This window comes from Lynx rufus, unplaced genomic scaffold (genome assembly GCF_022079265.1).
Source record: "Lynx rufus isolate CCGP_SWC_20201006 ecotype Redwood Valley unplaced genomic scaffold, mLynRuf1.p SCAF_28, whole genome shotgun sequence".
Classification (NCBI taxonomy): Eukaryota; Metazoa; Chordata; class Mammalia; order Carnivora; family Felidae; genus Lynx; species Lynx rufus.
In genome coordinates this window covers 4,153,359-4,225,026 of record NW_025814843.1, presented here as the reverse complement: position 1 = coordinate 4,225,026, position 71,668 = coordinate 4,153,359, and the positions used below count along the sequence as shown (strand labels likewise).

The 71,668-nt window shown below is 48.0% G+C and overlaps 1 protein-coding gene across 1 annotated transcript; it reads right to left on the bottom strand.

The window, feature by feature from the left end:
• Positions 1–38,530: 38,530 nt before the first annotated feature.
• PMP22 (peripheral myelin protein 22) lies at positions 38,531–67,783 on the bottom strand. The gene is made up of 5 exons (XM_047089905.1): positions 67,690–67,783; positions 65,810–65,921; positions 64,349–64,448; positions 48,060–48,200; positions 38,531–39,798 (listed from the first exon to the last, which is right to left on the bottom strand). The coding sequence occupies exons 2-5, from the start codon at positions 65,885–65,887 to the stop codon at positions 39,635–39,637; spliced, it is 483 nt and encodes a 160-aa protein (XP_046945861.1). The 5' UTR covers positions 65,888–65,921; positions 67,690–67,783; the 3' UTR covers positions 38,531–39,634.
• Positions 67,784–71,668: the final 3,885 nt, after the last annotated feature.

Below are 71,668 nucleotides of genomic sequence, written 5' to 3'. Positions count from 1 at the left end.
AAAAATTTGCTATTGTTCTACTTCATGAAGCAATTCACAGGTCTTTATTTTTTTTATTTTGCATCATAACTTCAATATGCTACTCGTGTATTTTGGGATGTTCATATAGTTCTTTTAACATGTACAATAAACTTTGTAAATAAACATTAAAATTTTAAAATAAAAGGGCGCCTGGGTGGCTCAGTTGGTTAAGCATCCGACTTCGACCCAGGGCATGATCTCACGGTGTGTGGGTTCGAGCCCCGCTTGCCTGGAGCCTGCTTCGGATTCTGTGTCTCCCTCTCTCTCTGCCCTTCCCCCGCTCATGCTGTCTCAAAAATAATAAATAAACATTTAAAAAAAATTTTTTTTAAGTACTTCTTTGGCAATATTTTTTAGAAAATGTGTAGCCATAGTATTTTTCATGAGCTTGTGACTTCAGATTAACTGGAACTTTTTGGTTCACAAGCATTTCCCTGAAAAATTTCAAGATGATTTTCTGCAGTCACCTGACATTCAGTGTTGCTGACAAGGCTGTGACAAACACATTTTTTTTTTCACTTGTGAGAACAAGAACATTTTTTTTTCTTTAAATAACGACTATTTTCCCAACTTGAAAATTCAGAAGTTCAACAGAATGTGTCTAGATAGTGTTCTGTTTTGATAATTCTGTCTGCGATTCAGTGAACACTTTCCCATCTGAACACCCTGCACTTTCTTCCTTCATTGCATAAATTTCTATCACTTTCTGATTATGGCTTGTCACTTATTTGCTCTGTTCCTTCCCTGTGGGTTTTCTATTTATATGCACAGGGAAACAGTGCAGTATAGTGGTCATGAGCATCAGATCTGGAATCAGAAAAATCTGGATTGGAATCTGAGACTGGCCACTTTTTAGCCCTCTGACCTTAGGGCAATTTATTAATACCTCTAAATCTTAGTCTACGCATCCCAAAATAAGGACAATAATAATACTTAATGGGTTGTTAGTAGAATTAAAGGAGGTAACACATGTAAAAAGTGTACCAGAATACTTGACTTAAAAAAAAAAATGCTGGGGCGCCTGGGTGGCTCAGTCGGTTAAGCGGCTGACTTCGGCTCAGGTCATGATCTCGCGGTCCAGGAGTTCGAGCCCCGCATCGGGCTCTGTGCTGACAGCTCAGAGCCTGAAGCCTGTTTCAGATTCTGTGTCTCCCTCTCTCTGACCCTCCCCTGTTCATGCTCTGTCTCTCTCTGTCTCAAAAATAAATAAAACATTAAAAAAAATTTTTTTTAATGCTTACTAAATGTTGTTCATCATTGTTTTTGGTTTGTTTGGTTTTGGCTTTTGGAGTTTTTTTTCCCCCCAGAGAAACTTTTAACCTGTTTAGTTTATTATTATATAAAACAATATAGAAAGTTTAGCTACCATTTATTGAGACCTAACTGCCAGGCATGCCAAGCATTTTACATATATTTTCATATTTAATTTCCACCCCAGCCAATGGCGTAGGAACCTATTTCTTAATTTAAGAAGAGTTGACATACAATACTATATTAGTCTCAGGCATATAGCATAGTGATTTAATATTTATATACATTAGGAAACAACCATCGATAAGACCTCAATAAGTCTAGTTACCGTCTGTCACCATACAAAGTTGTTACAATATTATTGACTGCATTCACTAGTCTGTACATTACATCCTCATGACATTTCTTTTATACCTAACCTATTTTGTCCATTCCCCCTACCCCACTCCACTCTGACACCCATCACTTTGTTCTCTGTATCTATGAATCTGTTTCTATTTCGTTTTGTTTTCTCAGATTCCACGTTTAAATGAAACCATGTGGTATTTGTCTTTCTTTGACTAATTAATTTCACTCAGCATTAATTAATGCTAATTAATTATTTCTTTGACTAATTAATTATTTCTTTGACTAATTAATTTCACTCATGCCCCCTAGGTCCATCCATGTTGTTGCAAATGGCAAGATTTCGTTCTCTCTAAGGTTGAGAAATATGGATTATATACACATACTACATCTTCTTTATCCACTCATTTATCGATGGGTATTTAAGTGTCTTCCATATCTTGGCTATTGTAAATAATGCTACAACGAACATGCGGGTGCACATGCCTTTTCTAATTAGTGTTTTCATTTTCTTCAGATAAATACCTACAAATCGACTGGCTGGATCTTATGGTAGTTTGATTTTTAATTTTTTGAGAAACCTGTATGCTGTTTTCATGGTGGCTGCACCAATTTACATTCCCATCAATAGTGTTCAAGGGTTCCCTTTTCTCCACATCTCTATCAACACTTGTTATATATTGTTAGTTTTGATAATAGCCGTTTTGGTGGGCGTGAGGTGGTATTTCATTGTGGTTTTGATTTGCATTTCCTTGATGATGAGTGATGTTGAGCATCTCTTCGTGTGTCTGTTGGCCATCTGCATGTCCTCTTTGGAAAACTGTCAGTTCAGATTCTCTACCTATTTTTAAAATCATATCTTTTTTATATTGAGTTGTGTGAGTGTTTTGTATATTTTGGACGTGAACACCTTACTGGGTTTACCATTTATGAATATCATCTCCCATTCAGTAGTTTGCATTCTCATTTTGTTGATGATTTCCTTCACTGGGGAAAAGCTTTTTGGTTCAATGTAGTCCTGTTGGCTTATTTTTGCTTTGGTTATCCTCGCCTAGGAGACCGATCTAAAAAAGTATCTAAGACCAATGTCAGGGAGCTTACTGCCTATGTTTTCCTGTAGGAATTTCATATTTCAGGTTCTTACATTTAAGTCTTTAATCCATCTTTAGTTTATTTTGATGTAAGAAACTGGTCTGATTTCATTCTTTTGCATGTAGCTGTCCAGTTTCCCAACCCATTTATTGAAGAGATTGCCTTTTTTGCATAATATATTCTTCCTTCTTTTTCCACATAGATTAATTGCCCATATAAGTATGGGTTTGTTTCTGAGCTCTCTATTCTATAACATTGATCTATGTATCTGTTTTTGTACCAGTACCATACCGTTTTGCTTACTGCAGCTTTGTAGTATAGTTTGAAATCAGGGTTGGTTCTTTCTCAAGATTGCTTTGGCTATTTGGGGTCTTTTGTGGTTCCATACAAATTTTAGGATTATTTGTTCTTGTTATGCAAAAAAAAAATGTCATTGTTATATTAATAGGGATTGCACTGAATCCATAGATTGCCTTGGGGTGTATGAACATTTTAACAATATTAATTCTTCCAGTCCATGAGCACCTTGTATCTTTCTTTCTATTTATTGGTATTATTTGTAATTTCTTATATCAATCAATGTTTTATAGTTTTTAGGATACTGGTCTTTCAGTTCCTTGGTTAAATTTATTCCTAGGAATTTTATTCTTTTTGATGAAATTGTAAAGGGGATTGTTTACTTAATTTCTTTTTCTGATACTTCATTATTAGTATATAGAAATGCAACCGATTTCTCTATATCAGTTTTGTATCCTACGAGTTCACTGAATTCATTTATTAGGTCTAATTGCTTTTTAGTGGAGATGCCAGGGTGTTCTATATACAATATTGTGTCATCTGCAAATGATAATTTTACTCCATCTTTTCCAGATTGGATGATTTTCTTTTTCTTGCCCAACTGTTGTGATTAGAATTTCAATTTTTTGTTAAATAGAAGTGGAGACAGTGGGCATCCTGGTCTTATTCCTGATCTTATAGGAAGAAATTTCAGCTTTTCACCCTTGCCTATGATGCTAACTGTGGATTTGTCATGTATGGCCTTTATTATGTTGAGATATGTTCCTTCTAGATGCACTTTGTTATGAATATTTATCATAGGGGTGCCTCTGTGGCTCAGTCAGTTAAGCATCCAACTCTTGACATCCAGGCTCACATCATGATCTCATGGTTCATGAGTTCAAGTCCCGTGTGGGTCTCTGCACTGACAGTGTGAAGCTTGCTTGGGATTCTCTCTCGTTCCTCTCTCTCTCTGCCCCTCCCCTGTCCATGCTCTCAGTCTCTCAAAATAAATAAATAAACTTTAAAAAAGAATATTTATCATAAATGAATTTTGAATTTTGTTGAGTACTTTTTCGGCATCTATTGAAATTATCACATGATTTTTATCCTTCATTTTGTTAATTAGGTATATCATTTTGATTTGCAGGTATCAAACCTTCCTTGCATCTGTGGAATAAATCCCACTTAACCATGGTATGTGATCCTTTTAATATACTGTTGGATTCGGTTTGCTAATATTTTGTTCAGCATTTTTGTGTCTAGGTTCATCGGGGATATTGGCCTGTAATTTTCTCTTTTTTATTGTGTCTTTGTCTGGTTTTGGTACAGGAGAAATGCTAGTATTGTAGAATGAATTTAGAAGTGTTCCTTCTTCAATTTTTAAGAGCAGCTTGAGAAGGATAGGTATTAACTCTTCTTTAAGTGTTTGGTAGAATTCACCTGTGAAGCCATCTGGTCCTGAACTTGTGTTTATTGTGATTTTAAAAAATAATGTTTCTTTATTTTGAGACAGAGAGCATAAGCAGGGGAGGGACAGAGAGAGAGAAGAGAGAGAGAATCCCAGGCAGGCTCTATACTGATAGCACAAAGCCTCATGTGGGGCTCCATCAATGAAATCATGACCTGAGCTGAAATTAAGAGTTGGATGCGTAACTGACGGAGGCACCCGGATGCCCCTGTGCTTTTTTAAATTATTATTATGGATTCAGTTTCATTACCAGAAAGTGGTCTGTTCAGATTTTCTATTTCGTTCTGATTCAGCCTTGGAAGAGTGTATGTTTCTAGGAATTCATGTATGTCTGATAGTTGTCCCAGTTCATTGGCATAAAATTCTTCATGGTAGGTCTCATAATCCTTTGTATTACTGTGATGTTAGTTGTAACTTCTTTATTTCTAATTTTATTACTTTGGGCCTTTCTCTTTTGCTTTTTGTTTTGGGTTTTGTTACTGTTGTTGTTGTTGTTGTTGTTTTAATGAGTCTGGCTAAAGGTTTATCAATTTTATCTTTTCAGAGAACCCGTTCTTAGTTTTATCAGTCTTTCCTATTGATTTTCTTAGTCTTTATTTCATTTATTTCTGCTCTGATATTTATTATTTCCTTCCTTCTGCTAACTTTAGGTGTTTGTCGTTGTTGTTGTTGTTGTTTTGTTGTTCTTTTTCCATAGTTTCCTTACATGTAAGGTTACATTGTTTATTTGGGATTTTTCTTATTTCTTGAGGTGGGCCTGTATCACTATAGACTTCCCTCTTAAAACCATTTTTGCTGCATTCCATAGATTTTCAAATGTTGTGCTTTCATTTTTATTTGTCTCATAGTATTTTTTTCATTTTTTCTGTTTTTTTTTTTTTTGACCTATATTGTCTAGTGTCCACACGTTTGGGTTTTTTTCCAGTTTTCTTCTTATAATTGATTTCTAGTTTCACTGCATTGTGGTCCAAGAGCATGCTTCAGATGATTTCAATCTTCTTAAATTTGAGACTTTTTGTGGCCTACCAAAATCTACCTTGGAGAATGTTCCATGCACTCTTGAAAAGCATGTGTGTTCTTCTGTGTTTGGAAGGAATGTTTTGTACATATCTATTAAGTCCATCGGTTCTAATGTGTTATTTAAGGCTGGTGTTTCCTCAATATTTTTCTGTCTGGGTGACCCATTCATGGATATAAGTGGGGTGTTAAAGTCTCCTATTATTCCTGTGTCACTTTCAGTTGCTCCCTTTTTTAATTTATTTTTTGTTTTTTCTTTTTCTTTTTCTTAGAGAGAGGGAGTGTGGGTGGGGGAGAGAGGGAGAGAGCGAGAGAGAACCGCAAGCAGACTCCATGCTCAGTGCAAAGCCCAACACGAGGCTCGATCCCACGACCCCGGGACCATGACCTGAGACAAAATCAAGATCTTATCTGTTAGTATTTGCTTTATATATTTAGATACCCCTATGTTGGATACATAAATATTTACACGTGTTATATCTTCTTGTTGAACTGATCTCTTTATCATTATGCAATACCCTTCTGTATTTCTTGCTTCTCCAGGAAACTCCGTCTTCCCTTCAATTCTGAATGATGACCTTGCTGGGTAGAATCTCCTCAGTTGTAAATTATGTTTTCTTTTCAGCACTTGTAACTGCAAACCTTCTGGTGAAAAATCGGTTCTAGCCTTTTTTTTCTTTTAATTTCAAAACATGGTTGAATTTTTATTGCACCTGTAGCTTTGCTTGGAGATATATAACTTGCATCTGAGATTTTCAAAATACATTATATATTAATTTTCTCCTTTTAATAAATGCAGAGATGTTCATGAAAAGAAGATACTTCATAATTGTACAGACACCAGAAGGAAGTAACTTATTACAAATACATACAGGAAGCTATCTTTCATCAACCTCATAGTACAGGGGCTTTTAATCTTTGTCTCTTGTGACAGGCTTATCAGAATGATGAATAAATAGTCTTAGGGGATCTCCTTATACATATCTAATTGCTTCACTCTTTGTGCTTTTAAGGCTCTCTATCTTTCTTTTTTGATAGTTTCATAATAATGTGTTTTGGTGTAGATATCTTTGAGTTCTTCTTGTTGAAGACTTTCTGTGCTTCCTAGACCTGGGTGTCTGTTCCTGCCTCCAGAGTAGGAAATTTTTCAGCTCTTATCACTTCAAATAAGATCCCCCCCCCCCCCCACTTTATCTCTCTCTTTTCCTTCCGGGACCTCTATAATGTGAATGGCAGTACACTTGATGTTGCCCCAAAAGTCCCTTAAACCACCTTGGTTTTTTAAATTATTTTTGTTTATGTTTAGTTTGGGTGATTTCCGCTACCCTATCTCCCGGATCCTTGATCTGTTCTTCTGCATCTGTAATCTGCTTTTTGATTCCCTCTAGTGTGCTATCCACTTTTGTTTTTGTGTTCTTCAGCTCTGATTGGTACTTTCGTGTATCTTCTGTTTGTTAAAATTCTTATGTGTTCTCCATTCTTCTCCCAAGTTTGCTAACCACCTTCATGACCATGACTTTGCACTCTCTGTTGGGTAGATTGCTTATCTCCATTTTGTTTAGTTCTTTCTCTGAGGCTTTGTTTTGTTCCTTCATTTGGAGCACAGTTCTCTGTCTCCTCACGTTGCCTAGCTCTGTTTGTTTCTATGTATTAGGTAGTTCAATTGTACCTCCCAGCCTTGAAGGAGTGGCCTTATGTAGATGTCCTGTGGATCCCAGAAGCACGATCCCCCTTGCCTACTAGAGCTAGGTGCTCCAAGGGTGCCCCCTTTGTGGACACATGCACCCTTTTGTTGTGCTGCAGCTATAACTACGGTTGGCATGCTGGTGGGTAGGGTTATTGTTCTGTTGACTACAAGGCCTGGCAGAGGCACAGGATTGTGTGGGGCTATCAGTGGGATGTGACCCCTGGCATCAGCAGTCTAGAGGGAGGATTCCAAAATGGTGCCATCCATACCGGCATGGCAGAACAAGATAACAAAAATGGCTGCCAGCAGTGTCTCAAATCCCGGAGGAAGTCTAGCTGCCTCCCCGTCTCTCCGGTAGGCACTCCAAGATTAGTAAGGGTGTCTCCTTCACCTTTGGTCTGTGTGCTGCTGATCTGGTGTTTTTGTACGGAGTTTCTAGATCAAGTGAATCTGTGCACAAGCCCCTTAAGAGTGAGTTTTCCCGACGGTTTTTTAGTTTTCCTGGACATTTTCTCTGTTGTTTCACAGTCGGGTGTTTTGGGGGCTTGTCTTTCCTGTAAAGGATCTAAGGATTGGGACAGCTGATGTGGACTTGAATTTCTCACTCCTCAAGGAAAAATTCCCTATCTTTGAGATTCTTCCTGACTGTGGAGCACTGTACGTTGGGTGTGGTTTCTGTTCCTTAGTGAGATCATGTCTCTTCCTCTTCTACCCATCTTGGTGCTGTCCCTTGTTATGGAAGCTCTGTTCACCCAATTTCTTGGTCCCCTTCGGCGGGAATTTTTCCACAGGGAGTTGTAGACCGTGGTGTCCATGGGTGGAGGTGACTTCAGGATCTTTCTACGCTGCCATCTTGAACCCTCCCTGGTCATCATTGTTATTGTTCTCTCTGGATTACGGAATCCTCGTCAAATTCATTTCATTCTTATGCAACAGTTCCATGAGACACAATATTTTCAACTTGGCCAGCCAGAAATTGTTTGTTACTTCTTCATGTTTGGGCACATCTGTATCCTTTTAGTTTGTGTTCCCTTGGGTAGAGGTCGGAAATTCACTTACCTAAACTCCTCGAGGCGAGGACACAGACGCGCGATCTCTCAATACCGCTAGTAATATTTAATCACAAAGGACTGCAAAGGCAGAGGCATCATCTGAAAGCTATTCCTGGTGCAGATCATGGACGTGACATCTAACTTTCAGAGGCTACGCTTGTTCTAAAGGTGGTACCCACTGCTCAGTTATAAGTAACAAGGTGAACTCTCTCTGCTGAGCAGGGGTAGTGATAGGGTCTCCCTGGACACTCTTCTCATGTGACTTCAACTACTGGTTATTACTGACCCCATACTTGTGTTCTCTGGCCCTCTTGAAGAATGAGTGAGGTATCTGATTGTCATGAGTTTTGTTGTGTATGTATCTCTCAAACTTCACATGTTGAAGCCCTAACCTCCAGTACCTCAAGGTGTGACTGCATTTAGAGATAAGGCCTTGATGGGGGGGGGGGCGCTTGGGTGACTCGGTTAAGCCTCCGACTTCCGCTCGGGCTGTGACTTCATGCTTCATGAGTTCGAGCCCTGCATGGGGCTCTGTGCCGACGGCTTGGAGACTGGAGCCTGCTTTGGATTCTTCGTCCCTCCCTCTCCCTTTGCCCCTCCCTTGCTTTCTGTCTCTCTCTCGCGCTCAATTAAATTTTTTTAATTTTTAAAAAATAAAGGTAAGGCCTTGAAAGAGGTGGCTAAGTGGAAATGAGGTCATCAGAGTGGCTCTTGATCCAATCTGACTGGCTTCCTTCTAAGAAGAGGAGATTAGGACACAGGCACAGGCAAAGAGAAGACCATGTGAAAACAGGGCAAGAAAATGGCCATTTGCAAGTCAAGGAAAGAGGTCTCTCCAAGAGGAAACCGAGCCCGTCCGCACCTTGGTCCCAGACTTTCAGACTCCAAGACCGTGAGAAAATAAATTTCTGTTGTTTAATCCACCCAGTATGTAATATTTTGATATGGTAGCTTTAACAAACTAGCACATTGATACGGGTCAACATACTTCTTTTCCTACTTGAATTCACCAACATTGGTTTGCTCGTTTGAAACTGAGAACACTGAGCCTGTGTGCCACGGGATTATAAAGATGGTTTCCACTTCTGACATGGCTGAGTAAGTTCCTATCGGACCAGTCTTCCTGCAGATTACAAGCGTAAACTCTGGACAAAATTAAACAAACCAAAATTAAAAATTAAAAGCAACAACCCCAACTGAAGACACTGGAAAGCAACCAAAGGCAGGCACATTCTGGAAGATAATGGCACTTGATTTGAGGGGAGCGGCCCTGAATGTTTCCCATTTTCACAATTTCTAGCCTGAAAGCAGGCCCCTGTCTGTGCCATTGGGGGATGGCAAAAACTTTAATAGAAAATCTTCTGGGTTTGGGCCCAAAAAACTGAAAGAAAGTGTTTGAGGAAAATACAAGCACTGGAAAGTGAGGAAGGAAACTTAGGACAGAGCCAGAGAAGGGTGCCCCAAGTTCTGTGTATACGCTTGGATCACATTTCTGGCTAATTCCCAAACCACACACGTATGGGAGACGCTCCAAGCAGCTTAGCTAAGGATAACAGCTGAAATTTGAGCTGCTGTCCCCAATTCTGCAGTTTTATTCCTACCAAGTGAATTGCCTGCTAAATATATACAGAAGTCAATCCTCTTTAGAGGAGTATTTAAAAACTCCGGAGTCTCTGTGATATAACAGTTATAGTGTCCAGGATACATTTCAAAATAACATTACCTACGAAAACAAACAAACATCACCTATTCCCGAGCGATCGAACAATCAATAGGGACTCCTCCAAGATGACCCAGGTGTTCGAGTTGGGATTTTAAACCGTTATTATGACTATGCTCTAAGAAGTAAATGAAAATAAGCTCACAATGCATGAAGAGATAGTAATTTTTCGTAGAGAAACAATGGCAATGAAATATCTCAATGGAAATTCTGGACCTAAAAAAAATTAATGTTTGAAATAATTATATAAATACATAGATAAAATACAGAGACATCCATAGGAATCTAAAACAAGAGAGTGCCGGGGCGCCTGGGTGGCTCTGTTGGTTAAGTGTCCGACTTTGGTTCAGGTCATGATCTCGCCGTTGGTGAGTTCAAGCCCCGCGTCGTGCTCTGTGCTGACAGCCCAGAGCCTGGAGCCTGCTTTGGAATCTGTGTTCCTCGCTCTCTCTCTCTCTGCCCCTCCCCTGCTCATCCTCTGTCTCTCTGTCTCTCAAAAGTGAATAAATGTTAAAAAACAATTAAAATAAGAAAGCGAGCAGCAGCCTCCAGGAGGCAAATGTTCTCTTTCAGTCTAGACTGTTACCCAGAACCTAGGGGAGAACACCTTGGCCCATGACCCTTCAGAGTCTGCCAGACACATCGTGAGAGGGTGAGCAGCAAAGATGAATTCATTGGCAATAATTGCCCTATTTTGCCAAGACAGAACTTTCTCTAAAGGCGAACTGTCATTTCATTTGAAAAGAGAAACTTACAAGTAAAAAGCGTATAATTTCAGAATATGTGCCCGTCCTTCCCCAAAAAGGTATAGTGGGCAATCTTACCTTGACATATCTGAAAGGGGGGAGGAATGGAGAAGAGGAGGATGTATTTGAAGAATACTGATGCGATAAAACTACCACGCAAAATGCTGGGGCGCCTTGGTGGCTCAGTTCGTTGAGCACCCGACTCTTGATTTTGGCTCAGGTTATGATCTCGTGATTCATAGGATTGAGGCCTGTGCCCAGCTGTGCACTGACAGCTCGGAGCCTGCTTGGGATTCTCTCTCCCTCTCTCTGCCCCTCCCCACTCGTGCTCTCCCTCTGCCTCTCTCTCTCTCAAAATAAATAAACGTTATTTTTTATAATTTTTTAATGCTCATTTACTTTTGAGAGATGGAAAGAGACAGAACATGAGTGGGGGAGGGGCGGAGACAGAGGGAGACCCAGAATTGGAAGCAGGCTCCAGACTCCAGGCTCCGAGCTGTCAGCACAGAGCCCGACGCGGGGCTCGAACCCACGCACCGCGAGATCATGACCTGAGCCGAAGTCCAATGCCCCACGGACTCAGCCACCAACGCACCCCAATAAACATTTTTTTTCAATAGCATGTTTCAAAACAGAACAAAACAAAATGATATTTAACAGTACTGCATCATCAGCAATTGTTTTCTCGATACACGTCTTTGAATCTGAGATCCATAGTTTATATTATCATGTGTGTTGATACTTCCTTTTTATTTTAATCTAGTTTCACATAATCTTTTTTTTTAACTTTTTTTTTTTTTTTGAGACAGAGAGAGACAGAGCATGAACGGGGGAGGGGCAGAGAGAGAGGGAGACACAGAATCGGAAACAGGCTCCAGGCTCTGAGCCATCAGCCCAGAGCCGACTCGGGCTCGAACTCACGGACCGTGAGATCATGACCTGAGCTGAAGTCGGAAGCTTAACCGACTGCGCCACCCAGGCGCCCCTTAATGTTCATTTTTGAGAGAGAGAGAGACAGAGCGCAAGCAGGGGAGGGGCAGAGAGGGAGAGAGACACAGAATCCGAAGCAGGCTCCAGGCTCCGAGCTGTCAGCACAGAGCCCGCCGCGGGGCTCGAACTCACGAACCGTGAGATCATGACCTGAGCCGAAGTCGGACGCTTAACCAACGGAGCCACCCCGATGCCCTGAGCCATTGCTTTCCACGTGTAAAACACATATTAGTTGAACATTCTTTGAAATCCATCGGATATTAAGCAAATGTGCTTCACGGTTTCTAGAATGTGGTTGCTTGCTATATGGATGCAAATCTTTATTTTTAAGTAAATTTGATAATTAAAAAAAATGAAACCCGGGGCGCCTGGGTGGCGCAGTCGGTTAAGCGTCCGACTTCAGCCAGGTCACCATCTCGCGGTCCGTGAGTTCGAGCCCCGCGTCGGGCTCTGGGCTGATGGCTCAGAGCCTGGAGCCTGTTTCCGATTCTGTGTCTCCCTCTCTCTCTGCCCCTCCCCCGTTCATGCTCTGTCTCTCTCTGTCCCCAAAATAAATAAACGTTGAAAAAAAAAAAATTAAAAAAAAAAAAAAAATGAAACCCAAGGAGGCGCATAAAGAGTAAAATACGTGGGGCGCCTGGGTGGCGCAGTCGGTTAAGCATCCGACTTCAGCCAGGTCACGATCTCGCGGTCTGTGGGTTCGAGCCCCGCGTCAGGCTCTGGGCTGATGGCTCGGAGCCTGGAGCCTGTTTCCGATTCTGTGTCTCCCTCTCTCTCTGCCCCTCCCCAGACCGTTCATGCTCTGTCTCTCTCTGTCCCAAAAATAAATAAACGTTGAAAAAAAAAATTTTAAAAATAAAAAATAAAAAAGTTAGAAATTAAAAAAAAAAAAAAAAAGAGTAAAATACGCGCAGGGGCGCCTGGCTGGCCCAGTTGGTTAAGCATCTGACTTCGGTTCAGTTCATGATCTCACGGTTCGGGAGTTCAAGCCCCACGTCGGCTTCTCTGCTGTCTGCACAAGTCCACTTTGGACCCTCTGTCCACACCCCTCTCTCTGCCCCTCCCCTGCTCTCTCTGTCTCTCTCTCTCTCTCAAGAATCAATAAACATTAAAAATTTTTTGAAAACAAATGAAATACGTGTGCCCAAGTCACTATCTTTACTCAATTATAATCCGCAGTGCACATACGGTTTTGTCTCACAGCACCCTTTGTTTAAGGAAATGACTCCTTCAATTTCTGTTCGTCTAGTTTAGGGGGTTAACCCCATCCCCACTACTACAGAGGTGGATACATGACCCAGGGTTGGCCAGAGTCCTCGAAAACTTGGCTTTGTGGAAGCTACTGGAAGAGATGCGCCCCTCTCTCTGAAGTCGGGGCTCTGAGGGCCATACGGGCCGATGGCTGCTGAGGCCCTTTTGCAGCCGTGTGCAGGGCACCTATCAGAACGTTTCCAAGCCAAGGCAACAATTTTCAGGAGAAGGGAAGAGACAGAACCCCAATGGTGTTCTTAAACCTCTGTTAGCCTGTGCGCCTGGGCTGGAAAAACTTCAGTCTGGTTTTCTCCACTCTCACACAAGCACCACACTCACAACCCTTCTGACCCCAGATGTGTGGGACTTGTCCTCCACCAAGCAATTCCCTGAGATACCAGCGGGGTATCCTACAATCTCACTGCATGTGACACTATCTCCCCGAAGACAGCGTCAGGCTCCAGTGGGCTCAATCCCATTGCTTCAGATGCTAATCACAACTAGTAGGTCTCCAGGCTACCTGCAACTTCTGTCCAACTTGGCTACAAACCAGAGGTTCCGGGCCGCCATCTTGGGTGGGATTGATTCACCAGCGTGGCTCACAGAACACGGGGAAACCCTTAATTATGCTTACCAGTTCATTAAAGGACATGATAAAGGATGCAAAGCCAGATGGAGAGGTACACGGGAAGAGTCTCGGATGGTACCCAGTGTGGGAGCTTCCATCCCCGTGGAGTTGGGGTGCGCCACCCTCCCCATGTGGGGATGTGTTCGCCAATCCAAAAGCTCTGCAAAACCCAGCCTCTTTGGATCGTTATGAAGGCTTCCTCAGATAGCCGCGATCGGTTATTAATCCCATTTCCAGCCCCTCTCCCCTCTCTGAAGACGCAGGGAGGGGGCTGAAAATTCTAAGCTTCCAATCATCCTTGGTTTTCCTCCTGACCAGCCCTCACCCAGGAGCCATTCAGGGGCCGGCCCAGAGTCACCACATTAAAACGGACGACGCTCCCGCCGCCCGGGGAAATTACAAGGGTTTAGAAGCTCTTTGCCAGGAACCAGAAACAGAGATCAATTCGTATGTTCTATTATCTCACAGTGTCTGAGGCCAGGTTTGCCTTCTCGGATTTCCCAGTTACAAATGCTAATAAATCCCGCATCTCATCTGAGCTACTTTGAGGAAGCTAAGCTAGATTTCTGTCACTTGCATCCAAAGCGGTTCTGACAATTATAGAATCGGCCCTACCTACTTCTCTTTATCATCACTCAATATTTTAGGAAAACAGCCTTTTCATATTCCACCTGGTTTACATGAACTGTCCGGCCTCCTCCGTATCTCCTATTCTGTCAGTCATTCACTGTGAGTAGATAACAAAATCATGAGACGTGGAAGTCTGAATAAAATATTCACCGGGCACGTATTTTCTGTCAGGACTCGTGCTGGGTCCTTTATATCAGTCACTTGGTTTCATTTTTGCAATTCTCCTCTGTCACTACATTTCATTCTTACAATCCCTCTTCAGGCTGTTGATATCTGCTTCACAAAGACCCCCAGGGTCTCTACACTGAATTCTAAAGTCCTTCTGCCACCAGCACACGTCTTCCCCTCCCACCCCCATCACTTAATTATGTCACGGAAATGAAAATGCGGTGAAGTCAGATCAACACAACAGGGCATAGAATATTACGCTGCCACCTTTAGGCTTCACGAAAGTCCCAGATTTTTCATAGCGTCTTTCATTTATTTTAAATAGACATGTTAACAAGTGTCGCATTTTAAAACTTTAAGAATCGGGACACGTCTACGACGGGTCACGCGTTTCCGCAACAGATTTCTTTGCTTTTTCTGGAGATGTTTTGATTGAATCAAGGGCATATTGGGGCGCCTGGGTGGCTCAGTTGGTTAAGCACCCGACTTCAGCTCAGGTCATGATCTCACGGTTCGTGGGTTCGAGCCCCGCGTCGGGCTCTGTGCTGATGGCTCAGAGCCTGGAGCTTGCTTCCGGTTCTGCGTCTCCCTCTCTCTCTCTGCCCCTCCCCCATTTGCACTCTATCTCTCCCTTGAGAGGCACTTGAAAAACAGAAAAGGCAGGGAGAGGCTTTCTCTGAACTTCCCTGATCTGTCCAGGGAGACATCCTCCAAAGGGACTCAGTCTTCATAAATCTGCTCCCCCAGGAGCTTCACCACTGAGGGAAGACTGACCCTCGTGCCGGGAGGGGAGCCTAGCAGCTGACACCCCACCCAGATCTCATCTGATCTCCCCTGTTCCGTTGCGAGATAAGAGGGCCAATTTGATGACTTTCCTTTTTCAGCTGACTTGCCCAGAGCAGGCCCTCCATAACTATTTGCTGCAGAGCGAAAAAATGAAGAAACTGCAGGTCAGGGGTAGCACGTGCGTGCACGTGCGGGCGTGTGTGGGCTCGGCGCCAGATCGCACCAGGCGTGAAAGGCAGAACCCATGTTTTCCGGCATCCGGCCGGAATATCTGGCCTGCCAACGGTAGTCTTTCCTGAGCCTCCGCCTGCTGGTCCTCCTGGCAAAAGATCCAAGCGAGCCCCAGGTCTGATCAGGACCCGTCCCAAGGTGAAAACGTCAGGAGTCTCGTGCAGGAGCCAGTCAGCTCTTTCAGAGCTCTGGGTCCCTGAGGCCAAGTCGTGTCCTGGACAGAAATGGTGACGTTGAGCCGGATCACCAGGCAGAAAAAACGGGAGGGCAGGAGAAGTCTCCGCTCTGGAGAGCTGAACCTCTTGATCCTCTGGGAGACGGTGCTTTTAATTTTCATCAGTGCAAGGCTACGTCCCCAACCAGAAGGGGTTTGCCTAATTCATCATGCTCCCTGGCCACACAATGGGACCCTTGACAAGCAGAACATTGGAGAGCGAGAGAAACGCACATCACCAGTGCCCATGAATTGCAAATGCTTCTTCCTTAAAGGATGGTCTCTTGCTCGGGACCATCTGCTTGATGTAACTGGGCCCAGGTCCTCGGGCTAGCAACATCTGCCACGTTAATAATTTTACCTCTTAATTAAAGCCCAACCACAAGGGGGCCACGCCTAGCTGTGACCCTGGACACAGCAGACATTCGCCATACCGAGGGCAAAATGCATCTGCCTCCAGTGTGGCACGAATGAGAACACATAGGTGTGCCATTCACCCAGTGTCTGCGCTCCCTACTGAGATACCACAAATCCAGGCAAAGGAATCCTCTTTCCCCATTGACTTCGTGTGTCATTCCAAAGATATTGGCCTCCAGATTTAACTGATCTTGCCCTGCTAGAGCCTCCTGACTGGTTTGTTTTTCTGCTGCTCTGCCCTACACCATCCTGGTCACACACTTGGAGACTCTAGGCAGGGGGGATGTTATTTAAGGGAACCCTGCACGAATCCTTTTGCCCCACGAAGAATTCTTTTGCAACGCGAATAGACGCCCTGTAATTGATCTGTGTTGTGAGTCCAGATTTTCAGATTAATTTCAGATTCTCATATCAATGTCACATCTGCTATCCCGGGGATACTGTGTGGAAACACTCCAATACATACCCAGTAAAGCACTGAATAGCTAAATGGCGGATGGCTCTACGATGTCTCACTTTGCGATCCGCCCACATCGTCTTGAACTCAGGTCACATTGTAAGCACGCCAGAGATTCCGAGCAGGCCCCTGTCGACCCCCACCCCGTCAGTCTGTGGTCTCTTGAAGAGCTAGGCACATCGCCTTTATTTTGTTTCTCCTCTAGCTGTCTTGTACTGAGTTCTGTACTTCGGGAGTGGCTGTTGCGAAAGTGATTAAGAAAGAGGACCCGTCGTTTGCGCATCGCTCATTCGCTCAACAAACACTTGTTCGCCATCTCTTTGTGCACCGGGAACGTAGCCATAAGCGAGACACGGTGAGGCCTTTGTAAAGCTTCGGTCAAGCGGACAGCCAAATAAATACGTAAGTAGAGTGCTCAGTGAAATACCGGTAAGAAACGCCACCTAAGTAGAATGAAGCAGAAGACGGAGGCGGAGAAGCTGTTTTAAGTAGGCTTGGTCATGGAGTCACGAAGAACACTGACGCATGCCATGGGGGTGTCGTGTAGAAGGTGCAGCCAGCAGAATGGCCCTGGGGTCCAAGTGTGCTTGGCATCTTTGGGGAACAGGAAAATGAGACCTAATGGATGGGACGGAAGGGGTAAAGGAGACGATGGGAGGAAGTGAGGGTTAAGAGGTTACGGAGGGGCCAGATCATGTCAAACCTTGTGTGTATCGTGTCCCAAGACCTGTAAGAGAAGACTTCATGATATTCTGTTCGGCTCCTTCTCTGGAGGAAAAGACTAAAGCTGGATGACTATGAAACCCCAACAGCATTTACGAGCCTCTAAAAAGCCACCGAGGCATCTAAAGCCGCCCAAGTGTCAGGGGGGACCCTAACAACCCAGCTCCCTCATTTCACGGCTGTAGCCTGAATAAATTCTGGTATTTTATGTGATCTAGGCTCAAGGGAATGTCTAGCGACTGATAGTAATTAAAACGTCACCTACTGACTCGGAGAATTGTAAGGGAGATTACATGTATCCTGAAAGACTGCTTAAACCCCCTCCCTTCTCCCCATCGTCTCATACTCCACCCCTGCTTTACTGCAGGCTTTCCCTTCCTGGTTCTCGCCGTTTCCTTCCCCCAAATCTCACAGACACCCTGAATCTGCGGGCTCAGCTCTGCACCGAAACACCCTGCACTGCCTCCCTACCAAAAGGCATCACTCCTGCCCCCGGAAGGGACTCTGCCCGCACGCACCTGCTGGCTGTGTAATGCCTGCAATGGCTAAAGGGACCCAGAAGTTCCACACCCCAACCCTCCCTCCTTCAATATTCCCTGGAGGATAGCTCTTCTCCCCTTCCACCTGCCTTTCTCAAGGGAACCCGGTGGGGAATCCGGAACAGAAAATCATTCATTCCACTCCACAAATGAGCAAAGACTGTGCTCAGAATGGGGAGGCGGGATGTCTAGGGCGTAAAATTAAGATCTCTCCGGGTTTCAATGCAGCATTTTCCAAGATGGACAGAACACAACCTATATGCCGGGTGCCAGACATTTACACATGCACCGTTCCACGCAGTCTCCTCCACAGAGGAAAATATTCGGGCTCTGAGGGGACGGTTCTACATTCCCAACGACACCCAGCTGCCATGTTCAGAGCCTGCATTGGAAACCTTGGCTGCTGAGAACTAATCAAGTTCTCTTACATCTGGGCTTCTGACTTCAAACCCCGTGTTCTCACACTCACTCAAAGGAAGGGATTCACCGTCTTTAGCCTACAGGCAGAGACTGTCAAAAACTCGGCGCCTTTTTCCCCCTTGAGGGAAGGATTTGAAAGAATAGCATTGTCTGCTCTTACCTGCTTTGCGAATCATGGGTGTCCCACAGCTTATCCTTCGGGGCTCGTTTGTTTGTGTGGATGGGCAATTCAGCCGCCGTGCAATATTCAAAGGGTACGTATGAACGGGCTAAAGTGAAAAGTAATCATCCCTGCATTCTCCACAGTTATCTGGGTCCCGTCCCTACGTATTTTTTCCAGAAGTATTCTGTGCATCTACACACGATAGATTGACGTATCGATGATAGACTACTCAACTGATTTCCACCTTGTGGTTTTTCAAAACATGTAATGTTTCACGCATTGTGTTTTCCATAGGAATGTATCTTAACGCTTGTTTCACGTCGGTACCCAAAGAACTTTGTCATTCTTTGTCAGAGATGAATAACGTCCCATCAGGCGGAGGCATCACACCTTCCTTAACCGGTCGTCTATCGACGGGCATGTACATTGCTTTCTCAACTTGACTGTTGACAAATCTTGCTGCCATATTTAATTTCACATCATTTCTCATGTGGGCAACTGCATCTAGCACGTTCCCAGTAATTACGGCGCTTGGGTGGCTGAGTTGGTGAAGCGTCCGACTTGACGTCAGGTCAGGATCTCATGGTTTGTGAGTCTGAGCCCCGTGTCGGGCTGTGCACTGACAGCACAGAGCCTGGAGCCTGCTTCAGGTTCTCTGTCTCCCTCTCTCTCTACTCCTTCCCTGCTTGCACACTCTCTCTCAAATATATATATATATATATATGTATGTATATATATATTTGCATATATACATATATGTGTATATATATACATATATGTGTGTATGTGTATGTATATATATGTATGTGTATATGTATATGTGTGTGTGTGTGTGTGTGTGTGTGTGTCAAATAATTTACCTAGCTGGGAATTGCAGGATCAAGCGTATAGCATTTTTCAGTTTAATAAATACTCAGTTGCCAAATTGACCACAACCTGCACCAACTTGCACGGCAATCAGCGAAGTGTGAGCAGGTAACAACACTTTTGTCCTGAGTTAAAACTCTCACTCCTGGACAGACACCAAATTGCCTTCCTAACCACGCTTAGGGGAGGTGATTTAATGTTCAGCTAATGCGGAAGAGCTAATCGTTTTGGCAAAAATGTCTACTGAAAGGTAGACACAAACACGTGCTCTTTACAAAACATGAGTATTTACGGAGAAAATGACAAGTTTTGTACTATCTAATTTCTTTTTTTAATTGTTTTTTTTTTTAAGTTTTTCAGTGTTTACTCATTTTTGAGAGAGAGGGAGAGGAGACAGAGCACGAGCAGGGGAAGGGGCAAAGAGAGAGCAAGACACAGAATCGGAAGCAGGCTCCAGGCTCCGAGCTGTCAGCACAGAGCCCGACGCAGAGCTTGAACTCACAGAGAGATCATGACCTGAGCCAAAGTCGGACGCTCAACTGACTGAGCCACCCAGGCGCCCCGAAGATGTATCTTAAGACCCTGAAGCACTGAAATACAAAACAAAGAGCTATAGCAGATAAGTCCACAAAGGAAATAAAATCCTGTGATGGTTTTTGGTGAGTCAGCTTGGCTGAAGTAAACTCCCAGAACAGGAGGAAGAGTAACATTTTGTGGCACACACATACCTCTCCCAGTGTTCAATCAAATGCTGATGGGGATTTGCAGTGAAGGAATAGAATTACCGTCTCTAATCCATTGGCTGTAAGTAAAGAGATTATCCTGGTGGGCCTGGCTTAATCAGTGGAAGCGTCTTAAAAGAAGGCTTAGGCGGTCCCTGAGCCAGTTACTAAACAACAGTTGATTCTACAATTGCCCTCCTTTGGCTGGATTTTCCCTTCCTGACTGCCTGTAAACAACAGCTTTGGCCCATGTCTATGGCGTTCGAGGCTACTTATGATCTCTTCTAGACTGCCTGTCTCATGGATTTCAGACTTGCTTAGCCAGCCCCCATAATTATCTAAGCTAGTTTCTTGTAATAAGTATCTATCATCCATCCATCATCTCTCCCTCTCTCTCTTTCTCTCTCTCTCTCACCTATTCATAGGCATATGTATCTCCAACCGATTCTGCTTCTCTGGTTGAACCCTGCGTGATACTAATGGAATCATTAAAAAATATTCTATTAATCCCCCCAAAATCAAACTTTCTCCTAAATGACCAGGTGGTGAATATTTTAGGCTCATAGACATATAGTTTCTGAATCAGTTACTCACCTTTGACATTGTAGTAAGAAAGCAGCCATCTACAATGCATAAACAAATAAATTAAGTTGTGTTCCAATAAAAATGTATTCCTTTTTTTTTTTTAATTTTTTTTTTCAACGTTTATTTATTTTTGGGACAGAGAGAGACAGAGCATGAACGGGCGAGGGGCAGAGAGAGAGGGAGACACAGAATCGGAAACAGGCTCCAGGCTCTGAGCCATCAGCCCAGAGCCTGACGCGGGGCTCGAACTCACGGACCGCGAGATCGTGACCTGGCTGAAGTCGGACGCTTAACCGACTGTGCCACCCAGGCGCCCCTAAAAATGTATTCCTAAAACACAGGACTGGTTCACAGGCTGTCGTTTGCCAATCCCAGGCTAGATAGACTGACCTGGAAGAGACAGAACACAAGTAACCAACATCAAGACTGAGAAACATGCCAGCCTAGATTATATCACGCAGACGATAAAAGGGAAATTAGGAAATTTGTAAACAAATTTATAAATTTTATGGGTTATGTAATTTCAATGAAATGAGAAAATTCCTTGAAAGACCCACCCTACCACACTCATTCAAGAAATAATAGAAATCTTAATAACCCTATACCTATTTTAAGAAATTGGGGCTCAGGGCTGTCAACTTAGAGCCTGCTTCGGATCCTCTGCCCCTCTCTCTCCACCCCTCCCCTGTTTGCACACTCTCTCTCAAAAATAAATAAACATTATATAGGTAGATAGATAGATAGATACAATGTACATACACAATGTATATATAATATATACACACATATATATGTATGTGTGTGTGTGTGTGTGTGTCAAATCAAAACCACACTCAGATATCACCTCACACCAGTGAGAGTAGCTAAAATGAGCAAATCAGGAGACTATAGATACTGGAGAGGATGTGGAGAAACAGGAACCCTCTTGCACTGTTGGTGGGAATGCAAACTGGTCCAGCCGCTCTGGAAAACAGTGTGGAGTTTCCTCAGAAAATTAAAAATAGATCTACCCTATGACCCAGCAATAGCACTGCTAGGAATTCGCCCAAGGGATACAGGAGTGCTGATGCATAGGGGCACTTGTACCCCAATGTTGATAGCACTTTCAACAATAGCCAAATGATGGAGAGAGCACAAATGTCCATTGACTGATGATTGGATAAAGAAGTTGTGATACACATATACAGTGGAATATTACTCAGCCATAAAAAAGAATGAAATCTTGCCATTTGCAACAACACGGATAGATCTAGAGGGTATAATGGTAAGCGAAAGAAGTCAGAGAAAGACAAATACCACATGATTCCACTCATATGTGGAATTTAAGAAACAAAACAGATGAACATAGGGGAAAAAAATAAAAGAGAGAGGCAAACCATAAAGCAGACTCTTAACTACAGAGAACGAACAGAGGGCCGCTGGAGGGGAGGTGGGTGGGGGATGGGTTAAATGGGTGATGGGTACTCAAGAGGGCACTTGTGATGAGCACCGGGTGTTATATGTAAGTGAAGAATAAACTGATTTCTACTCCTGAAACGAATACTACACCGTACGTTAACCAATTGGAATTTGAACAAAAACTTGAAACTACCAAAAAAAAAAAAAAAAAACAAGAGAGAGAGAGACTGGTTGAAAGCAAGCACATCAAAAAATGCTGGACAACCTTCAGATGAGGGTGTGAATTAAAAGCGAATTAAAAAGGAAATACGACAGCATAATTATTAGAATGTGTCTAAAGAAAAACCCCGCTCAGCTCCCCCGTCCCGTGCGGAGCGGGGAGAGAACCTAGGTGTTCCCTACTGTGTATTTCTCCTGCGAGTCTCCTTAACTGCTGACACAGGAACACTGCATTTCTGACATTTCTGGTCACCAAATGTGAGGTTTACACCACATAAACAATTCTCTGCAACACTGACTAGGTGTGCTACCATTCACTCAATGCTCAGACTACCTACCTGGAGGTAGCATCAGATCACACAAGTTAAGGGCTCGGTCCCACAAGACTGTCCCCCTCAACACACACACACACACACACACACACACACACACACAGGCCAATGTCAGTCACCTGTGCTTCTGACCTGCTGTCTGTAGACAGTTCCAACTACCCCCTCTTCTGGTTCGCTTAACTGGCAAGAGCATCTCACAGAGGTCAGGAAAACAGGTTATTTATGTTTACTTGTTTATTATAAAAGGGCACAACAGAAGAGACAGATGAACAGCAACAGGCAAGAGACGCATCGGACAAAGTGTGTGGGAAGGGCTGTGGAGCTGCCATGCCCTCTCTGGGCATGCGACTCTCCCAGACCTCCCGGGGTTCACCAGACCCGAAGCTCGCTCTCCAAACCTCATGCTTTGGGGATTTTATGGAGGCTTCCTCACATAGGCATGATCAATCATTCACTTCATCTCCAGACCTCCTCTCTTCTCAAGAAAATGGGGGCTGGGGCAGAAACTCCAAGCTTCTAACGTGGCTCGATCTTCCCGTGACCAGCTTCATCCAAGAGCCGTCTGGGAGCCCATGAGAAACAAGACCCTCCAAACACCCAGGAAATGGCAAAGGTTTCAGGAGCTCTGTGCCAGGCACAGAGGTCCAAGACCAATAAGAAATAAAAATTCTGTTCTTAATACGCAAGCGTTTTATTTAAAAAGAGCTTAATAATAGGGGCACCTGGGTGGCTCAGTCGGCTAAGCATCCAACTCGGTTTCAGCTCAGGTCACATCACAGTTCGTGAGTTCAAGCCCCGCCTCGGACTCCCCAAGGACAGTACAGAGATTGCTTGGGATTCTCTCTCCCTCTCTCTCTGCCCACTTTCCCACTCGTGCACGCTCTCCCTCTCTCTCTCTCCGGTAAAATAAAATAGGAATTTAATTAAAAAAAAAGAGCTTAAGAATATATGCTATAAAATGAGAAAACACAATAAATGATATAATAATAAAATAATCTCACCCAGATTTAATTCTTGCATGACGAGTCAGTGCAGTAGAGTAAAAAAAAACTTTGCAGTTAGGACATCTTGGGTTTAGAAGTGACACCGACTAGCTATGAAGTAGGATTGCCAGGACAGGAAACGCAGGGCACCCAGTTAAATTTGTATTTTCAGATAAAGAAACAAACTTTTTCTTGGTGCTAAATATATCCAACTGTTGGGGCGCCTGGGTGGCGCAGTCGGTTAAGCGTCCGACTTCAGCCAGGTCACGATCTCGCGGTCCGTGAGTTCGAGCCCCGCGTCAGGCTCTGGGCTGATGGCTCGGAGCCTGGAGCCTGTTTCCGATTCTGTGTCTCCCTCTCTCTCTGCCCCTCCCCCGTTCATGCTCTGTCTCTCTCTGTCCCAAAAATAAATAAAACGTTGAAAAATAAAATAAAAAAAAAAAAAATAAAAATAAATATATCCAACTGTTGCACAGCACCTACACGTACCAAAAGTTATTCGTTGTTTATCTGACATTTACATGCAACCGGGCTCTCTGTAATCTGTTTTGCCAAATCTGGCAACTCCACATTTAAGTCACTTACCTTCTCTGATCTGAGTTCCCCTGAGAAGTGCATAGAATTGTTGAACGTTTGTATTGGACCCCTGGGGCTACTATAACACCGTACGTTAATGAACCTTGAATTAAAACGAAAATCAAAAGGAAGAAGATATAAAAACACCTTAACTCTCTCTGAGTTTTCAAGATACGATCTTGTCTCATATGCTGGTGCGGCAGGCGCTAACTGTCCCGGAAATCTAAAGTCACGGCTGCTCTCTGCGTGTCTCCTGTGGTCTAAGGGGGATAGGACACCATTTCACAGACAGGAAATCAGTACCAAGTGTTCTCATCACTTAGGAAATTACAAAGGTTTTAGGAGCCGTGTGCCAGGAACCGGGGAGGCAGCGACGCATCTATATTTTCAATGGCCTCACAGAACGGCTAACATTGCCGACGGACCACACGATGGCAAAAGTGTGGAAGGACCAGCGCTCTCATATCTTCGTTGGTGGAGACTGAACATGATGCAGTCACTTTGCAACACAGGGTGGAAGCGTCCTAAAAAGTTAAACTCACACCGAGCAAAGGATTCAGTCATTTCAGTCCTAGGTTGTTTGCCCAGGAGGAAAGGAAACATATGGTCATTGAAAGACTTGTGCACGCGGGTCCATAACAACCTTATTTGTAATTGTCCCCACACGGAAACAACCTTAATGTCCACTAACAAGTGAATGGATAAAGAAGGTGTGTTAGTCATACAATGGAACGTTTGCCCACAGTGAAAAGGAATGGGCTATTTGTACACTCAACAAATACATTTTACAGTACTTTCCAAAGTGTACAATAAGACAGATGAAATCCATTTCAAAAATATATTCTCTTTAAACCAGTATATCTAAAATATTTGCATTCCAACATAGAATAAGTATATATAAATACTGTGGTTAAAGTCAATGTAAATTAAATTTTGTCGTCTTTATTTAAAATTTTTTAATGTGTATTCATTTTTGAGAGACAGAGAGAGACAGAGCGCTAGCAGGGAAGGGGCAGAGAGAGGGAGAGGGAGAGACAGAATCCGAAGCAGACTCCAAGCTCTGAGCTGTCAGCACAGAGCCTGACGTGGGGCTCGAACTCACGAACCGTGAGATCATGTCCCGAGCTGAAGTCGGACGCTCAATCGCCTGAGCCACCCCGGCACCGCCACCCTCCCCCTTTTTTTTAAGTTTATTTATTTATTTTCAGAGAGAGAGAGAGAGATGTAAATTAATGATAACTAAATAACTAAATAAAGTTAAAAATTCACTCCCTCGTCACATGTCAAGTGCTCAATCGCCACCTGTGGCTACTATAAGGAGAGTGCAGACATAGGCCGCTCTCGAATACTCAGAAGTTTCTCAGTGCTCGGTATTTAAGCAAAAACCAAAGCTCAACTCCATCCTTCAAGTACAGGCAACCCACCTACAGCAAATGACTGAGGCTTCCGAGGTTCCCCACCCCCACCTCCCCGCCTTCCCACCTCTCATTCTAAGAGGGGGTGCGAAAGTATGCGCAAAACCTGTCTCGGAACTCCAGTCTCTTCACTCCAGATGTCTGGACTTTCCTTCCACCCAAAGGGCAGATTCTATAAAAGGTTATGGGAGACAGAGAGCAAAGTCAGCTTTTAAAACTGAGGTTTTGCAACAGCAAACTCTTCTTTTGTGGAATCAGGAGCGGGAGGGACTCTCTGGAGAAATCCGGTAAATAGAGACCGTGTAAAATAATCCAGGAGGCCCAGAGCGCATGAATTAAAAGCTGAACCTTGATGTTGAGACTTAGGCTAATTTCTTTCGTTTGTATCACGTGGGTCCTGAGAAGATTACATCGTTGTACACACAATGACCACCCTCCCCCTCATTTGGGCCACCTCTGAGTCTGCGTGGCTTTTAACGGCAAGTTGGATCGGTTCCTAAAGCTGGCCACTTCAAGAATGAAAAGAACAAGCCAACACCGTTGTTGGGCATGACGGACACAACCACGGGATTCAGTCGATGACGAGTCCGGCTTTTTTTGTCTAACTCGGAGAAATCACCAAGAAACCACTTTGATTTTATTCCCCAGACAGCGCTCATGGAATGCTCCCACCCCGGAGACAATGGATGAGCCCCAGGCTCGCACCTTCTTGCTGGTCCACACCTGGGATCCATCCTGCCCTTGACTTTACTCCTCTGAGGCTTTATCTGAAAACTGCATGGTAATTAAGAAGGTTTGGATGAATGTGATTCCAAGGTACATGCCAACTACCCATTCAAAGCCTCTTAACGGGTTAATAATAAGTATGTATCTTTCAACTGCAAAATGAGTACAGTAAGCCCCCAGGACAGATGGACGGTGCTCAAATATTCGATGCTTTGTGGTCTATCGCCAGGCACCAAAGCCAGGGTCCGGAATTGGTCCAATCCCAGGTTGGGGGATTCCTGCCCTGGGATCTAGACAAAGAATCAGTAATTTGGTTCCTTTCGAAGAAAAAACAAATCTTGCGGTTAACGTACAAATAGACCCGAGGGGTGGAAAAATACGAAAATGAATTCTACCCTAAGTCTTTACTGTGTGAATTTTGATGAAGGTGACAGGGACAAGGATAGAAATGGTCCCCCCATTGTATTACCCGAGCAAGGGCTCCCTCTACTGGAAATCGATTTTGAAACCCGTGAATTGTAATTGACTCCTTGAAATGCCTATTTCGCGGTAGAAAAGGCACCCATAATTTAAACTTTTGAGACTGACGTCACCTGTCTACCTGGGTAATGATAGCTTTTCAAAATACTTTTGAAGCCAAGGCCCTGATTTAGTAAAGTAAAGAACATTCATCTGATTGAGGATGAACATAATGACTATAGGAAGACGCTCTAAGTCTTGGGGAAAATGCTCCCGAAGAATGCCTTTTTGTTGTTGCTATCCTTAATTTGGCAGAGCTATAAAACTATCCCGGGAAATACTTTATGGAACTCAAAGTAGTTAAAAAGAGTAAAGGGCATGAGTTTTCACTCGACACCCTGATGGCTCGGCTGCCATCCATCTGAGATGTGGGCTCACTGACTTTTTCTCAGGGATTTAGACCTTGACTAAATGTGTAGGCATCCCAAGGTGGTCACCCTACCTCTCCAACTCTTAAACCTACATGCCTGCCCAACCTCGATCAGCACGCTGAAGATTTTGTATTCTAAATCTATGACGTAGTGATAAAGGTTGAGCGTTTTAAAATCTTATATTGCCTTCCTCTGGGCTCCATTTGTAATTTAAAAAAAAAAAAAAAAGAAAGACTGATATAAACTCCAAACAATGTCCGCTTGAAATGCTAAACAGGTAGAGTGACATTTTGGAATCCACAGATTAGAATGTGAATGATCGCGTCTAAAAGACATTATCAATTATGTCAAACCAATAGGTCAGGTCGATCAACCGTGAATTGTCTTACAATTCCCAGCAGTCAGGTGCACAGAAGCGTAGAAAGCGAGTCTTCCCATTTGTGTGGCCAACAAAACAAACTGACATTCTCTCTACACAGACTGAGTTCATACCACATTTCCATCCTCAACTCACACACACACACACACACGCACACACACGCTAATAATACTCATGTAATCTAACCAGTTGAAAGCAAAGGGTCACAATTCAATTCAACAACATTCACTGAGAACTTTCTGTCAATTCCATGAGAAATTTGTTAGCAGGAGCGATGTTTAAAAGGCAATGAAAAGGACAGAGGGTGAGATGTGTCCACAAGTAAATAACATTGTTGAGTGCAAGTTAAGGAGTTTCTTCATTTTCACGTTGACCTGGAGATCCATGACTCTATGAACACTTTGAGATTTTTGTTATGAACCAGTTTTGTGGCAGAGAAGTGTTCTCCCTCACAAAGAATATAGCCTTATTCCCGTAAATCTCTTATAATGTAGTAGATAATCGGGGTGCCTGGGTGGCCCAGTCGGTTAAGCATCTGACCAGCTCAGGTCATGATCTCCGGGTTCATGGGTTCGAGCCCCGCGGCAGGCTGTCTTCTGACACATCAGAGCTTAGAGCCTGCTTCGGATTCTGTGTCTCCCTCTCTCTCTGCCCCTCCCTGCCTTGTGCTCTCCCTCTCTCTCAAAAATACATAAAGCATTTAAAAAATATATAGTAGATAATCAATAAAAATGTGTAAAATTGAAATGAGCAGAATTACATTAAAATGGTGTTTTATAACCAGCTTTCTCCTTTTTACAATGCATTCTGATTATATGTCCGTTTTTATAAATATTCTTCTACATTTCATTTTTAATGGCTGTCTGGTAGTCCTTTTATGGGTGTATCATAATTTATTAAAACAGTTTATTATTATTTCCAAGTTTTCTATTATAAACAAGTCTGACATTAATATCTTTGAAGCTAAATCTTTTCACACAGCTCTGATTACTCTCTTAGAGTAAAACCCAAAATGTAGAATTGCTAAGGCAAAGGATATTTTCACATGTAATAATTTTGATATATGTTAACAAATTGCCCCTCCATAGAGGTTATACCAACTCATAATTCTACACTAACTTTTTTGTTTTCCAATTCGGCAGACCACAAAAAAGGATCTTGCTTTAATCTTTATTTTTTGATTCATGTTTAGCACCTTTTATGATTTTTTATAATCACAAATTGCCTGCTTTTAACATTCAACCATTTTTCCACTGGTATGTTTGTTATTTTCTATTTATTAGCAAGACATTTTTACAGGCAGCATTGAAAATAAGAACGCTTTGGGGCGCCTAGGTGGCTCAGTCAGTCAAACATCTGACTTTGGCTCAGGTCATGTTCTCACGGTTCGTGAGTTCGAGCCCCGCATCGGGCTCTATGCTGACAGCTCGGAGCCTGGAGCCTGCTTCCAATTCTGTGTCTCCATCTCTCTCTGCCCCTCCCCTGCTCATGCTCTGTCTCTCTCTCGAAAATAAATAAAGGTTCCAAAAAAAAAAGAAAAAGAAAAAATATGCAAAATTAACAAAAATAATATTTTTCCAGAAAATAGGAGAGGGAAACCACCACCATGGCTCATCAAGAAAAAGGAAGCACAGATGTGCAAAATTAAGAACAAGAAAGTTGATACGGAGGGTTTAAAAGTATAATTAGAAACGCCTGTATAACTTTAAAAAGTAAGTTAGAAAACCTGAAGAAAGTGGATGATGTCCTAGAAAAATATATAAATCATCAAAGTAAATTAAGAGTCCAAACACTTCCATAGGAAACAAATTGTGAAACAGAAAACTGAGGAACATACCAGGGCTGTTCCAAAGCTCGTAGGATCACTCTGCTAGAGCCAGAGAATTTCCATTGCTGACCCAATAATACTTGTATTTACAGAAGTCCCGTAACGAAGCATAACAAACAGAGCTGTCTCCACTCCTGTGACAGCCTGTATAGAACCCTAAGACTAAAACGTATTAAGAAACCACACCAGAAACTTCAAAATCAATCTAGTTTATAAATATAAACACCAAAAAAGCCTGAATAAACTACTAAAAATAACCCAACAATTCGTCAAAAGAATACTGGCCCCATGAAAAGGTAGCTTTTAGCTCGCTAGCAAAATGGATAAGTCGATACTAAGAAAAATGTGGATAGGATTTCCCGTCAGAGCTGATTGAAAATAGAAAAAAAAAAAAAAAAAAGGGTTCTTGATAAAGACTGGAAAAACCTGGTCTCATTTAATATAACTTCTCAGAAATTAATTAATTAACTAACTAATTAATTAATTAATTATTGGTCAAAATTCCTATCGAGAATCAAGAAATACATACTTGTTGGGGTGCCTGGGTGGCTCGGTCGGTTAAGCGACCAACTCTTGACTCTGGCTCCGGTCATGATCTCACAGTCCGTGGGTTCGAGCCCCACGTCGGGCTTCTGGGCTGACAGCTCGGAGCCTGAAGCCTGCTTTGGATTCTGTGTCTCCCTCTCTCTCTGCCCCTCCCCCACTCATGCTCGCTCTCTCTCTCTCTCTCTCTCTGCCCCTCCCCTACTCATGCCGTCTCTGTCTCTCCTAAAATAAACAAATAAACTGAAAAAAAAAAATGAAACAAAAATTCAGACGAGACAGGTTAACGACAGAAGAAAAACCCAAAGTTTTAGTACACAGGCATAGAGGCCCAATAACAAAATGGAGACCCAAAGAAATGACAGAGGCAGGCAGGTTTTACACCTTCTGGACAAGGAGACATTAAATTTGTGAGAACTTTACAGGGTAAGGAGAATGGGTGTTTGGGAGTTTTAATGACTAAGGAATTCTAAAGCAAAACTTGGGCTGAGTTAGTAGGTTAGTAAAAAAAGTGACAAGGTTTGTTTGTACAGCTTTCTCAGCTTTAAAGTCCCTGTCTCTGGTATCTTTTAAAAAAAAAAAGTGTATTTATTTATTTTGAGAGAGAGAGAACGAGCAGGGAAGGGGCAGAGAGAGAGAGGGAGAGAGAGACTCCCAAGCAGGCTCTGCATGAGTGCGGAGACCAGTGAAGGGCTCGATCTCACAAGTGGCGAGATCACGACCTGAGCTGAAACCAAGAATCAGATGCTTAACCAACTGAGCCCCCCCACGCGCCCCCTCTTTTTACTTTGCAATATAGGGAGGATGTTTCCACGTGGGAGACTTATGTCCTGCTTTCAGGGGGAAGCAGAGGGTCCGAACGCCCTTCCTGCATGGGCTGTCTCTTAAATAACTTCATTTAATATAATCAATGTGACAAAGTGGCACATTTTGGGGCAGGCCGGGCTTGACCCCTCCAACCCACAAGGGAAGATACGTTTTTTTTTTTTTTCCGAATAAAATCTATGAAGTTAACATAAACCCTTTCAAAGTAAATAAAGAATTTTTGTTTTCAAATTAAAAGGGGCTTCTTGTACAGCAGCTTGTAGCAGATAAATTCTCCTGGCTGAGAACCGTGAAAACAATCGGATCAAACTTCTCCAAATCTGTTTGAGAGCATCATTTTGACACTAAGACCACCAGGATTTGCGCCAGTAGATCAGAGAAAAGGAAACCCACTGCGATGAGCCCACCACCAATTCCGAATTTCCCCAAAGCAGCAGACCGAAGGGGGGCACTTGGGTGGCTCAGTCGGTTAAGCGTCCAACTTCGGCTCAGGTCACGATCTCACTGGTTTGTGAGTTCGAGCCCTGCCTCTGGCTCTGTGCTGATGGCTCAGAGCTTGGAGCCTGCTTCCGATCCCGTGTCTCCTTCTGTCTCTGCCCCTCCCCTGCTGGTGCTCTGTCTCCCTTTCTCTCAAAAATAAATAAAGATGAAAAAAAAATTTTTTTTTGAGAGTAATAACCAGCAAACCAAGAGCTTGCAAAGCTGTCTAGAAGCAGATGGTAAGGGCAGAAAGACTAAGGCCGTTTTCAGGCCCTTGAAGACTCACAGACAAAATTGGAGTTTAGGGTTTACTAAGACACGAGGGTACAAAATCCTGGAGAGAAAAGAAAATGGAAGAAAGCATGCCTGACGCCCTGAGCTGCTCCTTTCCTCCATCCATTTGCCATTTTGTAAACAGGACACTCCCCGAGTCTGAACGCCCGGCAGAAGGCGGCTGCTAAGAAGGCGGTTTCTAATCAAAACTCCATTTGTATAAATTCCTGAGATTGAACTATTTCTCAGACAAGCTCTAGGATGGAAAATAAATGTCATCAAAACAGTCCCCTGGGAAAACCCAAGATTCTTAATTTTTTTTTAATGTTTTACTTATTTTTTTTTTTAATTTTTTTTTTCAACGTTTATTTATTTTTGGGACAGAGAGAGACAGAGCATGAGCAGGGGAGGGGCAGAGAGAGAGAGGGAGACACAGAATCGGAAACGAACTCCAGGCTCCGAGCTGTCAGCACAGAGCCCGACCCGGGGCTCGAACCCACAAACCGTGAGATCATGACCTGAGCCAAAGTCAGACAGACGCTCAACCGACTGAGCTACCCAGGCGCCCCCGAAAACCCAAGATTCTGTTAGTGAAGAAATATGTAAGCTGTTCATCTTCAATATCCTGCCTTGCTTTTTATTGCTTAGAAGAAATAAGAATCTTGTCCCTTTTGGATGGGGGTGGGGGGTGCCTGGGTGGCTCAGTCGGTTGAGCGTCTGACTTCGGCTCAGGTCACGATCAGGGCTGACAGCTCGGAGCCTGGAGCCTGCTTCGGATTCTGTGTCTCCCTCTCTCTCTGCCCCTTCCCCCCCCCCAAAGATAAATAAAAATTTAAAAAATTAAAAACAAAAAAAGAATCTTGTCCCTTTAGGAGAAAAAATAACCCAAACCACGAAAATAAAAGGCAGATTACTTTTCTTTTTTTTTTTTTAACGTTTATTTATTTTTGAGACAGAGAGAGACAGAGCATGAGCGGGGGAGGGGCAGAGAGAGAGGGAGACACAGAATCCGAAGCAGGCTCCAGGCTCCGAGCCGTCAGCCCAGAGCCCGGCGCGGGGCTCGAACTCACGGACCGCGAGATCGTGACCTGAGCTGAAGTCGGACGCCCCACCGACCGAGCCACCCAGGCGCCCCGGTGGATTACTTTTCAAACAGAAAGAACAGACTTAATGAGAGAACAAGGAACAGCGGGAACAGACAACTGTCTCTTTTCTTTCTTTTTATTAACAGCTTGATTGAGATATAATTATCCTAGTACACAACTGACCTATTTAAAGGATACAATTCACTGGTTTTTAGTATATTCATTTCCATGAGAAGATATGTAACCATTACGACAGTCAATTTTAGAACATTTTTATCACCTCCAAAGGAACCATGGTACCTGTGAGCTATCACAACACTGCGTTCCCAGCCCCGCTTCCCAGCCTTAAGTCGTCACTGATCTAATTTCTGTCGCTGTAGAGTTCCCCACTCTGGACTTCCAAGGAAACTGACTTATACGATATGCAGCCTTTTGCAACTGACTTCTTTCATTTAGCATAAGGTTTCCAAGTTTCACCCACGTTGACCGCATATCCCGGCATTGGGATCTATGACGTTTTATTTATGCATTCTTCAGTCGATGGACATTTGGGTTGTTTCCACCTTTGGGCTGGTACGAATAACACGGCCATAAACATCCCTGTACCAGCTTCTGTGTTTTGTGTGTTTGTGTCTCTCAGGTATATTCCCAGGACAGGAATTGCTAGGTCATACGGTAGCTCTATGCTTAATCCTTTGAGGAACTGACAATGTTTTCCAAACGAGTGGTGCTGTTTACATTCCCACCATCAGTGTATGGGGGCTACAAATTGTCTACGTCCTCACCAACATGTGTAATCAATTGTCCGACTTTCTGATTCTAGCTAACCTAGTGGGGTATGAACTAACATCTCCTTCTGGTTTTCATTTTCATTTCCTTGATGACTTCCAATGCTGAGCATTTTGGCGGGGAGGGGGGAGCCATATATATTTATTCCTTGGACCAATGTCTACTGAAGTCCTTCACCCCTGCTTTAATTGGGTCATTCATCTTTTTTATTATTGAATATAAGCGTTCTTTTTTTAAATTGTATTTTAATGTTTATTTATTTGTGAAGGAGAGACAGAGAGAGACAGAGCGTGAGTGGGGGGGGGGGGAGCAGAGAGAGGGAGACACGGAATCCGAAGCAGGCTCCAGGCCCTGAGCTGTCAGCACAGAGCCCGATGCGGGGCTCGATCCCATGAACCGTGAGATCATGACCTGAGCCGGAGTCGGACGCTTAACCAACTGAGCCACTCAGGTGCCCCTAAGGATTCTTTACAAATATATTCTAGATGTAGGTTCAGCATCACATATATGATTGGCAAGTACTTTCTTCTATTCAGTGGTTTGTCTTTTCACTCTCTGGATGGTGTTCTTTGAAATACAATAGCTTTTAATTTTGATGATGTCCAATGTATTGATTTTTTTTTCTTTTGTTGCTGATGCTTTTGGTGTTATAGCTAAGACGCTTTGCCAAACCCAAGGTCACAAAGATGACGCCTAAGCTTTCAAGAGTTTTATACTTTTAGCTGTTAAATTTGGGTCCTTGATCCATGTTGAGTTAATTTTTGCATATACTGTTAAATAAAAGTCCAATTTATTTTTTGTTGTTGCATGTGGATGTTTAGCTATTCCAGCCCTATCTGTTGAAAGGACTATTTTTCCCCATTAGATGGTCTTCGCACCTTTGTGAAGACCCAGTTGATGGTATTTTATGATCATAGAATTCAATCAAATATATGTGGGTTTATAGACATATGGGTTTACTTCTATACTTTCAACCCTACTTCACTCATCTATATGTCTGTTGGGCCAATACCACACCGTCTTGATTACCATTGCTTTGTGTAGTAAGGTTTGAAATCCAGAAATAAGGGTCCTCTACTTCGTTCCTTTGCCAGATCGTGTTGGCTATTTTGGGTCTCTTACCATCCCATATGAGTTTTAGAAACAGCTTGTGAATTTCTAATAAAGAAGGCAGCTGGGATTCCGATGGAAATTGCCTTGAATCTGTAGAACAATTTAGGAGCATTTTCCTTCTTAACAATGGTAAAGTTTCCAATCCATGAACATAGACTATCTTCCCAATTACTTAGATTTTCTCTAATGTCTTCATCAATGTTCTATAATTTTCACACGGTAAGTTTTTCACTTTTTTGTTACATTTATTCCTAAGTTTTTTTTTTTTTTTTTTCCTTTTTGGATGCTATTCTAAGTGGGATTACTTTCTCAGTTTCATTTTTTAATTGTTCATTGCAAATATAGAAATACAACTGATTTTTGTATGTTCATATTGTGCCCTGCCTCTTTGCTGAATCCATTTATTAGTTCTAAACGTTTTTTTTTTTTTTAATTGGATTACTTAGGATTTTCTGTATACAAGATCATTTACCTGTGAATACAGATAGTTTCAGTCTTCCATTTTAATCTTGATGACTTCTGTTTGTTTCATCTAATTTGCCTAATTGTCCTAGCTGGAACCTCCAAGTTAATGTTAAATAGAGACAGACACACTTGTCTTCTTCCCGATTTTAGAGGGAAAGCACTCACTATTTTACCAATACATATGATGTTAGGTGAGGGTTTTTTTTTTATAGATGGACTTCATTAGGTTGTGGATATTCTGTTTTATTCCTAGTTTGCTGGCTGTTTTTATCATAAAAGAATGTCAGGGTGCCCAGGTGGCTCAGTCGGTGAAGCGTCCAGCTTCGGCTCAGGTCATGATCTCACAGCTCCTGAGTTTGAACCCCGCGTCAGGTTCTGTGCTGACAGCTGGGAGCCTGGAGCCTGCTTCGGATTCTGTGTCTCCCTCTCTCGCTGCCCCTCACCCGCTCACGCTCTATCTCCCTCTCTCTCTCAAAAATAAATAAATACAAAAAAAAATTTTTTTTAAGAGCGTCGGGGGGCGCCTGGGTGGCTCAGTCAGTTCAGCATCTGACTTCGGCTCAGGTCATGATCTTGAAGCTTGAGAGTTCGAGCCCTGCCTCGGGCTCTGTGCTGACAGCTGGAGTCTGGAGCCTGCTTCGGATTCTGTGTCTCCCTCTCTCTCTGCCCCTCCCCTGCTCATGCACGGTCTCTCTCTGTCGCAAAAATAAGTAAAACATTAAAAAAAAAAACAAACTAATTTACTGCCAAAAAAAAAAAAAGGCTATCGTCTGAGATTTTAGCAAGGCACAATCCCTGGTCACAGATCACCGTAACAAATGTAATACTGAAGAAGACTGACATATCGCAAAAACTCCCAAAAGGTGACACAGAGGCACAGAGTGACCAAATGCTGATGGGAAAGCGGCATGGGGAGACTCGCTCAACGCAGGCGCCACAAACCTGCAATTTGTAAACGACGCAAGATCTACGAAGTGCGATGAAACGAGGTATGCTTGTATTTAGTAACCGACTGGATTATTTTAATGAGGTCTCTTTCCTCTGCACAGTGTTCAGCCTCTGATGTTCCTTGGGGGGGGGGGGTTGGGGGGGGTGGTCAGGGACGCTTTGGAATGTTCACCGTGACAGGGGATTCATAGAGCTCTCTTTCTCTCTTTCCCAGACCACATCCCGTTGTTAAATGCCATTCATTTACTGCCGGTTTCTCTGCTGTTTTCAGCAACGCCTTGGGTCATCAACTGGTCTACGAGTTCATCCAAACTTTAACTCCTTTGAAGGACCAGTTTCTGAAGTCAGGGTCTGATTATTTGCTCTGACCCCAGGAGGCTTCCTCCTACCGGTAGTATCCACATGTTCTGTCCTGCAAACCAGTGGCCTGTAATGCAGCCTGGGCCTTCAGCGTCCTCCCAGCTGCCCTCTCCGACCACTGCCACCGTTCTTGGGCGCACCCCGAGGCTTGAACTTCACTCTCCGGGGCAGCTGAGGTCTGCTCCTTGGAAAGAGAGTGGCAGCTACCCGTTTTGTGGATGCATCTCCACCCAGGCAAAAAGCGCTGAGCCAGGGCTTAGGGAGGCTTGCCGAACACGACGCAGAAGCTTGCGAGAAATCCGGAGCTCGTTGAAAAGAATGAGGTCTGTGCTGAGGTAGAAAGATCTCCAATTTGGATCATTAAATGAAAAGAACAGCTTGGTGCAAAACAGTGCGGGTAGTCTGATCCCTTTCAGGTACACGTTTTATTGATTTCTTAAGTTTTTTTTCCTGTTTATTTATTTTTGAGAAAGAGAGACAGAGCGTGAGCGGGGGAGGGGCAGAGGGAGGGGGAGACACAGAATCCGAAGCAGGCTCCGGGCCCCGAGCTGTCAGCACAGAGCCCGACCTGGGGCTCGAACTCACAGACCGCGAGATCATGCCCTGAGCTGAAGTCGGATGCTCAACCGACTGAGCCACCCAGGCGTCCCTTGATGTGCACTTTTTAAATAAATGGATGGATGTGTCTATGTTGGCATTGCCTTTTTCTCCCGGAAGACATCATAAGCTATGTCTTACGTTAGCTTTGACAAGAGACTATGGGGAGGTGAAAAAGAGGCTTTCACGTGTCACTTTTCCCTCCAGATGCCTTTAGGATGTTATGCTCCTTGATATATATTACTTTTTTTTTTTTTTTTTTTAATGCCAAAAACGTTACCTAGGCGGGAAGATTTGGACCACTTTTGGTTTTCTTCTTTGATCTCACATATAGGCATGTTCAACTTTTAGGTAAATATTATAAAAACAAGTTTGTGACACGAAAGCCGACTTTTCCAAGTACAAGTTGGTGAGGTTCCCAGTGTTCCCAACCACCTACGTCTCCCGGGCATAGGAATGGCCGTCTGTACCACCTGACCCGTTCTACCCAAGTCACAAGCAGAGTTAGCTGGTCACTACTGAAAACCTGGGAAGGGGGAAGCCCTCCTATGACCGGGGTTCAGAGACAAAAGAGTATGACGTGCCTAAAGGTGGCTTCATTGTGGCCCTCGCTACTTAAAGCATGGTCCGGGGGACCTGGTCCCGGGGCGTCAGCATCACTTAGGCAGGAACTGGAAATGCAGAACGGAAGTCCTCACCCCAGACCTCCGGAACGAGGATCTGCATTTGATAAGCTTCCCAGGTGATTCATCAGCACAATGAAGTCTGAATTTCAGATCCATCAAGGCAGGTGGGGGCCAACACAGACAGAAGGAATCCAAATCTCTGGGGCGGCCCCCCGCGTGGGAGATTCTCGCGTTGGGCCTGAGATTGACAATCCCTCAGAAGAATCGAGATCTCCTCTCGGTACACCCCAATCGTCACATCTGTGATAATCACTGATGTGCTTTCGAATTACCGATCATTGTGCTAAGCACGTTACACATTTCATCTTTTTCCTGTCTACCATCCCATAAACTTGGCCTTGGCATCATCTTTCAGGTGAGGATGTGGGATCCTAGAGTCATAATAACCTGTCCAGCCTCTATGCGATCCTTTCTTGATCCCTGGTGCCCAGTTTCACACAGATGCTCAATGAGAACTGGGAAAACATCGAACGTGCCGGGAGCTTGATGTATCGCGAACGCGCAATAACACGTCAACGGGTAAACGTGGCTATGAGCGAGACGCAGCCCAGAAACCTGGAGCTAGACGGCACGGTCGGCCCTTTCCCTCCCTCAGGACCACACACAGAGCGAGAGCTCTGTTGGTGCTAACATCTCACCTGAAAGCCCAGTCTCAAGTCACCAACTTGTCGCCTTTCCACTATTAACACATCTCCCCTCCTTGTACAGGTTACGGTCTGTGCCGCTCACGCCAACATTCCCCGAACATTAGGTTGACGCAGACGTGACACGTCCCCTGGTCCCCGTGCGGGTCACCAGAGGACAGCGCGAGACAGAGAGAGGGAGCTGAGCTAAATGAACACGCAAGCCCCTTCCGGTCCATGTCGTTTCTGTTTCGGCTGCAATTCCTGTTCTTCCTCAGTCAGGAGACATCTGCACGGGCTTACGGAAGGCACACTGTGCTCCCTGTGGCCTGTTAGGGAGCCCAGACCACGAGCTCAACCTTGCTCTCTGCTACGGCTCTAAAGTGCACCCCCCCCCCGCGCGCCAAGGTCCCCACAAAATCCCAAGAGAGATCGTTGAGTTACTCTGATGTTTATTTGAATGCATCTTAGTCCACACTTGGTATAAAATCAGAAAAAGCAAAGCCAAAAAAAAAAAAAGGAAAAGAAAAGAAAAAAAGAAAAAAAAACAGGTCTGGAGTCTTAGCATCAGAAGGGCACCTTATATACAGGTACAGTCGGTGGCCAACACAAGTCATTGCCAGACAGTCCTTGGAGGCGGAGAACAGTCTAGACCCAGAGGAGTCCTGGGAATGCACGGTCCCGAGGGGTCTAGAGGCTGGTCCCGATGCTCCGACCGTAAGAAAAATGTGGGAGCAGTAAACGCTGTGTTTATTATTTATTTATTATTGTCATAACTGCAGCCTCGCTAGGTACAAAAGCAGTTATAAACCATTTATATGACACAGAATTACTCAGGTGTCCATTCTACTTTATGTCGTAAAACCGTTAATTGAATTTCCAGTGAGTAGTTTAGACGATTAGTGATAATAAGGAATGGTAAATCCATAGCACCATTTCATAGGTTTGCTGTCACCGATTTCTCATCTAGACGTGCGGCTGAGACACTCACGGCCAAGGGCAAGTGTTCCAAAGCCGAGGGCTCCAGTTTGGGGGTTCTGTCCATGGCTTCGCATGGAGGTGCGGGCGGGACCTGTCTCTGTGCGACGCACCGGGTCGCCCACTGAGTAAAAGGGCTTCTGGCCAGTCGGGGCTCCCACCCACGCTTTGGTTTTCTGAATGAGGTGGAGCGAAGGGAGGTATCTACTTTCCGATAAAAGGGAAGGGGCAAGATGGGAAGTATTTTATGTCCGGGCCAAACAAAAAGAACAACAAAACAGAACAAAAGAACAGAGCTCGGTTATACGGTTAGGAGGTAAAAGTTCCTTAGCTACTTCTTTAAGATTCAACACAAGGCTGATGGTCAACATAAAAAGCGAACGATACTATGTACATATATGTAAAAAGTGTTATAAATAGGTTTTATAAACCATAGATATTATATACATCTTCAGTCAACACGAACCCCCCCCTCAACTGCTTTCTGTTTGATTTGGTTTGAGTTTGGGTTTTTTTGGCTAGCTCTTTTGTTTGGTTGGTTGCTTTGGGTTGGGTTTTTTTCTTTCTTTCTTTTTTTTTTTTTTTTTTTTCTGGTTTCCTTCCTCCCTTCCCCCGATGTACGCTCAGTGCCTCAGACCAAACCGTCTGGGCACCTCATTCGCGTTTCCGCAAGATCACGTAGATGACGCCGCTGAGAAGGGCCAGAGGGAAGGCCACCCAGGCCAGGATGTAGGCGAAGCCGTAGGAGTAGTCAGAGTTGAGATGCCACTCTGGGTGCCTCACCGTGTAGATGGACGCTGCACTCATCACACACAGACCTGGGGAAAGACAGGGACAGGTAGGGGGAGGGAGGCGGGGAAGGGCACCCCTGTCCACCACCCCGCTGCAGATTCCACAGGACTCCGGACACCTGCCCACACCATTCCTCTCTCTTGATACACACACACACACACACACACACACACACACCAGGAAGAACGTCACCCAATCTTCCGCAGATAACGCTGTGCTCAAAGAGCATGTCTGAGGGGCGCCTGGGGGGCTCAGCCAGTTAAGCAATCGATCGACTCTTGATTTCGGCTCAGGTCACAATCTCGCGCGGTTCAGGGGTTCAAGCCCCGAGTCAGGCTCTGCGTTGACGGCGTGGAGCCTGCTTGGGATTCCGTCTCCTTCTTTCTCTGCCCCTCCCCCCTCTCGCTCTCTGTATCTTTCTCAAAATAAATAAGTAAGTAAGTAAATAAACTTCAAAAAAAAAAAAAAGAAGAAGAAGAAGAGGGGCACTTGGGCGGCTCAGTCGGTTGGACGTCTGACTCCGGCTCAGGTCATGATCTCACAGTTCGTGGGTTCAAGCACTGTGTCGGGCTCTGTGCTGACAGCTCAGAGCCTGGAGCCTCCTTCGGATTCTGTGCCTCCCTCTCTCCCCGCCCCTCCCAAAACGCACACTCTGTCTCTCTCAAAAATAAAGATTTAAAAAATTAAAAGAAGAAGGAGAAGGAGAAGGAGAAAAGCACGTCTGACTCTGGATCTGGCAGCAGAGGAAGGGTCTCGAAGATACAGAAACAGGGGAAAGAATCTGCTCTCTGCTTCTGATGGAGGGGACCCAGACCAGCATCTCCAAGGTCGCTTGTCATCTTTTCTGCCCTATTTCTCTTCCTCGGACTGTCGCCAACGCCTCGTCGACAGAAGGATGTGGCCAGCAAGAATTCGACTCACAAGATAAACCCACCTAGCGCTCTCCAGGGAGGGTTGGGCGCGGGAGCGCCCGGAAACCCGTAAAGCGCTGTTCAAATGGGTGGTGATGTCATCTGAACCCGTAAAGCGAAGGGGCACTTGGCCACGATCTGAATTGTGCCAGGGCAAGAGCACTGGGGTCCAGGCAGACCCCAGAGCCCCTTGGCAGGACTCCTACTCAGGAGACCAAGCAAGCAATGCCAAAGGGCACCGTTAGGCAGACAGAGGATGCAGAGAGAGGAAAAAGAAGAGGGGGGATAGGATATGAGTGGGAAGCCGAGAGAGGAATCTATCAAGCTCCATCGCACTCGGTCCCTTCTAACAGTTCCTGGTGCCCTCAAGGTCGGGTCTGAAGCCCCAAGAGTGCAAGATTATCGAGTCCAGAGATAAATCAGGTGGCCCTTCCCCTGCCCACCTCTGCAGCCCTTTGGTGTGGGACTCTTGAAGCAGGCAAGTTCAAGAGCGATGGTCCGCGCCCACAGTGACAGTCAGCATCCCCCTGCAGGGAGGGGTCCCGCGATGTCAGCACCCCAGCCTGGCGCCCCACAAAGCCCGCTCTGTTCCCTCTGTTCCCTCCTGAAAACAGGGTCTTTGAGAGGCTCTGAGTGACTCTATTATAAACCCAGCGTGCTATGTGGGATTCCTGTGGTTCCAAAGCTCCCAGTGTCCCAGACCACCTACATCTAACCTCCCTGCTATTTCGCTGGACACTGTAAACTTTGTTTGAACAAAGCACGTAAGTGGGGATATACTACATTCGCCACCCTGATAAGACCGTCCTTCTCCCAGTCAGAGGAGAAAGCTCCCACTTGAGTGGCCCCTGTTGAGAAGGCCACACAATAGTCCCGCAGCTCCCGCGGGATCGGATCCAGGACCCGCTACCTACAGAAAGTTAGGGGGACAGCGCGGATGCCCGGGGTAGAGGGAAAACCAAGGGCCGGCAAACTGCCATTCGAGGGCTCTGCTGGGAACGCGCTTTATTTGCCCTGGCGTCCGCGATCCCCGATTATCTTCCCCAACTGCTCCGTGGCTGACCTCCGCAAGGTGCAAATTCTTGTCTTCGAGAAATACTTGAACTTCAAGAATACTGAAGTTGTCGATACCCAGCTACCTCCTGGGGGCAGGGCTATAGAAAGACAAGTGTGACCCAGGGAACAGAGTGCCAAAGGCCACGCCCATGCTCGTCAAGCTGGCGAGGCTTCCGAATGGGGCCCGCGTCTACCCAGCACGGGCAGGAACAAAGCCGCGGTGGCTGTGCAGACCAGCTGTGCCCAGATTTCACCGGCAGAGAGCACACGTTCCGTCGGCGACCACGGGGGTCAGGGGGAGGCGGGACACGCAAGTGCGGTGACTCGCTAGATGGCCTCGTCTGTAGGGTATCCACCGAGGAGTATCTCGGGGGTTAAATGACCTTGAGCTTCGCTGCCACGAGCCACCGGCCGAGACCGCTCGCAAAGCCAAAGAGCGGATACGCGCTTCGTAATTACGGTCGTCGGGAGACTGATGCTTTGGGGTATACGCGACGACAAGGCGGTCTGCGTGTAGTGCCATAGCGGTGCCCTGGAACACGGGGAGTTAATGCCTTATGACAGACCTCCCAATGTCACACAGGTGTTCCCATAAATGGGCGGTCCCCATAAACTCGCTTTCTCAATGACCTATAGGTGGGGGCGTGGTGATGAAGGTCCTCCCCACCCCCCCACCTCGTGGGGAAGGTGAGGGAGGTTGCGGTCACACCGGCAGTGTCCTGCCTTCTCCAAGGACGAGCGGCTGCGCCCCGGCAGTGACAGGGATGCCCTGGGAGGGGCCCGAGTCTGGGAGGCAGGCAGCTGTGAGTGGGGGACTCTGACCCTCTCCAGACAACACAGAAGAGCTGGCCACTCAAGAGTTTATCCCCATCACGGGGCGCCTGGGTGGCTCAGTCAGTAAGCGTCCGCCTCTGGGTTTCGGCTCAGGTCACGATCTTGTGGCTTTGTGGGTTCGAGCCCCGCGGAGGGCTCTGTGCGGACAGCGTGGAGCCTGCTCGGGATTCTCTCTCTCTCTCTGCCCCTCCCCTGCTCGTGTGCTCTCTCACTCTCTCTCTCTCTCTCTCTCAAAATAAATAAACTAACTTAAAAGAGAGAGAGAGCATGTGGACATCAGTGACCTCTGCGGAAGCTGTTCATTGGAGGGCCTGGAGCGGAAGCCTGAGAGAAGTTGCTAGAAAGCAGTGCGGGGGGGGGGGGGGGGAGTTGCCTTGTGGCGATGGTTGGATGAGTGAACACCTGTGAGTCACGTCCTCCCCCGCCCCCTCCTGAGGGTGACAAAACGTCGCGGGAAGAGGCTAGAAGGTCCATTCCTCTGAAAGCGTCGGGCTCTCTGTCGGACCCACACAGAGCCTTCTCTGCATTGCCGGGCCGGTTTCCGCTTTCGGCCCCCAAATGCTGCTTAGAAAATCACCCCCACAGCATTACTGGCTTCTGACCTGGGCACGGCTGGAGGAGCACCTGAAACAGTTCATCCCTCTTTTTTTTTTAATTTATTTATTTTGGGGGTGGGGGGAGAGAGAGAGAGAGAGAGAGCACAAGCAGGGGAGGGACAGGGAGAGAGAAAGAATCCCAAGCAGGTTCTGAGCTGTCTGCACAGAGCCCAACGTGGGGCTCGATCCCACGGACCGCGAGATCATGACCCGAGCGGAAATCAAGAGTTGGCCGCTTCACCGACTGAGTCACCCAGGCGCCCCTGGTTTGGTTCATTCCTAAGGGGGGGTTTCTAAATGTGGTGTCTGACCACAGCTGCCTTTGAGCCCCTCGGAACAGGGAGGGCATCGTGATTTTCCGCTTCCCCAAAATCCTTTCGTTCTAAAGCCCTAGATCTCTATCAGTCTGTTTGACGAAACAAACAGAACAAACGGAAACCCTCCCTCGGGAGTCTCCTTTGCCCGGGTTTTCTGTTCCTCTTAATCACAATACATAGTAAGCTATACACACGTGACCCGAGTTCGCGGCAAGGGAACACAATTATCCAGTAATCCAACAAGCGGGTTATTCAGGGCCTTCTACGGAGCCTTCGATGCACAGAGCTCGGTGCGGGGCGTCAAGTAACGAAATCAGTCAAAACGTGGATCTGTCTTTCGGGTCTGTACTTCTGCGAATTTCTTGACGTTCTCCCATCGAGGGCAACCCAGCCCGACAGAGCTAGGGCCAGGGTAAGCGCTGTCTGAGAACAGACGGCTGCAGGTTCTGGAAACAAAAAGGACTCCGAAGTCCAGACACTGATTCAGAATGGCTCTTCCCTAGAACGGGGTTTGGAACAATCTATGGCTCCTGAGTGGGAAGAGTCATCAGCAGAGAAAGTCCAGTAAGACCAGACCGAGGGATTACAAAGAGCTCGATGGCCTGGTCAAGAGTCACCCAGGGAGCAGCCCCTCCCAAGAGCTCTCCAGGGACAAAGGCTGAGCACTGGAATTTTCTAAAAGCACCTTCTTTATTCTGGGCACCTGGGCGGCTCAGTCGGTTATGTGCCCGACTCTTGATTTCAGCTCAGGTCATGATCTCACACAGTTCATGAGTTCAAGCCCCGCATTGGGCTCCAGGCTGACGGCTCGGAGCCTGGAGCCTGCTTCGGATTCTACATCTCCCTCTCTCTCTCTCTCTCTCTCTCTGCCCCTCTCCCGATTGTGCTCTTTCTCTGTCTCTCAAAAATAAATAAACGTTAAAAAAATTTAAAAAGATGGGGTGCCTAGGTGGCCCTGTTATTAAAAAAAAAAAAACCCTGGGGCGCCTGGGTGGCTTAATCAGTTAAGCATCCAACTTCGGCTCAGGTCATGATCTCACGGTTTGCGAGTTCGAGCCCCGCGTCGGGTCTTGTGCTGACAGCTCGGAGCCTGGAGCCTGCTTCGGATTCTGCGTCTCCCTCTCCCTCTGCCCCTCCCCTGCTTGTGCTCTGTCTTTCTCTCTCTCAAAAATAAACATCAAAAAACATGTTTTTAATATAAAAAAAAAAAAAGCAGTGAACTAGATGAAGACACCTGTTGCTATATCCCCCAAAAGCAGCCAACCTGGGAAGTATGTAATCAAGGGGAGACAGCTCGTAAATGTTAAGACCTGCTAATTACAACACGCAGAAGGAAATCAGGCTGCAGACCAGGCAGACCAATAAGCACACACAGACGTGTAATCTGGAGAAAGGCAGGGACGGCTCCCTACATCCACAGTCAGCCCCGAGAGCCCCCCACACCTTTCGTCCGCCTTTCCCGCACCCTCGTGCGTGTGATCTACGAAGAGCACAGCTGGATCCTTCCAAGGGAAGCGCAGAAAGTATCGGGAGACTCAGAAAATATTCCAAGGGCTTCCGCTTAAAACTTAAAACGCTTCTGCTTAAAACGCCTCAGTGCTTTGCAGAAGCACGGAAATCTTCAAGTGAAGCCTCTTCTCCTTTAAGTTTTCAACCTGAGTGGGAGGACCCTGTAGATCAAGTTCGAACGCAACGTTCGGGGGGGGGGGGGGGGAGTGGGGCGGGGAACCTGTGCCTCCCAGACCACCTGCTTTCAGCTCCCGCTCACTGGGGTGAACAGTTCAGAACAGAACATTCCTTAGGGCTGGTAGATTACAACCGCTACTGTGGCTTGACTTTTCTCATCCAACACCACTTTCTATTCAAACCAGGGCCGCTAGGCTGATGAACTGATAACTGAACGTTGGATCCCATGATAGATAAGAAGCTACATTGGAAGGGGAGAAATGAAGAACAAATCATGTGCTTTTAGACATAGAGGGTTTTTTTTAAATTTCTTTTTTACATTTATTTATTTTTGAGAGACAGAGAGAGAGTGCCAGCGGGGGAGGGGGAGAGGGAGAGGGAGACACAGAATCCGAAGCAGGCTCCAGGCCCTGAGCTGTCAGCACAGAGCCCGACGCGGGGCTCGAACTCACAAACCATGAGATCATGACCTGAGCCGAAGTTGGATGCTTAACTGATTAAGCCACCCAGGCGCCCCAAGCGTTTGTTTTTTTTTTTTTAAATAGCAGCATTCTAAAAGGCTTGTATCGAGTTCAGAGGCGATTCAAAACAGAGAAGTGAGGGTGCATGAGGAACTATATTTTGGAAAAAGTGGAGTGTCCGCCCTGCATTTTCCGTTCTGTAGCAATTCGGGCGGATTCCGTTGTCTCTAACCATAAGGAGGTTGCTAACTATATCGAGTCCGCGTGGTGTCGGAGGAAGTGTGGGCTTCTGGTTGTTCCTGCTTGAGCTGGGTGACCTTGGCTATTCATTATCCTCCCCTGATCTCAGTTTATCAGTAAAATAACACCCTTGTATAGGTCTCATATATATATACACACACATATACACACACACACATATATATGCATACATATATGCACACACACATATATGTATATACACACACACACACACACATATATATATGCATATACACACACATATATATATGCATATATATGTGTGTGTATATGTGTGTGTATACGTATACATATATGTGTGTGTGCATATATATATATGTGTGTGTGTGTGTGTACGTGCGTGTATATATATATATATATTTCATGAAAGTTCTGGTTCCTAAGTCTGTATTATTCTCTCTTGAGGACAGATCCACTGATGCAACAGCTATGATCATCAGTCGACTTGATATCGAACTGTAAATGGTAAGCCAAAAAAAGAAATCCCCAGACCATGTTCCAGTTTTGTGTATTACTTTCAGAAACGGGAATGACTAATTGATAACTCTTCTTCTAACACACCTAGGAATGATACCGTACCGCATAATTAGTTAACTTAATAAAACCAGCACCACTCTAGGAGCTTGGCTTGCTTGGTCTAACTAAACCTATGCAAGCAGCAAAGCCCTATCTGGTTTTCACATCCTAAAACTGCACGTACCGGAATGCCATATTTTAGTATTTCATGAGAAGTAGCTGTCCAATTTCCCTCCTTTTTCCAGGGAAGGTGGGGGGGGGGTACTCTCTGGCTTCTAGAAAAGATCATCAACATCTAACCTCAGCCCGTGTCTTACCGTACGGCCGTGGGTAAGCCGTTACATCTGCACTCATCAAAGACGTGTGGGCTGTTATCAACCCTCCAACGACTGCCGCTGAGCCCAGGGTGGTGATTCAGCACCACGGACATTCTGACAACCAACTAAAAGAAGAGAGGACAGCCTAGCCCTCCGCCTACTCACTCAGCCAGCCGGCATCTAGAACATCTCACAGTACATAGATGCTCTCTGGTGCACCGGGAGCGTGTGACTTGTTAACACGGATTTTAGGATCCACCACCGCATCTCTTAATTTCTCTCTAGTGCCTTCTGACTCAGTCAACTGGCAGTCAATAGACAGGAAGAGAAGAGTCAGTGAAGGAGGACACTGGCCAGAATCTAGAGACAAAGTTGGAAGCTGTCACCCTCTATAAGAGAAGCTTCTCGGACTCTGCACATCGTACATACGGATAACCTATCCGGTGGGGGAACTGGAAGGTGGTTTAAGGAGGAGAGGAATAGGGTGGCTCAGTCGGTAAGCGTCCGACGTCAGCTCGGGTCGTGATCTCACGGTTCGTGAGTTCGAGCCCCGCGTCGGGCTCTGTGCTGACAGCTCGGAGCCTGGATCCTGCTTCCGATTCTGTGTCTCCCTCTCTCTCTGCTCCTCCCCCACTCGCGCTCTGTCTCCCTCTCAAAAATAGATAAACATTAGAAAATTTTTTTAAAAAAAGGAGGAGAGGAACGAGACCTCTCGCATGTTGTCACGGCCCCATGTTAGGAAATGATGCCGTGTGGGGGGGTGCCAAAGTGAAGACACCCAAGAAGGACAACAGTAAGCCAAAGCCCAGTGGAGCCCCGGAGCTGGGGTAAAGGAGAGCAAGAATGTGCCGTGGCTTCGCCACTGCTTGGAGGTGGGAGACACATATCTGAAAACAACCTCAGCCGCCCACTGGGGCCACTTTCCCTGCTGAAGGAAGGATGGTTCCTTGGGGCTTCGCGCAACGTGCAGGGATACAACCCTCAAGCGTGGCCTTTGCTCTACTCCTATCCTTGTTAACATTCACCTCCGATGATGTGTCCAGACCGTGGCTCCGTCCCCGATATTAGGTCTGGCTGGGTTATGGACCTTCGTTCTCGAGTCCCCAAGTCCTATTTCCCATCTACCCTGTTCCATGGGGAGGTAGAGAGTTCTCAAATTCTAAGGTGCATGCGTAGGTACACACACACACACACACACACACACACACACGCATACGCACCCCTGTGCTTTATAAAAACCACCCAATGTGCAGACTCACAAACATCAGTCACTCCCCAGCCTTGGAGACCCAGGAACAGCTTCCCCCGTGGAGTCTGTCATCCCCAACTCACCGGCAAGGATCTGGAAGACTCCGGTGATGTAAAACCGGCCCCCTTTGGTGAGAGTGAAGAGCTGGCAGAAGAAAAGGAACAGGGACAGAACGCTGAAGATGATCGACAGGATCATGGTGGCCTGGACAGACTGCAGCCATTCTGGAAGGGGAGAGGCACTGGGGTTAGGAGAAGTCAGCCTGAACTCAGACGATCCACTTGTGGGACACCTGCTGGCTTGTGGCCGTTTTAAGAAAGGGCTGCAAGAAAATACGAGCGTCCCGGGAACGAGGAGCTAAACTCCAGTTAAAATCTACTGAACGCCTTCCCAGTCTTTTCGCCAAGGGTCTGAGCCCCGCCCACTGCCTCTGAGCCCCGCCCACCGTCAGCTCTCTTCTTGCCCTCAGGGGCTTGCCAATTGGAACCCGTCTTCCAAGCACAGTTCAAGACCACCGTCCAAAATATCAGCAACCCCCCCCCCCACCACCACCACCGCAAGGAGAGGTGGAGATCGTGGGGATGGCTGGGAAGAGCAAACAGTGCTGGTCAGAGTCAAAGCCAATTCTGCAGGAAACTGGAAGAAAATGCTGATGGAGAAGACCCTGCAGCGAAAACCCATTTGCTCAGCCGTGCTGGATCTTGGCCGATCTCGATCCTACTCATGAACCTCAGCGCAGAGCAGCCCGTGCTCCGACAGGTCACCAGGTGGGACGCTGGAGGACAGTTCCGCATCTTTGTTGAATGCCTGACCCGCCCCCCCTCCCCCAAGCCTCGGATCAAATCTCCAAGCTTCCGACTAAACTTCAGGCGGAAAAAAGAATCCTGTAGTTCACCATCTATGGTAAAATAGTGCCATTTCCGGAAGGAAGGGAGAGGAGATGGCCTGGGTTCAGCCTACGGAGGGAGCCTACGGTGTCCTACTCAAAGACCCGCATTTGGCATTGCCCGCCTGTCACCCGCGTCCCTTCTTCCAAGTGCCAAAGAAATCACCGGGGTGGGTGCTCCTCTACACAAGGCAAAGCAACTGGAGAAGCCACAGGGCCTTATCCTCTCCGCTCAGTAACTGGCTACTTCGTAAAGGCTTAGAAAAACACACACTGGTGCTTAACGCGGTACTCAACGCTACGAAAGCTGCATGATTTATAGTCAGTCACTGAATAAGATGAACTTGGTTTGAGTTACCAAGAGATCATGGCAGAATCTTAAGGGTGTTGGCTGGGTTAACTGTCACCAGAGTTTCAGCATAAGATTTTTCCAGACACAGCTGGAAGAAGTGTCGGATCCGGATCAACTAATCCAGCTCCTTCGTACGGAAAGAGATTTCCGGAGATGTTTGGATGGGCCCAACTGGGCACGATCAAACCTGAGAGGCCCTTGATTCCAGTCTAGCATCCTTTTCACCGTGACAGAACATAGGCTTCTTTTGTGTTTTCAGTCTCTGTGTCAACTCAGGTAAGAAAAAGATGTCCCGGGTTGGGTGCCATCTTTCTCCAGCATATTCAGTCCCTCTAGGTGAGCCTGCCATGAAGTTAATGTTGCCGGAATACTGTCTTTTCGAGAGTAAGCCAATTATCCGGGACTCTGGTAGGTGAGTCTGGAAACACAAAGATACGTGAGACCCAAATCCAGAACTGAAAACAGTGATTCAGTTTTGCTGGGAAACGTTCTTCAGTTTCCCTCCCAGGGAGCATGGCTGATGCAAACAGTACTCTGGATTTCCTCCCCCAGTTCTGAAATCTTTACCCCCCACCAGCCCCTAACAACAGACCTCACACTTCGAGAAGACCTCAAATCATTGACATTAAATCTACACGAAGAGGAAAGATCCCTTAGAATTAAAAAGGGAACTTAAAGCCTTCTTGAGAACTTCTTTTACCAATAATTTGAGCGTTAGTCCCAACCCCATTACAATGGGGGGCTTCTGCCGGTACGTGGTCAAATCAGATCAGAATCCAGGGGTCAAGGAAGGTGTTACTCGATGAGCATTTGTTGAACATCTATTGCTGCGAGCCCAGCTCTCAGGTTGGCTCTGGGAGATACGGAGTTGAAGAAGAAGCTTTTCAATCATAAGTACAATAAATAAATGACATACATGAAGATAGTCCAGTCAAATCACCAATCACAATACATGTGAATGGGTTCGAGTCCCTCACTGACACAGAATTTCACCTTGAATTACATTAATTCCTGTCTATAGTCTGAGACAAGAGATACATCCCAAACAAACAATGGTAGAAAAATCAAAAGATTTTTAAAAGAGGCTCCAGGCAAATATTAACAAAAAGAAAGCAATTATAGTAATCATAGCAGCAGAAAAAAAAAAAAACAGAATTTAAATTGAAAAAGTTGAGGGGTGCCTGGGTATCTCAGTTGAAGCGTCCGGCTCTTGATTTCTGCTCAGGTCATGATCTCACAGTTCACGAGTTCAAGCCCTACATCGGGCTCCACACACTGACAGTACGGAACCTGCTTGGGATTCTCTTTCTCCCCGACTCTCTCTGTCCCTTCCCCGCTTGCGCAGGCACACACGCGTTCTCTCTCTCTCTCAAACAAATAAACTTTAATAAATAAGTAAGTTGAAAAAGATGAAAGGGGCCAAAGAGAGATACTTCCTAGTGAAGAAAGATCCAGTTTACCATAAGGAAATGGCAGTCATAAACCTTTATGCATATAATAACACATCCTGGAAAATGTATAAAGCAAAAGATAATTGGAATACGAGAAGATATTGACAAAGTCACAATCACGGTGAAAGACTTTGGCACACTTCTCTCAGAACAGATAAATCAACTAGCAAAAAACGAAAACAAAAACACAGAAGCAGAGAGATTATTCATAACAGGGTTAACAAATTCAACTTAGTAGATATATAGAAAATTTGCATCCAGATAACAAAGACCGTGAATTATTTTCAAACGCACGAGGAACAGTCTTACACACTCCGTATCAGGCATAAAAAAATCTCAATAAATTTCAAAGGAAGCAGAAGTCATACCGGCACAACTTGAGGCAAACACAAAGTAGAAATTAAAAACAAACTGGCCAAGATAACGTTGGAAATTTAAAAAATGGTATTTGGACAGAGAAATCGAGACAAAAACCAAAACTTTCTTCAGCAAGGATTGCCGCTGTACTACGTGACAAATCTATAGGCGGGTGGCCCAAGCAATACTTAGCATTTAATGGACACCCTGAGAACAATTACTAAACAATAAAAAATAATGACAAAGAATGAACTTTCAACTCAAGAAATTAGAAAAGGAATAATGAATCCAGAAGCAATGGGCTCATTACTGAGAAGGGCAGAGATTAATAGAATTTAAAAATGACAAAAATACAATTGACTAAAGAATCATGTTCTTTGGGGAATCCAAAGAACATGGGGAATCCATGTTCTATTGGAATCAATAAGGCAGACAAATTTTACTAAATCACACAGAAGACGTGCTAAAGACACAGAAACATATTATGTCCCCAGACAGAAACACTCAAAGTCATAAAGATGCCGCTTTTCCCCAAAGCAATCTACAAGTTCAATATTATCCTAAATAATATCCCAGCCAGAAGGTGACACGTGCTTTAACAACTTATCTAAAGGACAATAGAGCAACAAGAGGCAAAACATGTTGAACCAAACACAAAAACAACAGGAAAAAACAAAAAGAGGCAAAAAAAACAATGAGGCAGAACATCACCTACCAGATATCAAACATATATTATATATATATGTATATACAACATATATACATGTATTTTTATATATGTATACATAGTATGATTATAACCATAAATTATATAATATATATTTTTATGTTACTATATTTATATTAGATTACACTATATAGCTTATGCTACAAGCTTATATTATACTTATATTATAAAGTTTTAGCAGCTCAAACAATGTGGTATTAGCCATGAAAGAAAAATAAAACAACAGGACAGAATTCAGACTTTGAGAGTACACCTGTGAATTTAGTACATAATAAACACAACATACAACTCAGTAGGGAAAGGACAGAACAGATACCAAGCGGTGTTGGCCATCCATTTGTCAAAACACCCAAGTAGATCTCTAACTCACATCATCCACAAAATTCAATTCCAGAGGCATCAAAAGGCTCAGTGTAGAATTATAAAGCCACGGAGACACGCGATTCACAAGAGAGAAATACGAACAGCCAATAAACATATTTGATGGTGCTCAACTTCATTAGCAACCAGGAAAACACAAGTGAAATCCAGAAGGGATGGGATGCCAATGTTTACCTATCACACTGGCTGAAATCAAGACGATTGATAATGTCAACAGAGTGCATGTATGAGAGAGACGTCTGTATACCGTTCAGAGGGATGATAATATAATAATTGTTCTGTGCCCAGCAATTGGGCAGAATCCATTTGAATTTTTAAATGTCAGGGTGCCTGGGTGGCTCAGTCGGTTGAGCGTCCGACTCTTGATTTTGGCTCAGGTCATGATCTCACTGTTTGTGGGACTGAGCCCTGCATTGGGCTCTGTGCTGATAATGTGGACGGAGCCTGCTTGGGATTTTCTCTCTCCCCCTCTGTATGCCCCTCCCTGACGTGTGCCCTCTCTCTCTCTCTCTCTCTCTCTCTCTCAAAGTAAATAAATAAAAATTTAAAACAAAAATAAAAAATAAAACTTTAAATGCCAATACCACGACCCCACGGTTTAATCACTACACCCCGGATAAACATTTAAACATAGGCTCCAAGAGAAATGAATAAGGATGCTCACTGTGGTACCACTCTTCGGAGTGGAAATAAATTAAGGTAAATCCTTGCAATGGAATGTTTTGCAACAGTTAAAAAATCATGAGTTAGAAAATGAATAACCACTGAAAAGCCCTCAAGACAACGAAAAGACTCAGGTATATACACGACGTGATGTCATTGTGTAAATACACACCAAAACACTCTATGCGTAAATGCGCATGCACATGCGTGACTGTGTGTGTGTGTGTGTGTGTGTGTGTGTGTTCACTGAAAAAAGAGCCAAGGACGTGCCAGATTGATATCAATGATTGCCCCCAGGAACTAGAGCTGGAATGGAGAAGAGTCTGGTCTTCTGTCAAGGTCTGTACCGTTTTGGGGGCGCCCGGGTGGTTCAGTAGGTTAGACGTCCGACTTCAGCTCAGGTCACGATCTCACGGTTCGTGAGTTCGAGCCCCGTGTCGGGCTCTGAGCTGTAGAATTAGCTCAGAATCCGTCAGCAGGTAGCCCACTTCATGTCTTCTGTACCCTTCTCTCTCTGTCCCCCCCCCACTCGTGCTCTGTCTCTTTCTCTCGCTCTCTCAAAAATAAATAACCATGAAAGCTATTTTTTAAATGATCTCTATCAGTTGGCTTATTTTGAATACGGAGAATACTCTCATGTCATCTTTGAATAAACTGAAACTAATTTAAAAGATCAGAAGGTAAAGAAAACCTCGCAGGCCCCAATAAGTGAGGATTCCGAAACGCAAAGAATGGCTGGAATCTGGACAGGACCGGTTTTCCACCTGCAAAGAGTAAAGGGACTTCACCTTTCTTCAAATGCCATCAAATCAGAAGCCACATGTTGACAGAAGGGAAAAAACAGCGCTGAGCCAGGAGGGAGAAGTTTGCGTTCCAGCCCCAAACAGGCCGGCTGAAGGTTCGAGAGCCCTGTCAGTATTGTTCCAAAGGAAGCCGACGATGTCCTGAGGGGATTCTGAAGTTCACCGTACATTGGTCCAGACCCAGAGTCCTTCATCTGGACTGGGCTAGACCCACGGCGACAGTAATGGAGAGCAGGTATCTATGCTGCTGGCATGGCAGGTGTCCGATCCTCTATGAGGATATATGAAGCCTGACCACCCAGCGGCCATTCAGTCCAGTTACAGAGGCCCAGGGGACGGCTCTGTCACCCGCTTCCGCTGACCGCCCCCTTCCCTACCACTTGCCATGTTTGGGGCTCTGAATTTCTCTTCTCTAACATGACGTACAATCTCGTAGAGCGGTCGCAAGGATCAAACAAGCTGATATAAAAGGTCTGTCAAAGGACGATACAAATAACCCGATTTAAAAAGCCGATGTTGGGCCGCCTGAGTGGCTCAGTCAGTTAAGCGTCTGACTCCTGATCTCGGCTCAGGTCATGAGCTCATGGTTTATGAGTTCAAGCCCCATGTCGGGCTTTGTGCTGGCAGCACAGAACCTGCTTAGAATTCTCTCTCCCTCTGTTTCTGCCCCTACCCTACTCACGCTCTCTCTGCCCCCTACTCTGCTCACGCTCTCTCTGCCCCTACCCTACTCATGCTGTCTCTGGCCCCTACCCTACTCACGCTCTCTCTGCCCCCTACTCTACTCATGCTCTCTCTGCCCCTACCCTACTCATGCTCTTTCTGCCCCCTACTCTACTCACACTCTCTCTGCCCCTACCCTACTCATGCTGTCTCTGGCCCCTCCCCTACTCATGCTCTCTCTGGCCCCTACCCAACTCATGCTCTCTCGCAAAATAAATATATAAACTTAAAAAAAAAAAAAAAGCTGATGTTGAAGATCAGGGTAAGTAAGCATTTACAGACTGTTCCAGGGTTCTGGGGGTACCTCCATCCGGGTGACTCCAGTCACGATAAGGGGGGGACCACAGGGCTCACACCAGCCATTTTATTAGGGGACCAACCAGAACTCCAAAGTATCCTGGAACGACGTTGACATCACTCCAGAATATCTCACTTTCAGCTCAGAGTTCCGCAGACTATTTGTAAAGAGTCAGACGGTCGATATTGTTGGCTTTGCAGGTCACACGTACGGTCTCGGCAGCAACCATCGGGCTCAGCCATCTCAGCACCAAATCGGTCTTGGCCAATGTGTACGTTTCATCCGACGAGGCCTTACGTACAAAATCAGGGAGCGGTGGGCCAGGTCCGGCCCGCAGCCTCTACGTGGCCAAGCGCTGCTATCGCAAAGCCAATCAGACGTACGGGAAATCATGCTTAGGGTGGAGGGACGTCTGGTATAAGGCACAGAGCTATCGATGACGGATCGATGTCAGACAGAAAGCCTGATTTATACGGAGCACGCCTAACGTCAGGCCAACAGGCCAAGTGACAGATCCGCACCCCCATCCCGGCCCCAGCGCGGGGACACGCTGTCTCTCAAACTGCAAGTTGAGCCCACGTTGGGCACCCACGGTCTTCCTCACTCGGTGGCTGGCCCCCAAGTGGATACCCGGTAAATCCTGGCAGAACTCCGGCGACAGCGTTTGGGGCAGAGCACAGGGATTCAAAGCCCTAAAAACTCTTTGGAGACCTTGTTCTAATGAGAGTGCCGCGTCCAAGAGCTTTTGGACAGGTTGCGGATGTGGGCCGCGGAGGCAGGCCGACCCAGCGTCCCCGGCAGAGAAGGGCAAGCTTGAGTTACTCCGCGATCAAAGCTCGCTTCAAGGTCAGATTCCTGCCGCCGGGGCAGCTAAGCAATGAAGGAAATACATCTGCCCCCGCAGCTGTATTCTTAGCCGGGGCCTGGAGTCCAGTGAGTTACGGGCTCAGAAAGGATGAGGCGCTTTTCAAAGCACCAGATCATCTGGGCCCTTCTGCGGCTTTCATTACCGGCACAGAGTCAGTCCCCTGCCCCTCTCGTCCCCTGCCCCCCGCCCCCCCCCCGGGGTCCCTCTCTGAGCGAGGCACAAACGCTTTCTGTTTCCATCGAGGGAACAGGTTTTCTTGGAAGGGAGAGGACAGACAGCTGAGGGAAAGTCAGAGCACACCCCGGGGAGGCCGTGAAAGAAACAAAGCCTCCAAGAAAGAAGCCACCAGAGGGGCTAAATCCCAAATGCAAGAGATGCGACAGGCACGTGCACACCTGGGCATACGGCTGGGCTGTTTGCAACAGCACGTGACCAACAAGGCCGGGCTCTGCGCCCTCAGACCGCCCCGCCCACGGCCACCACACAAATTGCCATTTTCCTCATTTGTCACTATGAATGCCACTCCAGGAATAGCTGAGACGCCGAGGGGCCTCTATCCTGAACAACGTGGCCTTTGCCCTTAAGGCTTCACCCACCCGCTGGAGCACCTGCACGGCCCCCCACGTAGGTCTACACCCTGGCGGGCAGGGGGAGGGGGTCTACACCCACACAAGAGGATACAGAACCGCCCAATACGGAATCGTGGGGGCCTGTTAATTAGAGCAAACTAGCGGACACGCCCATGTCAGGCAGGTGGAAAGAAACTTCGGGTCAAGGTGTTCCTGCTTAAGTCTCATTAACTGGCTCAGGGGTGGACAGAGGAACCACTCAAACTGGGGTCTGAGACCACAGTTTCATTCTGCTAACGAGACCTTGGGCTCCAAAAGGGAACGTAATATGGCACAGAGGATACCTGCAAACACTTAAGGCAACTTAGGTTTCCTTTGGAAAATGCTCCGGCTGGAAAAGTCTGGAAACTGCGGGATCAGGTGAGGCTAGGCTGTGTCCCTCGAGGAATTATTGTGCTCTGTCTCCCTCTCTCTCTTTCTGCCTCTCCCCCTCTCTCAAAATAAATAAATAAATATTAAAAGGAAAAAAAAAAGAGAATTGTTGTGGGACCACTTACCCACCGGTTGACTAAAAAAACAGAAACAAGGGACGGGTTCCACGGTCAAGTACGTTAATCTCCCCCCTCGGATGTTAATTACAACCTACGTTAAAGGCTAAGAGAATTCTTGCCATCAAAGAAGCAGCCCTTAGCTTTTAGTGTTTCTCCGATTTTTCCAATGGACTTATTAGAAATTTTTTTTTTTTTTTTTTTTACAGCAGACCACTTGGAAATGTTGGGTTTGGCCAGAGAAAATGGCAGCAGGGGGACAGAAAGGCATTGTGCGCGAGCTGTAGTCTCCTATTAGCCAGGAGTGTGTAAGGGGTGAGGGGGATGCCCGGGTTGTTTGCAGCATCTCTGGGTCTGAAAGGCTTTCTCTGCAAAATAATAGCCAGAAGCCGCCTCACCTTTTGATTCCTAAAGCCTTTTCGAAAAGGCCAAGCATCGTGGCGGTCAAGAGCTAGAACAGAGCCCCTACCCCATCAATCGCGGTAATGGCCCTCCGTCACCTAGCACGACGTCCTTCTCTCCCCTGCACGCCTACTGAAATTCTCCCCAACGTCCCAGGCCCAGCTCAAAGGTCACCTCCACTCTGGACACTCCCCCACCATGTCACAAGTATACCCGGAACGTGAAGACGCTCTGGGACACGACGTGGTAGCTGCCTTTCCGTGCTCACTCCATTCGGCACCCAGGGCGCCTGCCCCAGATTCCCAGTTGGTCAGAGGCAGGCCCGGTGCAGACAAAAGGCAAGATGCCCAGGCTACTGGGTTTTCAACTTCGACACACACGGGGAGGGGTGCGGAGAGGGTCAATGGCGTGTTTGAACTCTCTCGCGCGATTTAAACGACCCTACGGCCTTTCTGTAGGTTTAAATTCACGGAAGCCGGACAGGGAAGAGGGAGCACGGTGTGAGCTTCCCCGATTCTCTGCCCGCCCACCTGGCAAGCCCGCGCACCGCCCCAGCTCCAGAGGGACAAGGAGAGGCTGGGTGCCTGCCGTCTACAGGCGGTACTTGAAGAACCTTCCAGCCCGGCCCTCTGCCATGAGCTACAGACTTCTGGATCCCAGTGCCTGGCCGCCAATCCCTACTGTCAACCTAACGGCCAGCCTGAGCCCTCGAAACACAAATCGAATCCCGCCCCTCTTCTGCTTAAGATCTTTCAATGGTGTCTCACTTGTCCTTCTCAGTCTGTGGCCTCTGGGGCCCCCCAAGCCCCTCTCCCCCCATCACCTCACTCCCCTTCGTCCAGCCAGCACGCTCAGTCACGCCGGACTCCTCCCCGCCTCAGGGTCTTGCCCCCTGGCCATGACCTCCTGGAATATTCTCCCTGTGGTCCTTCACGTGACAGGCCCCTCCGGTCTTGAAGTCTGTCCACGAGAGGGCAAGAAAGAGGCCTTTCCGTAACCAGCCTCCCCCACCGTGGGTGACTCTCGAGGCCACCATCCCGTCTCCTACAGGGTCCTTTCCACTCCCCGCCCTCGTTTATTGTCTATTCTGTGCCTCCCCCAAGGACCCGTGCGCCCCACTAAAACAGAGACGTGGTCTCTCTGGTTCGGTCTGTGGGGCTGGTTTGTGGACCAGCGCCTGATACACAGGATGTGCTCGGCACGTTCAAAAACTAAATGAAAGGATGCTGCTGTCAGCGCTTGGAAAATGCAAGAGGTTCTCTTGAAAGGTAGTGAGTTCCCCATCGCGGGCAGGATGCGAGTGGGGCCTGAAGTGAGGTGCGGCGGGAGAGGGGCGGACTTGATCTCCCAAGTCCTGCCCAACACTGGGAGTGCCCGTGCGTGCCCACGATGGATGACACGCTCCGGAGGCTTCTCGCCAGACATCCTTCTCTGGGGCACCGAAAACCCACGCCCACAACCTCGCGCCACAGTACGGCCAGGCCCTGCTCCCCAGAGGCAAGAGAGACGCCTTCTCGACCCTGCGGAAATCCTGGGAACGCAACTTAAATTTTTTCTCCAGAAGCGAAGACTGTGAGCGTCAAGGGCCACGTGGCTCAGGCGCGGGTTTGCACACGCATTCGGAATTAACTCCTGGATGCTGGTGGCCGACGGGGAGCTCCGGGGGCTGAAACATCAGCATTACGGCACCACCTCCCCACCTCCCCCCCCCCCGACCCCTCCCTGTCCCGCCAGGGCCTTGGCAACAACCCACACGGGCCTGTAAAAGCAAGAGCCATTACTTGGGCAGAGATTGTGGGTTGGTCCACGGAGCCACAAAGATTTTAAATTGCAAAACACGACCCCGTAAGGGCAGAGGGCCTCCGGTGTCCTCTAAAATCTGCCCAAGCACCGAGCCGCAGACGAGGAAATGGTCCGATGCCCCCGCCGGAATGACGATGCCACCAGATGGATAGGTCTGGAATCGTCGAAAAGACCCAGAGAACGAGTGCCCCCGAGAGGCTCAGGCTGGGGGGGGCCTCGGAGACTGGCGAGGCTTAGATTGTTCTAATTCTCAATGCAAAGCATCCATCGAATGCCGCCCACGAGCTTGACTGCCACGAATTTATTGTGGCCGTCGATGCTTGGAAGGGAAAGGAAAAGCATCGAGGGCTCATTTTCTTAGCTTGCGATCCTGGCCCCAGCCCACACTCTGGTGCAGGAGGCCAGCCCGGGGTCACTGGCAAACGGGGGCACCTGTGTGTGGCGTCCTTCCTTATACACCGGAGGGGACGACGGAGGCTCCGGGGGACAGACTGCAGGAGGGCCTGACTTTTTGCCTTCATGCTTTCGTGTCGAGCATGGGCCCCTTCTTTCAAACTGCACACACACGGGGCACCCGGGTGGCTCAGTCGGTTACGCGTCCGACTCTTGGTTTCGGCTCAGGTCACGGTCTCACGGTCCGTGAGTTCGAGCCCCGAGTCGGGCTCTGTGCTGACAGTTCGGAGCCTGGAGCCTGTTTTGGATTCTGTGTCTCCCTCTCTCTCTCTCTCTGCCCCTCCCCTGCTCATGCCCTGCCTGTCTCTCTCTCTCTCTCTCTCTCTCAAAAAAAAAATAATAAACATCAAAAAAAAAATTTACAAATGCACTTATAGGCGCCAAACTGTTTATTAGGCTCTAGAAGGACCAGATAGGCCTGCCCTCTGTCCCTCAATGCTGCCAGGCCCCTTTCCTACACGAGATGGTCCCCTCTGCCTCGAATCGGCCCCAGATGCTCCTGTGGCGGACTCCCGGTCACCCCCAAGGGGTCACGCCCGCACGACGCCTCCCTTCCCTCGTTACACATTACCCTGTTTTCGTTCTCGTTGTAGTTCCCATCCCTGCCCCCAAATTTATTCATGCTTATTGGCTGTTTTGCCCAGTAAAATGCAAGCTTTTGTTCATTCTTACATCCTTGCTGTCTACAACAGTATCTGGTATGGGGCAGGCAGCCAGGGAGTAGCTGCACACGAAAAAACAGGGGAAGGGAGAAAGGCGGGGGGGGGGGGGGCCGGAGGTGGGAAGTTCATGATCAAGGAACTAAGAGAAGGCAGAAAATTCCAGGACATGAGGTTTCAAGGGAATGGGTCCATTCAGGTAGATTCCTATGGGATTTAGTAAAGATTTCCATCTGAAGTTTAAGGCCAAGGAGGGGCCCTCTGAAAGGCTTGAGATCGAGAGTGACAGGGCCGGCTTGGTATTTTTTTAAAATATCACCCTGGATTGGGTGTGAAAACTGAGTTATAAAGAAATAAGCAAGGTGACGGGTTAGGGGGCAGCCTCAGTGGCTCTGATAAGTCCTGCAGGCGTGGTGACCCGCAAGGAAACAGCCAGGAACCAGAAGGAAATACATCCACACGGGCTGCAGACATTAGCAGCATTCTCTAAAATACTAGGAATTGTCCAAGAGGTAGATTTGGTGGAGGAGAATGGAGACTGACTGGTTCGGGGATGCCCCTGAGACATCCCAGTGGAACCGTCTAGAAGGAGGCTGCATATGCAGGTCTGGAAGGTCAGGAGAGGAGTCCAGGCTGGAAGGAAACACAGATCCGAGAGACATGATGAAACGAGGAGACTTAGGGACTGGAGGTGGGGAGAACAAGAGGAAAGCCCAAAGGTCGCACGCTTTCCAATATGGATCTCTCTGAGAACGGCCGGTGCGGCTCTTAGAGCCCAGGATACAGGAAGGAGGAAATATTTGAATAATCCTAAAATAACGGGGCTCTGCCCAGAAACTGCCTAGGACCCAGTGGAGCTATGGTAAAGAGTATGACAGGGTACAGAGGGGGGAAAGGTCACAGCCCCGGAGAGAAGTGTTTCAAGCCAGGCTTACGGGGAGTGCTTGCTGTTAAATTTCTAGGAATCGAGAAGCCATGCTTCCCATGAGGCCAAGTGACTACATCCTCAGCCTCCCTGGTAACTAGGTGTGGCTGTGTGACTAAGTTCCTGTAAAAGAACACACGCAGCAGTGTGAGTGAGGTCTCTCTGGAGACATTTCATGGAAAGGGAAGGGCGCACATTCTCCTCCTCCTTTCTCCGCCCTATCGCTTGAAGCCTGGATGAGATGGCTGGAGCATCGGCAGCCCTTGCGACCATGAGGATGAGGACCACATTCAAGAGAGAGCAAAGGAAAGAGCTAGAAAGTGCCTGGGTCTCTGACAACTTCACGAAAGCGCCGTAGCTCTCTCTTCTCAGGCCGCCGACTTCCCGAGAGAAAGGAAACCGTCTTAAGGAAGCCACGGCCACTTGAAGAGGTGCTGTTACATCGCAGTCAATTTTAATCCTCATCCGAATACTAGCCGACGGATCCAACACGTCCCCTGCACTGCTGTCCCCTTGCTGTGGGTCACGTCATTGCCTTGGTAGGGATATCCTCCTCCTTGCCTGTATTTATTTAAATCCTGCCCATCCTCTGGAGGATGGATCAGATTCCACCTCCCACACGAGACTTCCTCCCTTGAACTCTGGCGCTGTCTGCCTGCCCCCACTCCTTGGGCATCTGGCCTATGCTGCCTTCCCAGTGATTCACCCCCCGCCCCCCACACACACACACACTTATCTGCTGGCTCCTCAGAGAGGCTCAGGCCCCTCAAGGGCAAGGTCCACCATTTCCAAGGGCTCGTATTCCCTGGGCCCGGAGAGGCCGTCAATACAAGGTCATGATGAACAGGCCCCCCCTAAGGTTCTTCCCGCCCCCCACCTGCAGCCAAGTTAAGGATGAACCCAGAAGGTATGGAAACGAATTCAGAAAATGAGAAGGCAGGTAAGACGGCTAAAACCACTTCTCATAACAAGGGGTAGCTTGAGGGAAAGATCTAAGACTTCTCCCTCAGACTATACAACCCAGCTGGTTGACCTCCATGAGGTTCACGCGGCAGGGGGCACCGTTCACACAGAAAACGAGGGGCAGATGTCATGCCCGGGGCCCCGCACGTACAAACTCAAGTCCCTTCGGTAAAAGCCAGCCAGTCAGGTCAACCGACACGTTTTCACCTAACGCGCCCGTAACATACTTCGCGATTTGTCGCTCTCGGTAACAAATCACTTTGGAGGACCTCATCCCAGAGGATGTTTGGAACAGCCTGAGCACAAGCGCACACCTCAGTTCATTCGTCAAGGCAGTCTAATGTTTGCAACTGCAGATTTTTGTGTCTGTGGTTTGCCTCGGAAATTGTTAAACTCGATCGGCAAAGCACAGGAGGCCCAGAGGATCCCCCCCGCCCCTGGTCAGAGCTGAAGTCGTAACCCAGGCTGACCGGCCGGAGAGCCGTCAGCGGAGATAACAACTACTGGGGAAGCTTCCATGGAAACGTCTAACTTCGAAGAAGCCCAAATCCCTCAAAACATCTGAGAAGGCAGGCGCAGGGGAGAAGGCAGGCTCCCGGGTGACCCTTGGAAAGCGACCGCGTGGACTTGGAACCCACGCGAAAGACCCCAAAGCTGTCGTCGACGGACCCAAGAGGCGAGCTTGGCACATCAGGAGCCAATTGAGAGACGAGAAGGGACCTGCTGAAAATAACACGAGATGGGCTGCTGGCCGGAGATGACAGCCATTCACAACCAGGTCAAGTGCAGCACCAGGGGTCAGTAACCGGCCTCGAGGTGAAGGCTGCCCTCCTTCCCATGCACGGCTGGAGCGCAGTCTAGACAGCTGAGCCTCTGCCCCCGTCCGGACCTCAGAGTCCAGGATTTCACGCCAACCCCGAGTGGCATTTGACGCCTGGGGAGGCCTGGGGAAAAACCACTCTCTGGGGCCGCGTCACCACTGGTGACCACCAGGTGTCAGTAGTGAGCGGGGGCGCCACCCATCTGGAGTCTTCAGAGAACTTGAGCCAGATCCTGGGGGGGGGGGGCGGGGGGCACCGGATGTTGTGGCTTTGGGGGCAAACAGGGCTGTCACCGCATTCTCAGGCATGCACGAGTATTTCATTTCAGTTACTCGGCTGTCAACTCACCATGCAAACGCGCTGCGCCCCGTCTAGGATGTTTTTCATCCGAGAAAAGATTCGGGGCTGCTCACGTCCATGGGGACGGAGGCCTTTCTGTTTTCGCCCCACCCCCCGCCCCCGGGGAAAGCGAAAACATAAAGCAGGGTTTTCTACTCCTCGCCGATCCTTCCCCCACAGACACTGCCCCGTAAGTGTTCTAGAAGTTTCTCTTCATACAGAGGTTCGAGATGTGGGTTTGCAACGCTTCAGTGATAGCTTGGGGGTTACTAGGTGCGGAGCCCGCAGGGGCACAAAGCTTGTGCACCGTGCAAAAGCCAGAGCGGAGGGCCCCTTCCCTGCCTGATTTATTGAGCTGGACCCAAACTGGTCTCTGTCAGCAGTTGTAACATCTCCAACGGAAATACTAGATCATGAGTAGCTTCAGCAACAACGGAGGCTGTCCTTGCTCGGTCTTTTAAAACCCGGGATGTCAGGAAAGCTTTGTCAAATCCTACAGCGACTTCCCTCTCCAGGCTGGGGACGTATCCTTTGGAGCACGGGCCCATGCCAAGCCCAGCCCACGATGTCCTCAACACCAAGCACTAGGGTCCCTTTCAGGGTCCACAGTGACACTCAACAGCACCCAGCCACCCCAGAGAAGGCACCCCATTTACCGCTGCCTCTCCGCATCCAAAGACGCGGGGGGCCCCTGCGTCTGAGCCCTCCTCTGAGTACAGGAGGTGTCTAGAGGGTCCCTCACTGCCAATTATCCCTTAACTGGAATCCAAGTAAGCCCCGCTTCAAATATCTCACAAGCAATGATACCGAGGACAAAGGAGAAACACAGTTGGTCCCCCTAGGCTTGCGTTTAGCCTTTTGCAAATAGCTTTGAGTCGCCATCTTGCCGCAAGGAAACACCCAAAGGTTGGAATGCCAAATGGCATCACCACTGAGGCCCACGACCTCGAAAAGCAGTCTTGCCAACGGGGGACCAAAAGCTGGCCCAACTACCCCCTGGGACCGTCACTGAAACAGGAAGTGGCAGGACCTTTCTGGATAGAGACAGCCACCAAAGCAAGGATACCAGTGGGGTCAGAAGACCCAACTGGGTCTGCCTAAGGTCTTGCCATGGTGCCACATTTATGGCTTATCTGTGCCCACGTTTCTTTGCTGACAAGAAGCACTGTGCTTTCTAGGGCATCTTTCCGGGGAGAGATCATGTGCAATGAGAGCCGGGGTCTTAGGTTAGTCAGGGAAACTTCTGCCCTTCTCCTGTCTCGGGTTCCCGGTCCCCTATTGCATTCTGCCCCACCCCAGCAACAACTTTTGAGCTGCGTCTTCCAAGAACAAGGGTTTCCAGGTCTGGACTGAGAAATACGGAGCAAAGACCCAGTCTCACCATTTGCTGACGATGAGTAGCAGTGGTGGACGTTTCCAGAAGAAGAGGTGCTACAATTCTGCCAGAGGTCGGTTGCATGTCCATTACCCACGATCCATTGCTAGAAAGAACCAGACATCTTCGATCAGACAGGGTGGTGAGGAGCGAAGGGAAGGGGAGAGAAAGGGGAAGGGAAGGCAAGAGCGGCCTCATCCGCCCGTCTACCTGGCCTGCCCCTGCCCTGCCCAGGGTGGCCCGGCCAGAGGCCACAGTCACACTGGGGAAAGGAGAGAGGTGGGGGTCGGGCTCAGACATGGTGTTGGGCGGAGGGCCAGCGTTTCACAAATGAAAAGCACTTTGTGAACAGAAAAGTTCACTCACACACACACACACACACACACACACGCACACAAGCTAATACGTGCAGAAGTATGTCCTATAGCAGAAGGAGCCATGAACTCAAGCCAGGACGCCTGCATTCAAGCCGGCTCTCCTCACCCCGGATCTCCTGGGTGTCGCTCCCCCAAGCTACTGCCTCTCTGAGCCTGTCTCCTGGCTCCTAATTCCTATCAATCCCACAAGATTAAGAGGTTGTAAAAATGCTTACAAACGATGAAACAATCCACAGATCCCCAACATCACAATCTCTCACTCTGACATATTTCTCAACCTTGGAAACGGACAAGAATATCACGTCTGGGATACGCCTCAGTTAAGAAGTTAAAACCACAGTGGGGGCGCCTGGGTGGCTCAGCCGGTTAAGCGTCTGACTTTGGCTCTCAAGGTTCCTGACTTCCAGCCCCGCGTCGGGTTCTGTGCTGACAGCTCAGAGCCTGGGGCCTGCTTGGGGTTCTGTGTCTCCCTCTCTCTCTCTCTCTCTGCCCCTTCCCCACGCACGCTCTGTGTTGATACAGAGGAAGCTTTAGAGTGGAAGGTGCTATGCCCACATCACAAAGCAGACCGGGGGCTGTGAACTCTTTTCCGGAAGAGCCTATTTTAACCTTCCCATTTCCAGCCCTAAAGGGTGTTCCATGACATGTGGAGAAAAACAAACCTTCATAAATACTCCACTTCCTTCCTCAAGGAACCTACGGCGCAAAAAAAAAAAAAAACAAAAAAAAAAAACCCAACCCTGCAATTTTATCAAATGAAGGTCGGGAAACCCTGAGGTCTCTGCACTGAAATTATTTGGCTTAAATGGAGGCCTGCGCCGCTCACCTAGTCTGGCGATCGCCTCCCTCCTACCCCTGAATCTGCTCGGGTTTTCTCCAAACAACTGAAAGGGGGCAGCCTGCCAGAAACTGCAAAAACGCCCCGGGGGCCGCCCGAGACTTTCACGTCGTTTGCAAATCACGACGCGGCGCGGACCTGGAGGAATCGCCGCCCGGGAGGCCCGAGCCCTGGGCGGTGGGGGGGGGGGGGGGGGAGGGGGTCCGGGTGCCCCGCCCGCGCCCACCTCCCCGCTGCCCGCCGGGCACTCACGCTGACGATCGTGGAGACGAAGAGCAGCACGAGCACTGCGACGTGGAGGACGATGATGCCCAGCAACAAGAGGAGCATTCTGGCGGCTGGTTGTGCTCAGCGGAGTTCCTGCCTGCCGGGAAAGAGAGCCGAAGCTGGACGTGAGGCCCAACCAACTGGCCCGGGCTGGCTGGCGAGCGAGCGAGGGAGGGAGGGAGGGAGGAGGAGCGCGCGGAGGGAGGGTCCCCACGCCGGCGGAATGCAGGGGCCTGGCTGCGCGCCCGGCCCGGGTCGCGGCGCCCGCACGCCTCCCGGCGGCCGGCCGAGAGAGGGCAGCAGCCGGCCGCAGCATCCCCGCCCGGCAGCCCGCGGGGGGCCCGCCGGCCACACGACAGCTCTTGCTTCGGGGACGAAACGAGGGGGTACGCACGTCTAAGTCACCCCGGGAGGAGAGCTCTTCCCAGAATGACCAGCGGAGACCACGGCACACCTCCACCCACCCGGGGTTGCCCCCGGAGCACAGCCCCACGTGGGGAAGGAGGCAGGAGGAGGAGAGAGCCCCCTTTCCCGACGGGGTGGCGGTCGGGGGTCCGCGCGTGGGCGCCCCGATTTCTGCCGGAGGCCCGGGGACGCCAGCGGCACGCTGCGAGGGAGAGCGCGTGGCGGGGAGCTGGTTTCCCAGGCCCGGTGCGCTCCGCGGTCCGTTAGTCTCCCAAGTTTCCACCGGGTTCTGCCAGCGCCGGGGAGCCGTCCTGGCCCCGGCTCAGCCTGGCGTCCACCCCGGCGGCTCCGGAGAGGAGGCGCAGAGCCGGGGGAGTGTGGGCAGGAAAGAAAGGCCCAGAGAGTGGCCGGACCCCTGCGCTTCCCGCCCACCGCGCGCTTCACCCCCCCCCCCAATCCCCTCCCGCCGCAGCCCCTGCGGGCCGGGCCCTGCGCTCCCGGGCTGGCCTCTCGCCGGTTCTCCCCGGTCCCGGCTGCGCCCCCGGCACGCGGAGCCGAGACACGACCCGGTTCGGCCTCGGCGCGCCGGGACGCGCGCCCAGGAGCCTGCACGGAGGGGGGGGGGGTGGCGGGGAGGGGGGGGTGGCGGCAGATGTCCGGTGGGAAGGAGAGGCGGAGGGTGGAGGGCTGAGTCCCAGGAGAACCGCAACCCGCCAGAGCCGGCAGGACAGCTTCCCCCACGCAGCTATGTGGTCCTAGCCCCTCGTTCTACAGCTCTTGGGGGGAAATGGAGACCGGGGTGACCCGTTAGAGGGTACTATGGCTGTGGGAGCCCAGCTGCATTTGGGGGCACCGTCTCAGCACAGGGCCTTGAGCCAGGGCAGACCACGTTTCAATAGCTCCGTTTTAAAAGCACCCAATACCAGGCCCCTCCGCTGCTCTCCCTAAGCAGCACAGTCCAAGGAACCCCTGGAATGTACGGGAAGAAATGAGCACGGCCTTCGGATTGTCTCCCAGACGGTTTAAATTAAATCCAACGGCTCCTAGAGCCGGGAGGGACAAGAGAAGGATAATCGGGTCTATGGCTAGAAATGGGGGGACCACGGGGGGCCAGCAGCCCCATCTCCGGGGTCCACCGCAGGGACTGCTTTGCCAATGAGTCCCCAAGTAGGCGCGTCTCCAGCGAGACCCAAAGTGCTCAGCCCTTGCCGCATATCCCCACACCGCCACCCGCGCCCCTTACGACTTAGGGACCATAAGGCAAGGCCACACGGTGTCCCTACAAGCCCCGCAAGAACCAGACGAGCCAGACGGTGGTCCGCCTGTCCGAGCTCGGAAAGACAGCTCGCGGGCCTGGCCAGCCCAGTGCCCGCGCCTGCTCCGCGCTTTCTGGCACCATCGACGGAAGATGCCCACGTTTCTCCTCCATCTCCTCCACTTGTCCCTACCAAAGCACTTACGGCCCAAAGGGATAGTTGTCCCCGATCCTCCAAGTGGCCTCCGGCACAAACTCGGCGCGGCTGGCTCGGCGGCTGGCGTCCCCGAAGACAGCTGCGCTGCGGGGCTGCGCGCGCGAAGCGAGGGGCCAGAGGGAGGCTCCCGGCGTTCCCCTTTAACGGGAACAACGCCCTGTCTGCGTCGCTGCAGTAGGGTGTGTCCCTGGGTCAGCGTGTGCAGGGGGGCGGGACTCGGGGGAGGAGAGAGGGCAGGAGGGAGGGAGGGCGGGAGACGGTTACTCGGCCTTCAATCCGCCTCGGGAGAAAGTCGATCACTGCAAAACCGCTGGGACTTTTACTCGCTACTAGCCGGCGGCTGAGCTTTCTCACCTCCGCTTCCTCTGGCTCCCCGAGCTCCTGGAGACCAAGTGTCGGCCAATAAACTGGCCCTTCCGCCCCCTCGGCCACGTGGGAAAAGCCCTCCCGAGGTCGCCCCCGCCGGGGCGCACGCACGTGCACTGCGCCCACGCGGGGACCGAGGCCGGATTCCTCTCCTCCGGGGAGGGGGGAGCCGGCACTTAAGCGCAGGAAGACGGCCCTCACCTCTCGGGTCCTGGCGCGCCTGGCCTGCCCTGGCATTTGTGCTGGCCACACCTGCACCGCGCCCTCCCGCGCGGTCCGGGTCTGCGCCCAGGCCGCGTGCCGGCTCCCTAGGACTCAAGGGACCCACTTTGCGGGCCCCGCTTGGGTGACAATTAGCAGGAGGAGGGAGAGTTCCGCCCACTACAGCACAGCGCGACCGGGGGAAGGGGTTCTGGCTCCTGCTAGCCCGGACCACAGCCGGGTATGCTCCAGGCGAAGTTCGCCTGGCCCGGCTCCCAGCCTCCGCTGGCGTCCCCAGGCCATTGGGTGGGGAGCTGGCCATCGAGGTGGGGGAAGACCAGCCAGGGAAATCCGCTGATTCATAGTCGCCTGAAAGTGGTTCGTCCAGCGTCACAGGGACGGAGAGGCCAGCCCTTCTGGGCGTGGCGCAGGTGGGCCCAAATACGACTCTCGATGGGAGAGTGGGCACGCAAGCCCAGAGCCCTAATGTGGATTTTAAATGTCTTTACTTACTAATGCAGCAATTCACACACACCCCGACTGCTAGTGTCCTGTCATAAAACCTCATCATTGCAACTGATTCAGACAACTCCATACTATTTTACTATCTGAAACCAGCTGTTGAGGGGCTCCTGGGTGACTCAGAAGGGTTAAGCATCGGACTCTTGACTTGGGTTGAGGTCACCATCTCTCGGTTCCGAGTTTGCCTCTCCTGGGGCTGACAGCACAGAGCCTACGTCGGATTCTCTCTCTCCCTCTGTCTGCGCCTCCCGGCTCATGCTCTCTGTCTCTCTCTGCTTCTCTCTCTCAAAAAATAAACAAAAATAAATTGCAAAAAAGTACCTGCTTATGGTAGCTGATTGCATATTCTTGTCTTTAAGTCAGAATACGTTATCTGGGGGCGCCTGGATGGCTCAGTTGGTTGAGCGTCCGACTTCAGCTCAGGTCACGATCTCACGGTCCGTGAGTTCGAGCCCCGCGTCAGGCTCTGGGCTGATGGCTCAGAGCCTGGAGCCTGCTTCCGATTCTGTGTCTCCCTCTCTCTCTGCCCCTCCCCAGTTCATGCTCTGTCTCTCTCTGTCCCAAAAATAAATAAACGTTAAAAAATTAAAAAAAAAAAAACATTATCTGAAATACTCTTCAAACCACGGTCTTTTAAAAACTCTTATATTAGCCAATTAAAAAGACGACACATGAAAGTTGGGCTCAATGCGCATTATATGACAGATGCACACATGGTCTGGGAGAGGCGGTGTGGGGCAACGCTTAGGCACGCTGGCTCTGGGCTCAGACAAAGCTGACTGCTCAGAGTCCTGAATTGGGGCAAGTACCTGAAGTTCCACGAGCTTCCATTTTTGCATCTACAAGCAGGACTGGCAATGCCTACTTTAGAGGTGGCGAGTAGGGGGGGACAAGGTGTGTGAGGCAGTTTGCATAGTGTCCGGAACGTAATAGGGACCAGGACCCAGTAAACTGTCACCATGGTTACCGTTATATCACATTTTGCCCTCACATCAAGCAAGGCTGAGCCCCCACCCCACCCCACCCCCGCCAGCCCACCCCGTGAGCTAAAATAGCTTATGCCAATAGCATAACCAACCACAGGAATGGCAGTGTGCTCTCTCCTCCTGGGTCATTTTATAGGTCAGGTGTGCCCCAGCAACTATGGCCTCTCTTTATGCCATTCAGACTTTTATTTTATTTATTCCACCAACACTGATGTGGACACTATGTACCCAGTACTGTTCTAAGCACTTTCCAGATAATTAGCGTATTTAACTCAGGATTTTCTTTCTCTTCCTTTTCTTTTTTTCTTTTCCCAAGTAACCTTTTTACCGAAGCGTATGCATCTAGGAAAGAATACACGTCGTAAGCAACAGCCTGCCTCTTCCTCTTCCCAAGATTTTAGTCCCTAAGCAGGTGACACCACGCTGTGAGCTTTGGAACCCATGAGCTTGAACCCTTTTTTGCTCCTCCCTTACTGCCTCTCGCCTGTCTCCTGCCCGCTCGGCTCCCAGGGTGGAAGACGAAACACCGCCCCGGGCAGTGTCCACCAGGCTTGGCCACACCCAGGGCCAGGCCAGGGCTTGACTACCCGTGGAAGCTTCTCCCTAACCTCCTTCCCAACCCAAGGTCCCCTGCCAGCCAGCTGTGTGTGCAGATCTCCGCCCCATCAGGAAAAAAAAGAATCGGGTCCCCTTTCTCCCTTCAGATCTGGACGTGCTGGGGTTTCCAGACGCTCTCAGATAGAGCCTCTCCCTTCCCCAGCCAGAGTATATACCCAGCTTCTAAAGGAGGAGTTGAAAACCCTCTGACGGTGGGTCATCTGCAACACAAAAGCCCTGTCTCCCTGCAGCCCTTCCCATTTGTGATTTGCAGGGGGTGGGGGACTGGGCAGTTCTCGGAGAAGCATAAGCTTCCACTCTGCAGAGGGACAGTGTGCCAACAAAACTCACCGGGCCGAATGGTGTAACCCCTTCCTTCCTCCACGCGGATTTCTCTGCTCCAAACACGAGGGATGCCAAGGCGGGGCCCTCCCCACAGGGCAGCCGAGAGACCAGCAGCTGGCAGGTTGTAAGCCCCACTGCTTCCAACCAGGCTCCCCGAGATGTTTCCCCGGGGGTGCTCCGTGTAACTGAAGCCAGGCCAGGCGTCTTTCCAGTTTATTCAGGGGCTGGTCCAATGCTGGGATATGTCATGGTGGCCTGAGAGCTTCTCGGCCTCTTCTGCTTAAAGAGACAGCGCCCAGCTTGGTCTCCAGTGATCCCCAGAGGCTCTGCTCCTTTCCTCCGAGGAGGAAACGCGCCGCGTGGGGTGTCCTACGTGTTAATTGCAGATAAGTTTCCTTTTTGCTTTTTTAAATCAGTATCATCATTTGAAAGAGCGCGGGCATCACGCGATGACGTTGACCTCCGTGAGATCATTCGGTCCAAGTCAACAAGACTCGATTGAAGGCATTCGAACCGTCAATAGATAGGAAGGATAGGCTGGGAGGACAGTTGCAAAGTTACGGAGCGTTGGACCAAGGAGGCCACCAGTGTCTTCAGGCTCTTTGCACTATATGTGTCCTCCAGTCTCCTGGGTGGAAGTCCCAAGACAAGGGCACTTAGTTTTATTGAAGGAGTCTCCTGGAATTCTGGCAGTTTCCCCACCTCTTAGGACAGGGATGCCAATCCGTAGTGCCCTGTAGAGTCTGGGGAAGCCTCTCTTGGCCGCAAACACCTTACGTTCTGTCGGGCTCCACAGTCCGGAGGGGGGTCCCAGAGGCCCACTGCCCGTTCTGCTATCAGCCAGGATCTTTCCAGGCGCAGTGAAACGGTGTAACCCGGCCTGGCCTCGGGTCTCCTTAGCTCCGACTGCTCGGACAGCTTTGCACGCAGCCTGGCCTGGGCCCGTGTGC

Bases quoted from the DNA above. Each gene is read 5' to 3' on its own strand.
- PMP22 (XM_047089905.1), bottom strand. From the start codon at position 65,887: ATGCTCCTCTTGTTGCTGGGCATCATCGTCCTCCACGTCGCAGTGCTC. The intron at 48,201-64,348 runs GTGAGACTGGGT...CTCCCCTTCCAG, and splicing joins CTACTCATCGTCAGCAAATG to AATGGCTGCAGTCTGTCCAG. The intron at 39,799-48,059 runs GTGAGTTGGGGA...GTCTTTCCCCAG, and splicing joins AGTCTTCCAGATCCTTGCCG to GTCTGTGTGTGATGAGTGCA.